Here is a 72,089-nt window from a genome sequence, read left to right on the forward strand (position 1 = left end):
TCTTTGTTCTATTTCTTCCCAAGAGTTATTTTAGAATTTTAAAAATATAGAGGTGTTCTTAGTGTGATTTTCAACTCTAATAGTGAGAATATTCATTTTTTTAATAGAATATTCTATTATCTCAAAGATTGAGGTGGGGTGGGTAGTAAAGAGGTTAAAGTAGGGCGGGAGTGCGGGACAGGGTTGGATAGGGATAAAAACTCACCCCTAAAACTCACCCCTACCCGCCCCACTACCAAGCTTATTACCCTTATTCCAATTCCAAACTTCTTAAACACCTTTGGAGGGCTCACTAACACCAACCACACCTATTTTACAATCAAAATTAAATTTTAAGACCATAAAAGCCTCTTGACTAAATCTTGAAGAAAGGAGAAAAGAGAGATTTTCTCACCTTTATAATTTAGTTTAATTATTCTGTATGTCTCTATAATTTTATCGAATTTTTAATTAGGTCCCTATATTTTTTTAATTGGATCTTTATACTATAATTTTTTTTTAATTTAGTCCATACCTTAATATTATATAGTGCTGTTTTGTATTAAATAACTTTATTTTGGTATAAATATTGTATAATATTTATTAAATTCAATTTTTAAAGATAAATTTTATTCATTTATTATTTAAAATTTTATAAAATTATATACATTAATTATATATCCAGTTAACCTGATTTATTTTGAGTTAATTTAAATAAGTTGCGAGAACTAAACTAGTCAAAAAATCATTGGGCTAACAAGTTCAATAGTTCAATAATTTAATCAAAATTCAATTAATTTAATTAAATATTAAATAAAATAAATAAAAATTTAATATATAATTTTAAATATTTAGAGTGTCTATACAAAGAGACGTTGTCAAAATTCATATGCTTGCAAATATCTGAATATTAGTCCTAGAATAAGCAATTCAGATGCAAGCTAAACAACTCATGCAGAAATTACAATTATATTGAAGGTTGTTATCCCTTACATAGAGAGCACATTTACAATGCCAATGGTTTTATCTATAACATTGTAGCTACAGTAAGTAGTAAATAGAAAAATAATAAACTAATATCGATCAATGTACCACTCTTCCTAATATTGTTTAGTCTTCTCTAGCTCTGTTTGGTAAACATAATTGCAGCATTAATATAAAGAACAAGCTAATCAAGTAAAAAATCGGTAACCAAAATATTCAAACTCAGGTTGTTTAGATTATAATTGAAGAAACTTATATCTTGGATTGTTCTACCCAAGTACCCAATATTATAGAAGACTGAGAGTACCAATCCTTTCTTTGAAGCATCAATTTCAGCTGAAAGAATGGGAGAGCTCAAAGAGAGATGTTGAACTCGGACAGAGAGGGAGAGAGAAAGAGAGTGCTCAAAGTGGGAGAGAGCTCAGACACAGAGGGAAGAGCAGCCGACGATGACGAGAACAAGTCTAGGCTTGACGATGAGAGAGGATTGAGACGACGACACTAACAGCAACTCCAAACCGATCTTTTGGCGACGCGAGGAGAAGAGCAGACCCTCGAGAGGCGAGGATGGCAATCGCTGGTTGTCATTGTCGGTGCTGATAGTGGTGGGATTGATGGTGGCTGATTTGCTCTGAAAAAATTAGGGTTTCTCATTGAAATTTGGAAATTCAATTCAACTAAGTATTCTTTAAAAGTTGTACAATATTCAGTCTTTTATTACAATAATTAAAAAAAGAAAAAAAGACAGATAAGTCTCTGACTTTTTAAATTTTTGACAAATACATCTCTGACAAAATTTAAATATAAAAAAGTCCCTGACTTTAACAAACGAAGGACAATTTAGTCCTTCCGTCTATTTGCCTCTCATACACCAAACGGAACTGACTGATGTGGCTAAAACGGTGTCCAGGTGCCCATTACGGTGCCACGCTAGAAGGAGAATAAAGTTCGAAGGACAAATAGGTCCTTGAGAATTTAGTTCATTATGCTTCTATATGTATCATATATTACTATCTAATTGAAATATACCTATATTATGTATCATATATTACTATCTAATTTAATAATCAAATGTGTCACATGACACTCTTATTAAAATTGAGAGAAAATATTTTTTTTCAAAATTAATAAACTCCTTTCCTAAATTCTCTCATCTACCTCTCTCCATTTTTCTATTTCTCTCTACTATTTTTACTCTATATACAATTATATTTTATATTAGTAATTTGATAAATCAAAATATGTCATCCGATATTTTTTTACAATTAAAATATTTTAAATGTAAAAGTATACACATTAAATTATTTTAAATTTTAGATAACGAATGTTAAAATTAATTATTAATAAAAAATTAGACTTTTTTATATAAAAATAATAACTAAAAATATTATTATTTAATTTTTTATCTGCAGATATCTTGGTCTTCTTAGCTAGAGACTTTTGTCAACTTACAACTTTTTTATAAAAGTAGTTTGATTTTATAAATTTTTTGTGCCATGCATAATTTATACTATTAGAACAAAGTGAACTATAATTTAAAAAAAAAATTATTCTCGTAATGTTATTATGGATAAAAATACTAGTTCTAATATAATACACAAATGCACTAATGCTAACTTAATATATAAATGATGTACAAATGAATTAATGCTAACTTGATGCATAAATGAACTCATGCTAACTAATGCCACTGGTATGATGAAAACTGAACTAATGCAATTTAACAAATTCTAATATAATACACAAATGCACTAAAACTGAACTAATGCAATTTAAGAAAAAAAGTAGAAATAGAACAAGCCCAATTTCTGCAATTTTAATACAAATAATTTAAATTGCATAATACAACAAGTTAACTAGATTTCAAAATACAAGCATAATTTTATAAACTAAATTCTCATAATAGAAGCATAATAGAAGTATAATGAACTAAATTCTCAAGGACCTATTTGTCCTTCGAACTTTATTCCCCTTCCAACGTGGCACCGTAACGAACACCTGGACACCGTTTCAGCCACGTCAGCCAGTTTCGTTTGGTGTATGAGAGGCAAATAGATGGAAGGACTAAATTGTCCTCCGTTTGTTAAAGTCAGGGACTTTTTTGTATTTAAAATTTGTCAGGGATGTATTTGTCAAAAATTTAAAAAGTCAGGGACCTATCTGTCTTTTTCCAAAAAAAACGTAAAACAAACACATCTAAAAATTATAAATAGATTTAGTATCATTTTAAAATTAAATACACATTCAAAATACAAACTAAATAAAACTAAAATTTAAAATTTCAATTTCAATTTTAAATTTCTGTTTCAGATTTAATATATTTAATTATTAATATAATATAATTTAAATACACATCCAAAAATCAAATTAATTAGAATTCAAAATTTCGAATTTAAAATTCTAAAATAAATCTTAAACCATCTTAAATCACTAGTAAAATCTTCGCTCCGTAAAGATCCAAAGCTGCAGCGCCTCTCCCTCCTCATCTGAGGCCGCTTTCGTCTTCTCCCGCGTTGCGCACTCCTCTGCGACGATCTCCTCCTTTGGCGCGTCCCCTGCGCACACCCCCGCGCCTCCTCCATCCATGGGCTCCTCTCCGTCCCTGGTCTCCTCCCTCATGCCATGTACAACCTCCCCCTTCTCCCACGCCTCCCCCTGTCTCCTCCCCCACGTCGCACTTCTTCTGTCTCTGGTATTTCTGCTTGCAAAATTCTAAAAAAATTTGGTTGAGTTCATTCATGAAAATATGTTATCCCTTTTTTTCCGCTTAATAAAAAGTTCTATTTTTTTAAATTTATGTATAATATTGGAAGTGTCTGTATTTTTTTCTTTTTTTTTAAATGTATTTGTGATTATAATTTTTTTTTTTGCACTCATATGTTTGATTTGGGAGTTGTAATGTTAACCTAAATTGGATGTGTCAATACTTAATTTTGGATGTGTTTATGTTGTTCATTATGTTCTTATGTACATATATAAGTTTTTTTTACATGACTTTTGGATGTGTTGATAAAATATTTAGAGTGCATTCTTATAATTTTGGATGTGTATTTGAGTTTAATTTTTTCTGTGTTTAATATGTAATTTAGAACTATAATGACACTAATTTAGATGTGTTAATACATAATTTTGAAGGTTTAATTACTCTGTTGGTGTAACATCCTAACCACCAAAGCTCACGCTTCCGGCTGCGCAACTCTGATAGCTCGGACATTACGACGACACTTATTCTATTTTAGTAATAGTATAAGTGTCGTCGTAATGTCCGAGCTATCAGAGTTGCGCAGCCGGAAGCGTGAGCTTTGGTGGTTAGGATGTTACATTATGGTATCAGAGCAGTCCTTCCTGTAGAGCCTGAGGAATGGACCGACTATGCTTCAATTGCATACTCTGAGCGTTTGTCATGTATTAGGTCTTGTCGAATGACGAGAATTAGAGCTTTATGCATATGACGGTCTATTATTAACGCTGTTAGTCTTGCATTGCATAATTCCTGATATTAAGTTTGGCCGGCTTAATACTAGTGAATTATGTAAATGAAAGTACTAATGGGTTATCATAGATGATACGCGAGTTTTGAGTAAAGTGAATCGCGGGTTTTGGAAGAATTGGGAACTATTTCTAGAGGCTATTCAGTTGTGTGTCTTGAATTTTGTTCGAGTCGACCTGTTCTTTTATATCCTAACTTGAAGCTCTTGTTTGCTACTCCTCTTGAAAAGTAATTTGATGTCCCCACTCTATTTCTCTATTCATATGCATTATTGTTTGATCTCAATTGCATATGCCTGTTTGAAATCCTTGTTACATCTGTCTTTCTCTGTTTGAGTTCTTTTTGATTCATGTATCCTTTGATATGACTTTGAACTTGTCCTAATGCGCTGTGCATTTTAACTCCGGATTCCGAATCCATTTTTAGAGAAATTGTTGATTTAGTTTTCCTCTTATTTGACAGTGAATTACAGCCAATTTTGAGATTTTTATAAAAATTGCTGTTGACTAGATATACACTTATCTATATGTGGAACTTTGAAGATTTCTTATACAGTTTAACAACTATTTATTTCTAATACCTCTCCTGTACTTTTACTGGTTTGCGGAACTGCATTTATTTTAAATACAATTTGACTTTCTAGTATTTTTACTATAGTTCCAATGCACATCTTCATTTGATTATGCATTTGGGTATTTTTCAAATTTTGAAAAGAAAGGATTTTTTCACTTTTATCCCGGTTGAGTTTCGTTTGATAAGTTTTACTTAACTTATTTTGAATTGAGTTTGATTTAGCATGCCATGTTGTTTATGCCATTGCTGTTTCTTTTGAAAATGTTGGATTCATAGCTTTCTTCTTATGAACGGACTAAGTTTTTTCTTAAGCTTTTCACCTCTATGAATGTCATACGTGATTCTATTTTTAACTAATCTTTTACATCTTGTGAAATTACCATTGATCTTGGTTTGTCCTCTCTTGTGAATCTCATCCATATGTGAGTCAGTTTGATTCGTTTCAAATTAGTGCATTGTTTATTCTCTCATTTTCTCTACAAGAGTTTTTAGTTAAAGATTTACCTTTGAGAAATTACTAATGATTGAGTTATCTTTTCCTATGACTTTTGTATTCTTTTGAATCAATTGAAAGCTTGTTTGATGACTCATGCCTAGTGAATCTTGTTTGGACTACTTTGGTTTAAGATCCTTTCTTGCAAGGCTTGACTCCTTTTTAGTACATCTTAAACTTCTTGAATGTTCTTCTGAGATAGTGATTTTAAGAACACTTTTGGGAGTCTTGTTCTGAACTTTTTAAAGAAGTTTTGAATTCACTTTGAAGAAATATTAAATGGAATTTACTTTCTGTTGCTTGATTGAGATTGAAAACCATTGTTCAATTTTGATGAAGTTAATTTAAAAATTGGCATGCGCTATTTTAAATGAGGCCTTGGAGAGCTTCCTTGTTTAGTAGAAATCGGTTCGTTTGTAACGCATCACTTATTTCCTTTACCAAAATTGTAAGCAAATTTTTACTTCGGAGTTTCTTTTCTAAAAAGAGTTTAACTTCCTCTTTCGTCCATGCTATAAATGTTATACACGCTTGTTTGAATATGAATTTTTAGAATTTTTGAACAAGCATTTGATTCTCTTTCAAGTTTTATGATTGCTTTTGGTTAGGTTGTGCAACTAATTATCTTTCTAAAATAATTGAGAAAATATTTTAGCTCTTAGCCAAACTTGTGTGTATTTTTGTTTTTAAAACTCTGCATAATCTACTTCAACATGAAGTTGAATTAGAGCAAAGCCACGTTATTGCTTTTGCTGCCCTCTTGAGGAATGTTTGCTATTGAGTTTTTTTCTAAATTGCGAAGTGATTTTCCGCAAGTTTTCGATTCTTTTATGAACAATGTATTTGGAAGTAATTTTAATCATGCTCTTAAGTTCTGTGAGTTTTGTCTTGGGTTTGAGATATTCTTTTCTGTAAATCTCATACTTCTTTGGCTCAGCTTGAATTGGTATCAAGCTAATGTGTTGACTTTCTTCTTATTTGTCCTGTTGAATTTTCTTGATCCAAGGGTTATTTTTGAAGTTGTCAATGGAATTATGTCTCGCAAACTTCATTACTTGAGTATCCTTGTTTATCTAGAATTGGATACATTCTCTCAAATCTATGAGTACTACCCTTGACATTTGACTCTCCTTTCTAAATCTTGTATCTTTTTTAGTAGACTCGAGAATTGTTTTGATATCACGTGCAACTTGTAGATGTAGTAGCGTGATGCGTTAGTTTTTTAAGACGTGATATGTGTGTATGGAAGGTGAAGTGGTAGGTGTAAAACGTTATGAGTTGTGGGTGTTATGTTCCTTGCGAACGGGTTTGCGGTTGTTAGGCTTACGATTGGCTATGAGGTTGTAAAATGATTGGTGGAGTTGGGGAAATTGAAGTTCTGAAGTGGGAACGAGAATTGTCAGCGAACGTTATGCCGCTGTTTAAATACCAACATGCTTTGCAGCCTTTTTCCACACTAATTACCACTTTGCTTTGTGAACGCCTATCCTGATTTGCACCCTATTTTGGCACCTCAAGTTTTTGTAAAGCTTTGAGATCATATGACCTTGTGCATTGAGCCTATCTTGTAACATTTGCTTTGCAATCACACTCCTACATTTGTATCGTTATGCATACGACCATCCAAGTATTTGAAAAACCATATATATGTTTATATTTTGAGATATTTTTGCTTCTTCCTTAAATGTGTTCAAGGGTGAACTGTTATGGATTTTCTTTCATTTTGTATCAATTTTCGAGGGCGAAAATTTTTATAAGGTGGGTAGAATGTAAGACCCAGAACCTTTGAAAAGTCTTTTTATGATCAAGTCTCAAATCATATAGTTATTTATAGCCTTAATTTCAGAAATTATTTTTATTAAAGATAATTAAGGCAAGTTTTGATTTATTGAATTTGAGATGAGTTATGATTATTATCCAATTTCATAATTATTGGATTATTTTCTATATTTGAATTATAAAGTTGGTAGCTGTGAAATAATGAAGATTTTATATGATTTGGATTAGATAAGTAATATTTTGAATATTAATACTGCTATTTTGGAAATTAAATAAATTAAGTATATTATTTCTAATTATTTGGTTGAGACATTTTATTGAAAATAAAGTGTGAAATTGATGATCAAATAGTATTTTTATACATTATTATTGTTGGATTAGAATTTATTTTTAATTACTATATTATCCCTATTTTAAGTGAAATTACTAAAATGCCCATGCCCTTAACCCTAATTTTTGAAAATGAAGCCCTAACCCTAAAACCCTAACCCATGACCCGGTAACCCATTGTTTCCCCATGCCCCAGCTGCAGCCAAAACCCCCTTCTTCCTAACTCAGCAGCAGCGTTTCTTTTCCATGATGGAAAAGGAAAACAAAAACAGAAAAGGGAGAGGGAGTCTGAGTCGTGGCAGGGGAAGAAGAGGGAGGGGTGAGCCAGCACCGGTGGGCCTTGCTGTCGCCGCCAAGCTGCTCGCCGTTCGCCACCAACGTCGAAGAAGTGGTATGACTTGTGAGTGAGAAGGATGTGGGTTGAAGCCATCGTCATTGCTGGCACCGAGAAAGAGAGACTGCGCGACAATAAAGGAAGGGGACATGGGCCAAAGACGCGAGGAGCGTGACCCACTGCGCCGTCGTCGATCCCTTGCCGTCGAGCTCGAAGGAGCAGGGGGAAACGACGTTGGGTTTGAGAGAGACATAAGTGGCGCGACGCCAGGGAGGAGGCGAGCTGTTCGCGCCACCGTTGCCGAGCCATAGCGCCGCCGCCGCTGGGTCTCTCACTGCTATGCGAGGCCGCCACCATTACTAGGGAACGATGCTGCCAAGGGACCCGCGGAGAGAGTGTGAGGGCGCGACAGTGGTGGGTAATTGCTGCAATGTCGCCGTTGTGCTGTCAAGAGGGAAGCCGCCGGGTCGTACAGAGGAGAGGAGGCAGAACCGCGCCCAGCCACCGCTGCTTCCGCCGCCATGAAACCCCGCAGCGCCTCTGGTTGCCGAAAAACGGTGGTGGATGTTGGGGCTGGGTTAGCGCCGCCACTGCTGCTGGACGTTTCGAGCTGCTCCGCTGTCTCTGCCGCCGGAGAATACAGCTTAGTCACCAGAAAACCCCTGCCGGTAAGGGTCCTTGCATTTGGTCTTCATTCCTTTCTATTCATGGGTCTTTATCGTCATGACGTTGTTGTGCAGTCGCGGTTGTCGGAGTCTTTCATTTGCCGCTGCCGCTTGAGGTGGCTGACGGAGCCGCTGCCAGGTTGATATGGAGTTGCGGCTGTTTTGTTAGTTCAGTAAGTATTTGTATTTCGGAAAGCCTCGCGTTAGTATTCTATTATGTTCGGTTAATGAATATGAGTTTTGATAACGTGGGGTCGAGTCCTGATTATTGTATGTTGCGATTAGTGTTGCTATAGTTATTGCGAACGTGACTGGGAGCTGAGGTTTTGGTTGCTGTCAGTTCGAGTTGAGGCGGAAAGGACTCTGTGAGGCGTTTGGGTTATGGAATTGCGTTTTGAGGTAGGGGCGCTTTCCGAAAACTATAGTTTATTATTGGAATTATTACATATGGATACTGATGTGAGATATGGTGTATTTAGTGATTGTATCTGCCTTATGTATTATTTGATTGACTTGAATGATTATGGATATTTATTTGGCTGAATTGTTGTGCGGCTTTGTGAAATGTAATGTTTTGAAGTGATTCTTTAAAGATTTGAAATCTGAGTTTAATCCGTTGAGGATTGATTTGATTTGAGTCAATTATTTGATGATGTGAAAAGTCGAATGCACTTTTGAATTCAGCCTGGTTTACTTTAATTGACTTGATCTTGGACAAATGATTTGTTACTGAACCGTTTCTTTAAAGCTTTAGAAATGAGTTAAATCGGTTGATATTGAGTTGACTTTGAAATGGTTTTCTTGAGATATGCCACTGGGGCGACTGTTGGATTTAGCTTGCTTTGAATTGATTTCTGGTTTTGAGCTGTTGAAAAGGAATGAGAAACGGTTTAGTTGGGACCCAAACCGGGTGGCAAAAATCCAAGTTTTAGGGGAGGTGCTGCCGAAATTACTACAAAATCCTAGCCTTGTTTGAAAAGTTATTTAAAAAGGATTGGATTTGAGAAGTTGTATTATTTGATTTATTAAGAGAATATTTATATTTTCAAGCTTAATTTATTTAGTGAAATTTATGCCTTGAGTTTGACTTATTTAGAAATGAACTATTTTTACTGTTTGAATCACTGAAGGAAAGAATGATGCTCTAATATTGATTTCAATATAAAAAGGAGCTTTTAGTGATTTCAAAGGAATCTAGACTTTTGATTGAGTAATTAAGTTTGAGGCATTTTGGAAGAGTTAGAAAAATGGGTTCCAAAAAGAAACCTAAAAGTGGTTTGATTCAAATGAACCGGTTCCTTTTCAAATGAGTTGATTTTTGGACCGGGTTGGAACTTGTGATTTTGTATGGTCAGTTTCATAATAAATTCAGTTTTATTTACTTGAACTGAGAATCCATGGTTTTAAGAGTTTCAATGAATTTTAAGGAATTGATATAGGTTGACCTTCCCTAAAGACTTGGGACTCTGCCAAGAAACTTTTGTTATAAAATCCCATTGTTGTATGGGTGATTTTGAATACTTTGAAATAAATCCTTAACTTGCCATGGTTTTGGAAGTTTTGGAAAGAGAATGCCGATAGTGGCTTTGTTTTAAAAAGGGAACTCACTTTGAATAAATTTGGCTTATGAGCTTGAGATGATTTGAGAAACGAGATTTCTAAAGCCAAGGCTGAAAATAGTTGAAACTTGATTTCAAAATGAAGCGGTTTGAGAAAAAGTTATTTATGGCTTAAATGTCGGTTTTATGAATTTGATGATGTTGGATGGTGGAAGTGCTGTTTTGTTATGGGCCGGAATGGCTGTGTATGATTATGAATATTGGCTGGTTCTGGATTGAACCGTGAGCCGGAATGGCTGTGTATGATATTGATTTATGGCTGATTGCCGAATGATTTATGGGCCGTATGGCTGACTATGAATTATGAATTTAAGCCGGATGGCTGAGATGGATGTTGATCCATGGGTGGGACTGAATGAATATATATGCTTGAGATACCTGGGTAGTAGCAAGGGTTGTGGTTCGTCCCACTTGCTCCAGGTCAGAGACTGTGACGCCTGAGTAGTAGCAGTAGTAGTGGTGATTCCATTCGCTCCAGGTTGAGCTTTTAAACACCCGTCTGGGTAGTAGCCGCAGTAGTGGTTATTCCACTGGCTCTGGGTTGAGCGGGTAGTAGCAATGGGGTTGTAGCTCAAACCTACTTGCTCCGCGATGGGTGTTTCTGTCCATGGTTAGCTACCAGGACGTGTCGGGTTGGCTATATAACCAACAGATGATATCATCAGCCACTAGGGGCAGGCATGCATCATATGCATTTATGTGACATTTTTTGGGTGTGCATATTATACTTGGTTTGCCTATGTGATTAATTGCTAACTGTTCTACTTGCAATAACTGTTTGTTTGTGCTTGCATCTTCCTACTTGTGTTTGCTACTGGGACTCTGTTGGACTGTGGTAATTGGTTGTTGTTGGATTGTTTGGGCCTAGGGCCGTGGTTGGAATGAGATGAACTGATGGTTGATTTCGGTTTTGTGTTTCTGGTTTGGAATAAAATATGAAAGACTATTTTAGTTCAGCACAGATAAACCGTTTTGAAAGGCTCTTGAGTTTTTGAGAATTGAACTGTTCCTCTTTCAGAAAAGGATTTCAGATTTCTTTTTATTTATAAACCGTTGTTTTTGAAAAGAGGCATAAGACGGTTATTAAGGCTGAATTTTATTGTACAAGTAGCATTTTTCTTAAAAATTTTGTGACTTGTGAGAGAATGAAGGGGAGGGGGTTATGTCGTTCTGCTGACTGTTGGGTTTTGTTTTGGGCCTCAAAATGGTGCCATTTTGAAAAGGGAGTAGTGAATTGGAGAGTTTAAAAACCGGTCTGTTGATTCAGCCGATTTTTTAAATGATTTTTTTATAAGAAAATGGGTTAATCACTAAAAATGTTTTCGAATTATTCAAATAAAAATGCATCTGAATTTTATTATTGACAAAAATGTCTTCAAATAATTTAAAAATACAACAAAAATATTCAACAGTAAATATATATTTTCAAAAAATATCTTAGAAATTGAATTTTGATATTATTCTTTACAAGAATGATTAGAAAAATGAAATATTATTATTCTTAAAATTTGGTGACTTTTTTGCTGAGTATATCTTTTTTTGTAAGTTTTTAAAAGTATTATTAGTTGTTAACAAAAAAAATTATAAAAAATATATACTTAACAAAAAATCACCAAATTCTAAGGATAATAATATTTTATTTTTTTAATTTTACTTACAAAAAACTTGCATCAAAATTCAATCTCTAATGTATTTTTTGAGAAATACATATTTAATGTTAGATAATCTTGCAAAAAATCTAATATTAAATATATATTTGTCAAAAAATACATTAGGGATTGAATTTTAATGCAATTTTTTGTAAGAATGATTAAAAAAATAAAATATTATTATTCTTAAAATTTGATAATTTTTTTGCTAAGGATATATTTTATTGTGATTTTTTAAAAGTATTATTGGTTGTTAACAAAAAATTACAAAAAAATATATACTTAAAAAAATCACCAAATTTTATGGATAATAATATCTTATTTTTATTATCATGTTTGTAAAAAATTGCATCAAAATTCAATCTCTAAGACATTTTTTGAAAATATATATTTATTGTTGGGCATTTTTATCGCATTTTTAAATTATTTGAAAGCATTTTTGTCGATAGTAAAATTTAGATGTCAGTATTTAAAGAATTCGAAAACATTTTTGGTGGTTAACCTAAAAAAATTTTGAAGCTCAGTTGAATCGGTCAGAGAACTCATTTTCTCCTAACTCGATCCTGGCTTGTCTAATTCGATTTTAGAATATTGAATTTAAGGTTGGATTTTAGGTGTTTAGGATGAATCCGATGAAATATTCGGATCAAGTTAAAGTCTCATCAAACCCAATCCCAATCTGGTCCATGCACACTTGTAGCTCATATTGTGTGTAAATGATGGACCCAACCCAAAAGCCAAAAAGCTCTGGAAATCTTTTTTATTTTGTGTTTGGGCTGAAATCTTGTAAGCCCGTTCTTAAGCTTACAGATAATGAAATGGGGCTTGGCCCAATGAAAAGGGCCCAAATAAGTAAGAGCGTATGATCCACGCCCGAGAGGGAAAGCGTGGGGGAGGGAGTTCAGATGGAAGCAGAAGCAAGAAGTGAGAAAATCCCTATAAATTGCATCGGCACCGTGCCGGTCGAAATTCGTCACAGCCAATCATCGTGCCACTCTCTGACTCTCATCACGCAAAAGAAAACACACAAGACTCTCACTGTTGTTTAGCTCAACGCACTTTAATCATCTTCGTCCCTCCAAAACCCTCTCAATCCCCCTTTCTTCTCTCTCAATTCCCCTATTCATTCTCCGTTCACTTTTTCTTTCGCTCTCTTTTCGATCTCTCAAATTCTAGGGTTAGGGATTTCTCCTTTTTCTTCAATTTTTTTTCTTCGACTGAGAGTCACCCGCAGGGTGCAGACGTGGGGGCACCCTCGCGATTTCTTCTTCAATGGAGGCCACGGCTGCCGTTGCCGCTGCCGCCAACGCCGCCGCTGCTGCTCGCGGCGCCTCTCTCCAGTTACCGCCACCTCCATCACGCAAGGAATGGCGTGCTGTTTCCGAGCACCATCATTCGTCGAGAAACCCTGAGGACGAGGTACTGATGTGGTGTGCCAACACCTCGCATTATGTTTGTGGTTTAGGGGAATGATGCTGGAATATGAGCGTTGTTCTAAATCCAAAAAAAAGATGATTCCATCCTTTTGTTTGTTTTGTTGCTAGGGTTTGGCAACGTGTTTTGATGCTGTAGTCCTTTTTTTTTAGTCTGAAAACAGATGTTGTTTGGTGTGTTTCATGGTCATTAGTTTTGGCAAGTGCACTTGAAGCATCTAAGTTCTAAATATTTGAATGTTCGACTTCTAGTTCTTATTTATATTCAGTTGTTTATTATGTTATTTGTTATCGAGGGAACAAGGCCTATACGTTTCTAATGTCTGATAGAATGTTGTCTCATATCAATGTTGTTAAAGGTTGACATAGCGACAGTGCTGAATGCTGGGTTTGGGTTTTGGTCTTGGTTTTTGTCAACACCATTGCTGGGCTTGATTGCCTTCTTTGCGTATGGTTGTGTGTGGTGTGAGAACTTTTATCACTTTGACTGTTTGTTATTTGTTTGATTGATAATGGGCATATGTTTGGCATGCAGGAGCTAGACAACTCAAAAGTAGGGCAATCGGATGAGAGAACCATTTATGAGGTAAGGTGATGACTTTAGAAGCTGCTTTTATTTTAGGAGTTAAGAACTTGGAGATAATTTCCACCTGTTTTTCAAGGTGCAGCAAGGAAGAGAGCCTCTTGATGTCGATTTCTGTTCGATAACAGTGGATGGAACAATAGACAATGATATTTTGCAGCAGCAGATTCATGGTGTTGTAAGGCAAAGACAGGAATTACAGCAAATGGAGATCGAACTGAAAGCTCAAATGATTGCTAGAACTGAGATAATGGAAATACGAAACACCTATGATGCTCAACTCAAAGAACATGTTAACAATGCCAGTAAGCTTCAGGTGCGAGTTTAAACATCCATGTATCTTATGTGTTAATACTAGTGTATATGCATTGCAAATTTGAGCTTAGGTTATCCTTACACAATTTTTTTTTTATTTAAATAATGCTCTTTCAATGTTAAAAAAAACGTTGTTGTAATCATGTTTTCAATTTTTATGTATTATTCAAGGGCTATTTTACAATGCAAATTGTAATCAAGTTTTACATTGCCAATAGTTTAACATAGATTCCATTTTCCCTCAGAATTTAAAAGTATCATTCTTTTGATTTTGATCAACATTTATTTTTTTATTAGCTTACATGTTTTTCTTCTCATGATGCACTAGTTGATATTCTGCTCTAAAACATGTTTAACTGGCTGCAGGAGCAACTTTGTGAAAGGGAACGTACAATTCATGAATTGGAAAGGAAAATGGAAGAGAAGGAAAGAGAACTGCACACCATTAAATTAGACAATGAAGCGGTTTGTTGTGATTCTTCTTTCCTCACTTTTTTATATTTTACTTTTTCCGGTTTATAAATTATAATATCGATACATATTTTTCACATATGCTGCTTGCTTGTATTTTTATTTTAGGCATGGGCAAAGCAAGACCTTCTTCGTGAGCAAAACAAAGAGCTAGCAACTTTCAGGTTTTCTTTGCCTTCTCTGTATATACTTTGCTGTCATGAAAAGATACATACCTGTACTCTTCCATGTGTATGGGAGCTCTCGTGTTTTTAGTTGGAAAAATGACACATTGGTTATTATACAATCATGTTATTCTCAACTTTCAATATGCTTCAATGGATAAAATCTTTGCAGAAGGGAGCGTGATCATTCAGAAGCTGAAAGAGCTCAGCATATGAAACAAATACATGATCTTCAAGAACATATTCAAGAAAAAGACAGGCAGCTTATTGATTTGCAGGAACAGGTAGGTTGCTTACATTGTGTTCTTTGTTTCTATGATAAAAGTTTATTAGAAAAGCTGCTGCTTTACATTTCTCTGTGATTTCCAGCACAGAGTAGCTCAAGAGACCCTAATGTATAAAGACGAACAATTGAGAGAAGCCCAAGCTTGGATAAACCGTGTTCGTGAGATGGATGTTTTCCAATCAACAACAAACCAGACATTGCAGGCTGAATTGCGGGAACGTACAGAGCAGTATAACCAACTCTGGATGGGTTTCCAGAGACAGGTTTATCAGCAATCCCTTTGCTTAAAATATTTTTGGTTTTGTGTTCCTTACTTCCTTTTTTACCGACAAAATGTATTATTTTGTATTTTTGTTTATTCAGATTGACATTGATGAGATGCATCTTTACTATTTAATTTATACTTTTTTGGTTTGGTTTTGGTGTATATGCATTATGGCATTTGCAGGCATTGCTGAAACAGAAGATTGTCATTCTTTCAATATTCTCTATTTATAGTAGTTTCTTCGTTTTTAGGTCCATGTTTATTCACTTTAAATAATTTGGTATGTTACTTTTGTTTTTGGGTTGGTGGCACTAGTTTGCGGAGATGGAAAGACTTCATTTGCATGCTATCCAGCAGCTACAGCTCGAGCTAGCTGATGCAAGGGAGAGGAGTGGCACTTACCACGAGGACTCACAAATGTCCCAAATGAATTCAAAAAAGAATGTAACTCAGTTTGGACAGGAAAATGGAAACCAATTCGACTTGAATGGAAGCAATGCTTCAGGTGGAAATAATGGTCTTATTCCAAATGAAAGCTCAGATAATATTCCTCCATTTGCATCTAGTGGCAATGCTTCGGTCCAGGTTGGATGCCAAAATTTCTAGCTTTAAACTGCTAGTTATTTACTTCCTTTTCATCTGTAGAATAAGTTGATCTTTGTTATGTGATTGTGTCAATTGAAATATTCTATATATCAGAGATTTCTTTTAATGCTATGTCCCATTATTTATCAGGAGGCTTAAACTTTTGTTGACTGATGAACATGTATGCTCTCTTGTCTATTGAATGTTCAGAGTATGATAGATGATAGATAACACGTTTTCACAATAGCGGTTGGGATGAAAATGGAACTGTAATAATATTTCGCTTTTGACATTTGATTTTCTGATGGATTTATATTGTAGACTGATCATGTTGCTGGTGTCGCTATGGCTCCATCCTCCCTACTTGTGCCACCTTCATACCTTCCACCTGGCCAAGTGACTGCATTACATCCGTTTGTCATGCATCAACAAGGAGTGCCAAATTCAGTTGCATCACAAGTTCCTCAATCACATGTTGGCCACTTTCACCCACTGGCAGCATTGTCACCTATGCAGCAATGGAAAAATCAACAGGTATTGACCAATCCAAATATTTGGTCATTTGTACTTTTAGCTCTTGGCTTTACAGGTGTATTTGTTCCTGCAGGCTGTCTCGGAGGGTTCACAGGTATCGATGCAGGATGATCCTTCTGCATCCCAAACTGATCAGAGTATGATGAGATCCGATGCTAAGTTTAATTATGAAATGCCCGTTAATGGACAAGCTCTTCATGGAGACTATTTGGATGCTCACATCCACCAAAATGAGGAGACTCAATCTGTAATTTCATCTTCTACAGCGGAAACACAGGTTTGCTAGAAGTGAAATTTGTTATTTACTTTGCATCATGAGTTCTGTAAAATACTGACAATTAGTGTGTACTTTTTGAAGGTTCTTCAGTCAGTTGATAAAGGCCAACATGTTGCTACCCAACAAGACCATAGCTTACGTCAAATTTCATCACAGTTCTCCGATGCCTTAAGATTGAACTCTGTTGACTCTAATGGTGAAATTAAGGTTAGACGATACATTTCTTGTTTGAGCTGCGTTCAAATTCTGTTTGTCAAACCTAAGGATATATTTAAAGCAAGTCATTGTTATTTGATTGCGATCGCAATTGCGATTATGTGAAGATGTCTTTGTGCAAGATACTGTTGTAGATGAGGAAATTAAAGCCAACTTTTTCTGCTGTGTAGGATAAGAATTCTGTGACGTTACCTAGTGAGGGACATGACCAAGTATTGTTGGTAGAGGCAGCAAGTTCTGCTGGAAATGCATCACCTGTCACAGCCCATGTAGTTCACAATGATATGGTACATAGCAACATCACTGATTCAGTCTTGCCTGAAGCATTCTCCTCCACTGGCCAGACAGCATCAACTACAATTGCAAAGCCTATGGAAAGTCCTCTTCTTGATGAAAGATCATTGCTGGCTAGTATTGTTCGCACTATTCCAGCTGGTGGCCGGATTCGAATCAGTTCAACAGTTAGTGAACAATAATCACGACTTTTAAATGTTGTATGTTTGGTTTTCTATCCTGATGAAAATTGCATTTATGTTTAAAACACAGCTCCCTAACAGACTGGGTAAAATGCTCGCTCCTCTGCATTGGCATGATTACAAGAAAAAGTATGGAAAGCTGGATGATTTTGTTGCTAGCCATCCTGAAGTAAGCACATAAGTATTAAATGCCTTGCAGCTAGAAATAATCAGCCAGAATTTGACAGAATTCAGTTAGATTCAAGTGTGGTTGGATGAATAAATTACACTAACCAGGGAGCAAAACACGTGCAAATAAATTCTGTCAAAAGTTCTGGCATTCCATAACTTTACTCGACTTGTCCAGCATAGTGGCATATAATCTACTTTACATACAAGCTGACAGATTTTTGTTATGATAATTTCAGTTATTTATGATTGAGGGTGACTATATTCAGCTTCGCGAAGGAGCACAAAAAATGGTAGCTGCCAATGCCGCTGTTGCCAAAGTTGCTGCAGCAGCTGCAGCATCATCCCCTCATTCTTCATATATGCCTACTGTGGCTGTTACACCAATGGCTAACACTTATCGCCTGAAGAAAGTTCCTTCAGTTGATTCCAAAAATATCAAAACTGACAAGTCTTTTCAGGATTATGCTGTTATCTCTTCGAATATGGGTGATGATCCTCTAAAATTGTCAGTAATGCAGCATCAGCAATCAAATGGTGCATGCTTTGGTGTTGCGGGAGGCCTTTCAAATGTTAAAATTTTGACCAAGTCTAAGGATTCTCGGGAAAAGGATGGCCCATCTGTTCAGTCTGGTGTACAATTAGCTGTTGCCAATGGTGTAACCCTGGACCGAACCAGTGTGAACAATGCCCAAAATTCAGGCCCGGCAAATGGGAGGCCAGTTTCCAATTTTGCTTCAAAACAGCAGGCCAGGTTTGCTGTCCTATCTCAATCTGTGATGATTACCTTGAGCACTGAAATCTTGCTAATTATGTTTTTATGACAGGGCAACTGGTGCTGTCTACCATTCTCGAAGATAGTGAGTGTTCTTACTGGTGCTTAATATGATGAGAATGGTATTGTGGTGTGTACCATTCTCACTATCTTCGGGTTTTTAATTGTGTATTCAATATATGCTGTGTTTGTAATTTTTATTACTATTGTGATGACAGGAAACGTCAGAGAGGGAGACTATGGTGTCTCGTGGGTGCGGATGAAAAGAGTATGGTGATACTTATTGGGTTTTGTGGGAGAATTTTTTTTGAAGCATGGACGGAGCATTCTACTGTTCCGATAAAATCGATATTTAAAATGTGGTCCTGTCTCCATTTTCTGTAGTTAATTTATTTCTCCTGCTATATCATTTTGGTGTGCTTTCATTAATGTGGGGCCTCATCCTGGGATATTACTGCGCACACAATTGCATCGCATAACTGCGATTATTTTTGTGAATGCTTGAAAGATTAATGGACAGTTTATTTAATTTTCAGTTTGCAACCCCTCATTTATCCGTACAAATGTTATTTGTAGTTTAAGAAACTTATTATGAATTTTGGCGAAATATATTATTTTTGAATTTGAATTGTGCAGCGAGTTTAATAAACTTATAATGATTCGGTGGATTTTGCAAACGTTTATTTTGGCGGATTGAAATTTCAGTTTTTAACCCAATGAATCTATAGACTATAGTCTAGTAGGGGTTCAACTGTTTAAGGTATTTGGCCAAGGAGATAGTTCAAATGAAATAGTTTTCCATCTTTACTTAAGAGGTTTCGAGTTTTACTTTTAAGTTTTAACTTCAAAATGAAAAAACTGTTAAAGGTATTTGAATCATTTGGTGGAGTCCCGCCAATGTTGTTAGGTTCATTTAGTTTTTAACTTGGGAATATTTTCGGAAATGGAATTGATATATATACCTATTGTGACCTCTTTGAAATAACTTATTAAATATATGTCGTACTAGTTATGTATTTTCATGCATGATTTATGTTTTGATTGATTTTGTCGGTTATTAGTCCTAATACATGCAAAATTAGCAAAACTCCTCAAATTACTATGTTTTGGATAGACATATGTTACGAAGTTAACTTATTTGTGAATTTTGGCTGAACCTTTTTGGTAGAATGCGATGAAATGCATGATTACCACGTGTGTAGAAATATAATTCAGTTTAAAAGGAAAGAAAAAAGGAATCTACAATTTTCCACGTTGCTTCCGTCTTGTTTACCCATTTTTATGCCAGTTGAATTGGTATCGAGGTAACACTTCACTGAGTATATTGAAATTTAAAATAAAATTATGGATATTAGTGTCTCTTCTGTTTTTGGACTGGGGATATTCGTGTTTAATATGCAATACTCACTAAAGAAAAACACTTACAAAAAAGCATATTGTATTCCACACTGCTTCCATGTTTTTCACATCTACTCAGTTAGATGTACCCCACCAAAAAAAGGAAAGAACAAAAAACTATTCTAGGTTGGTGTTCAAGAGTAAAATATGATACATTTTTATGATCTAGTATTTCCAGATGGTGACTTGGCTAGTGACCAAACAGGACTAAGATCTGATGAGGCAATATGGTTGGTTTCCGGCATATCTGAGAGGTTATTCAGTCTGGTTTGGGCCTGATAATACCCACTGTTGCTGCTTCCTCCAAACATGAGTTGTTGCTGTTGCTGTTGCTGGAAGAATGCTGGGATCTTGTGTTGCTGCTGCTCGCTCATCTGAAAAGCCAACTTTGATGTTGAAAGGTCGTTCTGCTGTTGTTGTTGAGACATTGCCATATGATGTTGCTGCTGCTGAAGATGATTGTCATTCATATCAAAACGCAAGTTTAATGTAGAAAGATCTTGCTGCTGAGACGTTGCTACATGAGGATGCTGCATGCCTTGCCCTTGCCCTTGCTCCTGTTCCACAGTAAACCGTGATGGATGAGAGCTATACATAATCAGCAAAATAGCGAGCTAAGTTTAGCAATTCAAAGCTTGACAACCTGAGGGTGCATCTGGGGTTGCGGCTGTAATTGTGACTGCGACTGTGGCAGAGGTTGAGGCTGAGGTGCAGCATCTGCAAGTTTGGCTAGATATGTCAAGTTGTGCTGAAGCTTCGCTAGACATCTGTATCAATGTAAGCCAGTTGAGAAGGGAAAATTGATTCAAGATACTTTTGCAAGTTGCAATACATTCCAATGACTACAATTTTTATCATATGCAAAGAAGCAGCATGTAAGGTGTGACAACAAAATAAATAAATAGATATGAGTTGCAAGACAATGTTGAGAGCTCATTGTTTAAAGCTACATCTGATAACAGACACGCCATCTCTTAAATAGAATTGTAGCCTCTTCTTTTACTCAAAACTCCCCAGGTATTACTCAAAATTCTTCCCATATTAATCCTTGTCTAAATCTTCTGAGTTCCACTTCATCGGATTATATGTTCTGTAATCTAAGATATACTTTGGTAGTCGTTTCTCTCAGGTAAGTAAAGATTGAAATCTATCAACTGAAACACAGCTTGCAATAATGCATATGCTAATGGCCTTACAAAGTGATTCACAAGTCACAACCCCAGAGAGGAATTGAAGGTTTCAAAGTTGCCAGAGAGTAGGTATTCAAGAGAATGCAGAAGTATATAGAAAGTGCTATGTACCAAAAAACAATAGATAATGTTTTAGATTTCCACGAGAGAAATTTAAAAGAAAAATGCAACTGAAACCACTGGGCACCACCAAGAAAAAAAAATCAGTACAGAAGAGAGGAAGAAACAAGGGCTACTAACTGGGAAGCTTCAGCAAACTTCCCCTGATTTTGACCATCCATTGTTGCCATTATCAGCTCCTTATTCTCCTCCAAGTACTGTCCCAAGTACAAGAACAAAAAAAAAAGGGAAAAAGAAAGAGAGAGAAATGGTAGTTATATATAAGAATATAAGATAAGCTGACATAGACTCTAATGAGGACTGTTTCAATTAAATATGAAAACTTTTCAAATGCATTATACACTGGCATGGCATTTGACCGAAAATTCTTTCACCCCATAATCCTAAGAAGATGCTGATGCAGTGATGCCTCATGGGTTAGAGAAAGGAATAAGCACAAAAAAACACCACACAACACCACCCCCATAATGAATGAACTCTACAAAGTAATCTCACAGAAAGCAACTTACATAAATAGTGTTATGATGTTATCAAGTACATTTGATTCAATAAAGAAGGAAAATTTGACGATAGCAGGAAGCAAAATAAATAACTTAGGGTACAAGGAAAGAGAATGACGTCAGCACCATAAACATCTGAATTCTGAGGCTATTCAATGAGCATAAATCAAACAAGAAAAGTTCAAAACAATAAAAAGATGACATTTTTATAAAACCCCAATCCGAGATAAGAAAAATGTGCGGAAACAAATCCAGAACGTTAAACATCTTGATGTGAAACGGGTAATGAAGCAGAGAAATGATTGATGGGAAAAAAGTTGCCACCTTTTGGATCATCTCTGTTGAGAGTGGAGGTGAAGGATCACCGTTGAACATTTTCGATGTTAGTCTTCAGAAAAACACCGAAACCCTAACCCTAGTTGCTCCCCCACAGAAATCAAATCAGTATACGGAAGAAGCTCAAATCTTGCAGTGTTTTCTGCGAATGTGAAGGGGAATAGCGCGTTTCTACGAACACAGCCTACGTTATGCTGCAATGTGCAACGTCTTCAAAACGCATTCGGCCAACCTGATTCCCAATTCTAAAACAGTACAGCCCAAAGTCCATTACCATTATCATACTGCCCATTAATGGGCTTGTTATTATTGGGCTTTTAGGCCCATAATTTGAATCAAGCCCATTTAAAATGAAAATAGAAATAAGAGTGATACAGTGATGCTATCTATTTTTTATTAACAAATTAATTAATATTTATTGCGTTCTGCGTGCGACTGTGCAATTGAGTGACTGAAAACTAAGAGAGAAAGAGCGAAAGGGAAAGGGGGAAAATGGGGTATGTGCTTCGAGTGAGAATGGCTTCGTTCTTCAGCGGCGCTGCAATTGCCTCGTTTGCAGGTTTCTATATCCTCCACAGGGATTACAAAATTGCACACGAATCCTTTGCGAACCAGGTACCTACATCCAATTTAAGCTTTTTCGATATATTTGGGTTTCAAAGGAATACTGTGATTGGAGAATTCATTTTTGTAGAGACTCTGGTTGCAATTGTTTGGTTCTTATTGTGTTCATAGTTTGGTTCTCTGAATAGTGAATACATACATGTAAATCTATTATGCAATCTGTTATAGTGAACCGGAGAGTTAGAAATTTCCAGGTGCGTGGGGTGGCCTTTCATTTGTTCGAATTTTCGATGATAAAATGCATAGCCTTTATTATAATAATGGTGTGATATGCTTTGATATTCGGACATAACTTCTGGGGAAATTGAATGGACCTAGTTTTCTTATGGACCTTAGATGATGAAGAATGAAATCTAAAATAATTAATCTATTTATCCTCCGTTATGTGATTTGGGTGTGAGTGGCAAATACCAAGGTAACAAACTCGAGAGTTCACCTATACTCCATAGCTCGGATCTTAAACTCGTAGAGTTTAGGGTTCACTTGTAAAATCATAAATTTGATTTTGAGGCCTAAACTAGCTTGGATCATGAGTTAACTTGATGTTTCATACATAAGCTTTTGGAGGCATGTAAGTTTTCTTAATGACGGATCCAGTGGGAGATGCAAAGTATCATCGTTACTTATTGTTGTCTCTTAATGAATGTGTTATGTGACGGGTTAACTTGTTTGCTACAAGGTATTTTAGATTTCTTTATCTGAATTATTCCTCCAAGTTAATTAGAGTAGAACACATCAAATTGATCCATTGTTGTCGTCAATCCTAGTTTTACTGTATTTATCCTTTATTCTCTTATGAATGTGGCATTCCTGGTTCGCTACCAGTTGCTGATTTAGATTACCAAATTCTGTTTTATTTTATTTGTTCTTTCTATCTTGTGTGGCAAAGAATGGTCATAACTCCTTAAAGTTTCACATGATTCTCATCCTGCCTTTCGTGCTCCTTAGGTGGGTATCGATTGATAAGCCCGTGTCCAGTGTCCAATGAACCCAATTGTTGAAATTCAGGATACCCTCATTTATCTTCTAAAATTTATTAAACATGGGGGCGTTGTTCAATTGCATGACACAGTTTCATAGTTAGCTCTGGAATTTGTGATAGCAAATCTTTAAACATGCTCTTTTGATATGCAAGAGTTAGTGTTTTCTGTTTCTCCTATAAATTCGGCTTGCTTCATCTTCTCTCTCCCTTTATGTTCTTGCATTGAAGTTTATAACATAAGTGAGCTTTCTAAGAAAATTGGATTTGGAATTTCAATGCACATTCTAATTGATGGCTGAGATTTCTGTGCTGTTGCAGATGAAAAACCTCCATGAATCACTAGACAGCCGAATTTCTGCCTTGGAGAAACTCAGACAAACTGAAAACTCAAAACAGGTGGAAGCATCAGAATAGGCTTCCAAACTGAGCCATACATTGTAGTTAATTGTTTCGATAAAAAAAAAAAGGAAAGAAAAAAACATTGCTTCATGTACTACTCACTATGAAATGTGGCTTTTGTATGTTTAATGTTGTCAGCAATAAGTTATACTAACTCATTTTTATGGCACCTCATCTAGCTGAAACATTTTAGTGTGAAGATTGCGCATCAGTTCTGTATTCAAATTATTAGGGGTGTCCATGGATCGGATCGTATCCGCAAATCCGCGGTAAATATCCGCATCCGATCCAAAAATTGCGGATACGATTCTATCCGCAAATTGATCGGATCGGATCCAATCCGATCCGCACTCTTTGCGGATCGGATCGCGGATATCTGCTCTACATCCGCGTATCCGATCCGCGGATCCGCATTATAATAATTAAAAAATAAATAAATATATATATGTTTGGTATTAGATTTACTTGTTTGTATGTTTTAGTTAGTAATTCTTATTCATATATTGTATTATTTTATTTTTGTTATTTAGAGAGAGTTTGATTAAAAATATTTTAAGAATAAATAAGTTTAAAAGTATGAAAGAAATATTTTTATCGAATTTTTTTATATAGAAATATGATTAAAAAGAGAATGTTTAATTATGCGGATATATCCGATATCCGATCCGATCCGATCCGCAAATGTGTGGATCGGATCGGATCCGACACTAAAAAGTGCGGATATCACATCCGATCCGATCCGATGAAAATTGTGCGGATCGGATCGAATTTTCGGCCATATCCGATCCGATCCGCGGACACCCCTACAAATTATATTTCGGAATTTGGATTATTTCTGATCTTAGAGCATTTAGTCTAATCGTAATTATTTGTCGTGATTAATTAATATGTAACATTGGTGGCATTAAAGTTTAAAGTTAATATTCAAATTTCATGTTTTGTGGCTGGAGATGAAAAAATGAATATATATTAGTATATGATACATTTCATTTTCTACTAGAGTTTGTGTTAAAAGTCTTATTCAATTATTGTGACTCTAACATGTAGTTTAATAGATTTTTTTTATTAATGTGTCATTTTTTCTTAAATTTATTATCAAAATGTTATATTTTTAACTAATTATCAGATGTTTTTTTTTTTTTTTTTTTTTTGTTATAGTAACAATTAATTTGTTATTTTATTTTTAATTTGTTTATAGTTAGGGCTGGCAATATGTACCCTACCTGCGGGTACCTAATCCGACCCCACCCGATTGGTTTGGGTTGCCAACCCGATCCGCAGCGGGTAGGGTGTGGGTTGAGCCTCAACCCTACCCGACCAACCCGCACTCTATATATGTTTATGTTATACACTTATATAAAAATATGTTTTAAGTAGATGTTGAATCAAAGACCTCTCACTAAATGCAAAAGATCTTTAACCACTAAAAAAAAATCAATTATATTTTAAATTATTATCAAGTTATATAATAATCTATATTTTTTGTAACCCGCAGGTAGGGTCGGGTACCCGCGGGTTAAGAGCGGGTAGGGTTAGGGTTGAGATATTCTCAGCTCGCGGATAGGGTTGAGTTTATATAAAAATCTCAACCCGCGAGTAGGGTTGGGGTTGGATCCAAACCCTACACTATCCTACCCATTGCCACCCCTATTTATCGTAATATAAGAGTGGATAATTTATTTTTAAAGTATATTTGGGATTTTTTTTTAAAATAAAATAAAAAAATGTTTTACTTGATACAAGTTCGTTGTTCCCTCGGCGAACTTTAGCATTTTTCACAAGTTCGTTGTATTCCTAGGCGAACTTTGAGTCGCCTCTTTAATAAAATCTTACTGAAACTCGTCGGTCACAAAAATCACTACTAGTATTTCATTCTTCCTTTATTTTTCATCTTCTCTTTATTCTGTGCAATGTTTGAAATTTTATTATTGTCTATTCACTATAATAGTGAAATAGTATATGATTAAGATGGATCTATTGTATTTAGTTCTGCTCAACCGACTTAAAGTGGAAAGTCTAACAATATTGAAGAATTTGATAGTGCACGTCATTGGTCAACAACACACGAAGAGAGTGAAAAAAATCTATTATAGATATTCGACGGAAGTAGATAACACTTTGTTTTACGAAAGGTATATTCGTACTATTCATAGATTACAATTGTTATTATTACTTTTTTTTTTATAATTTGACAAGGTTTTATGCTTTTTGTAATAAAGTATCGATTACGCGATGACGAGGACAAACGTCTTATAAGGCTCTAGTACAACCGTTGGACAAATGTTTCATCTGCTAGAATTATTTATTTTTCTAGTTGACTTGTGTGGAGGGACTTCTATGGATACTAGTGATGATACCCCTTTACTTTAAGTGGGGAAGTTAGAAGAAATATTAGAAGGACGATGGTTGACCTAAATATCCCACCTGAGGGTAGTCAAGAGGGGTCAACATATATTCACAACGATCAAAGTAGATCTAACCATCAACATAATAGTTCTCTAAGGAGGTGTGGAGAATCAATTTGGTTACAAGGCGTCATACATAAAAGGTTTAGCTTGCAAAACAGAGAGTCATTGTTAGGATATATGAAGATTGGAAGGAATCATACAACGATCTTTCTCGTTGGTTATTTGCAATGCAGATGTACTTACCTGGTAAAATTCATTACCTTGTCTTTACTTATAGCTTAATTAATTAATAACTAATATGTTCTAACAACAAGGGTCATTTAGATGCCTGAGTGCAACTTGTAACACAACCTTGGCCTGCTGTAGTCATAGTGTCATGTTTCATCGGGTGTTTTGGACATTCTCTCCTTGTGTTAAGGCTTTCAAGCACTGTAAATCACTTATTTCCATTGATCGCACCCACTTATATGGTAAATACAGAGGTACTTTGCTTATAGCTATTGCCCAAGATGGTAATTCAAACATATTGCCTATTACATTTGCACTGTTCGAAGGTGGCACAAAGGAGGCTTGGTCATTTTTCCTTTCTTATTTGTGGCAACATGTGACACCTCAGCTAGGTCTGTTAGTGATTTCAAACCAGCACAAATCGATTGATGCTGCGTTGAACGCTGATGGAAGTGGATGGAAACCAGTGCATGCCTTCCAAGCCTTTTGTGCAAGACATATTGCTGCCAACTTCATGACGCACTACAAGAATAAGGACTTGAAGAAGGTGCTTTTTAACACGGCGTATTCGAAGTCACATAGGGAATTTGCTCATTTGTTTTTTGTCGTTTGAAGGGCGAGAATGTCACAATCACAAACTGGTTAGAAGAAATGCCAAAATCACAATGGACACAGTATGCAGATGAGGGTCGTAGGTTTAGGCACATGACAACAAATATCTTTGAGTGCATCAATGCTACGGTGAAGGCAATTTGCAATTTGCCCATTGCTGCTCTTGTCAAGTTGACCTATTTCCGATTGGGTAAACTTTTTAAAAGAAAAGGTTCAGAGGCTCAAGCACAACTTCAAGTGGGCGTTGAATTTTCACAGATGTTGATGAAGGCTATCAAGTTTAACTCGAAGCACATGAACACCATAAATGTTTACCAGTTTGATCATTTTAGGTCCAATTTCATTATTGAGGAATTAGCAACTGTGCCAGGGTACAGGCAACATAATTACCAAGTATTGTTCAATAAGGGTAAGTGCGACATGGGTACTTCCAAGCTCTTCAGATTCCGTGCTGTCATGTGATAGCAGCATGTTCACATGCACAACTTGATTGGAAGGCTTTTGTCCACCCTGTGTATCGCATGGAAACTATCTTCAGTGTTATAAATCAAAGTTTAGGGGTCATGAAGATGACTGGCCATCATATGTGGAACGATATCCTAGATGAGTGGGTCAGAATATGGTGTCCAGTCAACTTGTTGACAGATACCAATAAACATGATATACACAAAGAAACATGATTTAATATTCAAATGTAAGTGTCAAAATATTACTTACATTAGAAATATCGATGCCATTGAAGACATGCCTCTATTGTCAAAGCCTCGTTTCTACTTTATCATTAAGTGGCTCTAACCCCACCCACCTATAATATCACGAGTATTTAGAAATCACACAATTATAAAGATGAACTTAAGAAATAATAAACTAGAACACATAGGGTAAGGATACCTCTTAATCAGTAGAAATCAATGCTGGTCAAATCCCTTGGGTCGAGGGTATATGATAATATCCCCAAGAGAGAAGTAATCCACAACATCAACTCATGTTCTGCTGCCTATAGTCTGTGGCATGGCACATTTGGTGGTGCAGCTACATTAGCACAGCTGAATCCCATGATAACTTCTCACATCGATTAAGGTCCTCCAATAGAAGCAGCCACCTCATGTGAACGCGAACGTCAGTCGCGTCTGGAAACAGAATCCCACCAATAATATGCATGATATGTCCTTTGGTGTATCGGAGTAGGTGCTCCTCCGTCAGCTGAGCCTCTAATTGTCCACAAATAGTATCACGAAACCAAGTGAGATTGACAGTCCACTTGCTCTGTAACTATCTATCATTGGATCCTAGTACAACACCTAATAGCTACTGATAGAGGTTCTCAATAGAACGTCTATCATAGAACTGCTCTCACCCACCGATGAAGTCGTTGACTGGGTCTTTATCAATGTTGAGTCCCAACTAATACGCCTCGTCTTGTAGGATGATAGTCATCTTCCCACAGGGCAGGTGAAAAGTATGAGACTCAGGACACCATCTCTCTATCAAAAGAGAGACCAGTGCCCAATCATGGTCTCACTCTAACATATATGTCACATGCTCAAATTCTACGCATCTAAGGTGTGTCCTGGGGCAAACGTGGTAGTAAATTCCTTCTTGTACGTAAAATTCGAAGACCCTACCAAAAGAATCATTGAGTCAGACAAAATGGAGGCCACAAGTAATAAGACAAATTTTAAACATATAAAAGACATAAGTTATAAGGTATACCACTCAACCAAGTCTGCCAGCAATATGGTAAATATGATCGTCTATAAAGAGTATCCTCATAACTTAACATATTTTGCACCACCAAACTACACTATGATAAAATAAATTAGAATAAAATAATTTTTTTATCAAATATATTGAAAATAAATCTAAATACCTAAACCATAATTTAATTCTAAATCATAATTAATTCAGATGAAATATTAATCTAAATACAATTTTGCATTAACTAACATCTATTAATCTCCTATTATAACTATATGATCATTTGACATTATCTAATACAATATGCTTAATTTAAATATAAGATTATTTATTTTAACTAACAATAAAATACCATCTAAACTAACTATATGATCTAATTATCAAATTAAATAATTATGTTAAAATTATAAACTAATAAAAGAATAAATTAACTTAAAAAAAACGAGAGTTGGCGAATTACAAAGATAAGAAAGCCGAAAAGAATCAAAATAAAAAGTAAGAGAAGAGAGGATGGAAGTGAAAAGTGAAAAATGGTGGACCACGAATTTATATATTTGGGCGAATTTACTTGAAGTTCGTTGAGGAGAACCGCGAATCTTATGAAAATGACAAAATTTGTCGAAGAAAACGGCGAACTTACGCTAAGTGCAAAAACAAAAAAATCTAAAAAAATAAAGTCAAAATAATTTTTTAAATAAAATAATTTTTATTTTATTTAAAAAAATCATGTATTAAAAAAAAATCCGGTTTCATATAAAAAAAAGACATAAAGAAGAGGAAGCATGTATAAATATTGATTTCAAAAATTTAAATAACAAAAAATAAAAATAAATTTTATAGTGTCTATAATTTATGTTTAACTTATTTTTTATAATAAATTTTAAATATTTAATAATTATTTATTTTTATATTTTTAAAATTGAATATTAATTTTTAGTTCTTTTTAATAAATTAGAGTTAGACACTATTGTTGTAAAATAAATAAAGACGATATATTAACTAAAGAAGTATAAATAGAAGCTTCTAGCATTAATATAATTAGATCAATAAAGATAATTCATATATTGATATGTAGTAACGAAAAGAGAGAGAGAGAAACTATTAATATTGTATAAAGAGAGAGAATGGTGTTTTATTGCTTCTGTGTGTGTAACCCCTTTACCTCAATACATGTATTTATATGCACACAAAGTTTACGTTTTAAATTTCATTAAGTTTACTTTATCCTAAGAATTTATTTCTTTTAACATAGGGAAAATGTGCCACTCATAAATGGGCATCCATCATCCTTATCCATCCTCGTCACAACACTTTCCCTTGGATGACCATTTAGGATTATGTCTCGTTAAAACCTTACTAAAGGAAAACCCAATGGGAAAAAACTTTAGTGAAGGAAAAAGAATACAAAATCCTTTGTGATGGGGACTGCCTCATTAAAAACCTTGTCAAGAAAAACCCAATAGGAAAAAACCTGACCAAGGAAAAAAGAGTACAGTCTCCCCCTCTTGTCGACATCATTTAACATCTCGAAATCAGGACATCTCAATATAATGTACCAATCTTTCAAAGGAGGATTTTTGGGAGTGACTTTGTAAATAAATCTGCCAAATTGTCACTTGAGCGGATCTGTTGGACATCAATTGTCCCTTGATTTTGAAGATAATGAGTGAAAAAGAATTTGGGAGAAATATGTTTTGTTCTATCACTTTTAATATATCCACCTTTATGTTGAGTAATGCATGCTGTATTATCTTCAAACAGGACTGTTGGAGCTATCTTATGGTCAAGTAGTCCACATGATAATAGAATATATTGAATCAAACTCCTGAGCCAAAAACACTCGCGATTTGCTTCATGAATCGCTAGTATTTCAGCATGATTGGAGGAGGTTGCTGCTATCATCTGTTTCGTGGACCTCCATGATATAGATGTACCACCATATGTGAACATATATCCTGTTTGAGATCTCCCTTTATGTGGATCAGACAAGTATCCTGCATCTGCATAGCCAACTAGTTGTGACTTGAATCCATAAGGATAAAACAATCCCATATCAACCGTTCCACGAAGATATTGAAAGATTTGTTTGATTCTATTCCAATGTATTTTGGTTGGAGAGAAACTATATCTTGATAGTAAATTCACAGCAAATGATATATCGGGTCTTGTATTATTAGCAAGATACATTAGTGCTCCAATGGCACTAAGATATGGTACTTCAAGACCAATGATATCTTTATTTTCTTGCTTAGGACGGAATTGATCCTTTTCCACATCCAAAGAGCTTATGATTATTGGGGTACTTAATGGATGTGACTTATCCATATAAAATCTCTTCAAGATCTTTTCTATGTATGTTGTTTAATGAATGAAGATCCCATTTTTTGTGTACTCGATCTGTAGGCTGAGACAAAATTTAGTCTTTCCAAGATCTTTCATCTCAAACTCTTCTTTTAGAGTTTTTTTAATTGTTAGAATCTTTTCAGGAGTTCCAATGATATTTAATCATCAACATACATAGCAATTATAATGAATCCAGATACAGATTTCTTTATGAAAACACATGGGTAATATCATCATTCTTAAATCTGTTTTTGGCCAGATACTCAGTAAGACGAGTATACCACATTCGTTCAGATTGCTTCAGACCATATAAAGATCTTTGCAATTTCACTGAGTATAACCCTTGCGAATATTCATTGAATGGTTTAGATATATTTAGTCCTTCAGGGACTTTCATATAGATATCACGATCTAATGAGCCGTATAAGTAGGTTGTACCACATCCATTAAATATAGTTTATGATATGCAGATAAACCGACCAAATAACGCAATGTTATCGCATCCACTACAGGAATACGTTTCTTCATAATCTATACCGGCCCTTTGTGAAAAACCTTGTGCGACAAGTCGGGATTTGTAGCACACAACTTCATTTTTCTCATTTCGTTTTCTCACAAATACCCATCGGTATCCAACAGGTTTTACATCTTCTAGTGTACGGACTACATGTCCAAAGACTTCACGTTTTGCAAGTGAGTCCAACTCAGCCTTCATGACTTCTTCCCATTTTGGCCAATCATTTCTTTGTCGATATTCTTCGACTGATCTTGGCTCAAGATCCTTACTATCATGCATGATATTTAATGCCACATTTTATGCAAATATTTCATTGATAATTGTCTTATTCCGGTCCCATTTCTCTCCTGTAAAGACATAATTTATCGAGATCTCGTTATTTTCAAAATTTTCAGGTACCTGAACGTCTTCTGCCGTTAAAACTATATCAGAATTCTGGACAACTGCAGGTGTCTTTACTATGTCTTTTTCAATAGGAATAGTATTTACCTCTTTTCTTTTTTGAGGATTTTTGTCTTTGGAACCAACAGGCCTGCCATGCTTTTGGCGTGAATTTGCTTCGGTGGCAATTTGTCCAACTGGGACATCAACTCGAATCGAAGCATTTTCAGCCAGCATATAGGATTTAGTAATCCTTTTCGTATCAGGAAATGCATCAGGCAATTCATTTTCTATTCTTTGCAAATGTATAATCTTTTGAACTTCTAGTTCACATTGCCCTGATCGAGGATCTAAATGCATTAAAAATGATGCATTCCAATTAAGTTCCTTTTCAGGAAGCTTATTCTCTCCCCCTAATGTTGGAAATTTTGATTCATCAAAATAACAATCCACAAACCGAGCTTTAAATACATTTTTAGTTTGTATCTCAAGATGCCTCACTATAGAGGGAGAATCATATCCAACATATATCTCCAATTTTCTTTGGGGTCCCATTTTGGTGCGAAAAGGTGGTACAATGGGAACATATATCGCACACCCAAATATTCTTAAATGGGAAACATTTGACTGCTGGCCAAAAGCTAATTGCATAGGAGAGAACTGATGGTAACTCGTTAGCTCCAAACGAATAAGTGCTGCGGCATGTAAAATAGCATGCCCCTAAGCTGAGGTTGGAAGATTTGTTCTCATAAGTAAGGGTCTAGCAATCAATTGGAGGCGTTTAATAAGTGATTCTGTTAATCTATTTTGTATGTGAACATAAGCTACTGGATGTTCAACACTTATTCTATTAGCCATACAATAGGCATCAAAAGCTTGGGAAGTAAATTCACCAGCATTATCAAGGCAAATTGCTTTAATTGAATTTTCTGAAAATTGTGCTTTTAATAGAATAATTTGAGCTAGAAATCTCGCAAACGTTAGGTTGCGAGAAGACAATAAGCACACATGTGACCATCTCGAAGATGCGTTTATTAGGACCATAAAATATATAAAAAATCCACATGGTGGATGAATAGGTCCACATATATTGCCTTGAATCCTTTTCAGGAATTTAGGGAACTCAAATCCAATCTTTACTGGTGATGGCCTTAAAATTAACTTCCATTGAGAACATGCAGCACAACAAAATTCACTAGATTTAAGAATCTTCTGGTTCTTTAGTGAATGTCCATGGGAGTTTTCAATAATTCTCCGCATCATGGTTGTTCCCGGATGACCCAATCGGTCGTGCTAAATTATGAATTAATTTGGGCTAGTAACCTTCTGGTTTACAATGGCATGTGATTCAATTGCACTAATTCTAGTATAATACAATCCAGATGAAAGTGTGGGTAACTTTTCTAATATAACCTTTTTATTTAAATCATGAGTTGTGATACACAAGTACTCATGATTTTCCTCATTCATTGTTTCAATATGATATCCATTTCAGCGAATATCTTTAAAACTCAACAAGTTCCTCAGAGACTTGATAGATAATAGTGCATTATTTATTATAAATTTTGTTCCTCTAGGAAACAAAATTATAGCTCTTCTGGAGCCTTCTATCACATTGTCCGAACCAATAATAGTATTAACATATTCTTCTTTTGGCACAAAATGGATAATATATATTACTTTTGAGAATGGTGTGCGAACTTGCACTATCCGCAAGGAAAACATCTTCACTATATGTCCTTTTCATTCTCTTCAAAGACAAATAATAATAAAATGAGTAGAAATATCTACGCAGTAAAATCATTTCCTTGATTGAAAATATTTTTCTAAGAAGTATAGTATAAAAATTTTATTATTATTAGCACATTCAGTAATGTTGAAATTCAAATGCATAAAACTTAACAAGAAGTTTCTTACATTATTTATTCACACAAACACTTAACGAACACACATATTAAACTATTCCATAATTGATTAAATGACCAATATTTTTTTCAGGATTCTCAAAGAAATCAGATACATCATAATGAGTGGTGAAAATTTTAACATCATTTGAAACAAAATTTGTTTCCTTTTCTTTGTCGTCTTTTTCCAAATATGCTTGATAAAGATCGACTAGGTGCCTTGGGGTACGACAAGTACGCGACCAATGCCCCTTTCCACTACAACGGAAATATTTATCCTCAATTAATTTATTTTGCCCAATATTTCTTTATTTATCCCATTTCTGGTGAGATCCTTTCTTGTGAATATAATTCTTTTTCCTTCCATAATTTTTCTTGTTACCAAAATCTTGCCATTTACCTCTTCTGGGGTTATGATTTGCTGCATTTGCTTCAGGAAATGGGGCGGCGCTAGCTGGGCGTGCTTCATGATTCCTTAAAAGTAACTAATTTTTGCGTTCAACAACAAGAAGGTAAGAAATTAACTCAAAATATTTTTTTAAAATTCTTTTTCTCGATACTGCTGCTGCAAGAGCACATTCGAGACATGGAAGGTCGATAAAGTTTTCTTTAACATATCGGGCTTGAGGAAGTATCACCGTCTTTTGATGATTGTACCTTTCTTCAAGGTCTTTCCACAGATCTGTAGGATCTTTTAATGTGAGATATTCATTTTTCAATCATACGTCAAGATGACGACGAAGGAAAATCATAGCTTTAGCTTTATCCTTCTGGGATATATTATTTTCAGTTTTAATGGTATCTCCGGATCTATTGAATCAAGATGGATTTTAGCATCTAGTATCCATGATAAATAATTGTTTCCAGATATATCAAGAGCATTAAATTCAAGATGAGAGAGTTTTGAGATAATAAAAATTTGTTACCTGGAGTCTTCTAAAATTTGGTTAGAGTCTCGTACTGATAACGTGTTGTAGAATAAATGACGATATATAAACTAAAGAAGTATAAATAGGAGACTCTAGCATTATTATAATTAGCTCAATAAAAATAATTCATATATTTATATGTAGTAACAAAAAGAAAGAGAAAAACTATTAATATTGTATAAAGAGAGAAAATGCTGTTTTATTGCTTTTGTGTGTGTAACTCCTTTACCTCAGTACATGTATTTATAGGTACACAAAATTTCCATTTCAAATTTCATTAAATTTACTTTATCCTAAAAATTTATTTCTTTCAACATAAGAAAAATATGCCACTCATAAATGGACATCCATCATCCTTATTCATCCTAGTCACAACAACTATAATAATCACCAAAATAAAATACCCCACATCTCCAGCTCTGAAGAAAATTATTCCTTCCCATTTTCTTCCCGCGGATCAATATCTGAACTAGAGTCTTATCCTTTTTCATTCGGTCCTATCTGAAAGTCTGAAGCTCTGAATTCGGAATAGTTTAATACTTTGTGTTTTTTTGGATCTTGAATAGTTTAATACTTTAATGAGAAGAATCCAACCGAATAAGGTCAAGGAAATGGAGCTAGTTTTATAACACACTTTATCTTTGTAGACTTAAAATCTGTGGGACCTAATTGATGTTTTGTCACAATTAATTGACTTGCGATATTCTAACCCATTTTGAATTGGATCAGCGAGGGAATGAAAAGTTGGATTGAATGTTTAATATTATGGGGCCACAGTGTCCATAATTTAAACAGCTACCTCCTTTTGGGCCTTTCTTAAAGACCGTAACGTAATGTACATAAAGAAAAGCCCAAAGAAAGGGCATAGAAGAGAGAGAAAAACCCTTGGTGCCCCCAAGAGGACAAGACCTTAATCTAGTAATTATGATCTTTGCTTTGTAATGGTACACTTGGATTTGAGACTTAGCTGAAGCTAATAGTGGATGAGGATCCTTAAAAATAAAAAATAAAATTATGGTGCAATATACAATGCAGAACTAGATATTTTCATTAAGATATAGAAAAATGATAACGTACTTAACGTATATTCTTATAATAACAATTGTGTTAATTTTATAATGTAAAAACTAGAGAAGCATTATTAAGCTGTACACATTGGGAAGCGAAAGAGTATGATTCAATTTTCTAGGAAAACAAAAAAGAAAATAATGTGGATGGGACCATGTGGGTGGATAGTGGCCATCCATATTGACAAAATAGTAAGAGTTATGGCCGCTTCCCTGCCGGGAAGACATACATGTTCTAAATTTCTATCAAAATTATAAAGAAAATACGATTTATACAATTCGAATTCATCAAACAATCAATCATTTTTCGTTAATAAAAGTTGAAACTGCACTCGTTGTATAAAAGAGCGTTTTAATAAAAATCGTAATTCTTTGATAATTTCTAGAAAGCAAAAAAGAAAACGACGGAAAATGATTGCAAAGTCGGTGTTTCCTTGGCGGTGGTAGCTTTGGAATCTGCAATTAAAGGACAAGAGGGGGCAGAAAAAATTAGATGAGATTACACATGTTCCTTCCTTACCACTTAGCAGCCCCTCCATGCTCCTTCTTATTGTTTTGGAACATCTCTGTTCCTCACTATCAGACACATATTATAACTACATTAATCATTTTTAATTCTAAATCCTAATATTCAATTCTGACATTAAGATTTGCACCAATCATTCTTTTTTGATACTACTCTTCTCAAATACTAATAATAAATCTTTCCTCAAGATTAAACTTCCCAAATCCCTAGAGAGCATGTTGCATCTTATTAAAATAGTTGTCATTTTTTTTCAACAATTAATAAATTTACTATAGTTGTTACTTTATATCTTAAGTTAATGTTTTCATTCATATATTAATCATTTTAATCCAACTAGCCTATAAGTTGTTGGAAAAGCGATATTTTCTGAAAAAGATGAGAAACGAAATTCAATTTTCAGAACAATATATATTTTATTCAAAGCGGAGAGAAAAAGACAGAACAGTAAATATTTATTTCCCTTGCAATTTCATCCCACATTATTTTTAGGATAATGGTATCAACAAAGAAATGAAAATGATTTGCTTCCATGAGAGGGGGGTAGGAGATAAGAGTGGTTGTTGTGAATACTTAGCAAATTGCAGGTACTGATGTCTGATGGGGACATCATGTTTGTATTCTACAGCTGTCACCCCTTTTCAATTTTCTCTCACATATTTCTATACATCATTTTAAAGTATATTTATAATATAAAATAAATTCGTTAACTTTATTTTATATAAATATATATAACGGTTATTTTTATATAAAATTGATAAATAAAATTATTAAATAATTTAAAATATTTAATTAAATTATCACTTAACGGTTTGATTCTAATCTCGTTCTATACTTATGTCTATATTTTTTTATAATAAATATTATTTTAATATTATTATTTTCATAATAACTAAATTTGTGTTTTTTATTTTATTAATTAAAAAATTATTTAACTATATAATTAATTTATAACAACTATATTTTAGATAAATATTAAAAATTTTAATATATAAATAATGTTTTTTATTTTTAATTATCAATTTTATATAAAAATACTAACATACGAATTTTCACCAAATTTCCTACATAGAGCTAATATGTTAAATTTGCATACATTTGTATTTATATATAACCATAAAAGAATTTAACCCTTCTCTCTCTCTCACAACCCTCCACAGTTGTTTTTGATTGGGACACTGGCCTCTTCTTTCCCTTATCCTTCCAGTCATAATGTTACTTGTTAATATTAATCATTATCCATTCTAGTGTCTCTTCTTTTAGTTAAAGGGTTAAACTTTTTTTTCCTTTTCCAATTATGGTCACATGAAATATTGACAATTATGTAAATATAAGAAGACAAATGATACTTTAGTTCAGACCCAAAATAAAAATATATAAAATTGTATATTATTTTTTAATTATACATAAACATTGTTTACTCAATTATATTAAACATCGAATATAAATTTAAACGAGTAAAAGGATACCGTCAATTTTAAATTAAATAATCATTTTTAACTATAAAAAAATTAAAATTAAAATATCAATAATATTGACCATAACTAATTTAAATAAATTTTGTAATTATAAAAAATTATATCCGTTTGATATTTTTAACTAAATTTTAATTTATGAAAAACACTGTTAATTTTTAATCGGTGTTAATAATATCATCTAATTTTTTTTTTCTTTGAATACTCTCTTTCTTCTTCTCATATTCTTTACCCAATCAGAATCTTAAACTCCAATTTATAAATGTGGAACACAACAAGACAAAGATAAAAAAATAAAATACATAATTAACATGAAAATTAGTCCAAGATAAAAATTTTAATAAAATCTTAAATGACTCAAAATCAAAGAATCTGAAAAATTATTTTTTCATTGTCTAGCTCTTCATCTTGGGCACAATTTTTTGCAGACTTCACCATTTTATAAAATTCTGGTTCTTCTATCCCGTTGTCCTATTAAATCATAACTCAAAAATTAAGTACAACAAATATTAACAACTCAAGTTACAAAGCCAAGTATATATTATTCAATAATCTTTTTAAAAACTGATAATAGAGACTCAAAATCAGGAGACAAGAGGCAAAGACATAATAACTCACTAAGAGAAAGAGTAAGAGTTGAAGCTATTTTTTATGGTTATGTTTTATTACGATAGGGTTCAATTGGCTTCACTTCGTTGAGGATTTCATTTCAAGACACCAATAGCAATAGAAATGGAGGATGTATTGAGAGTGGTGACAGTAGTGACCATGGAAATGAGAATGGAGCCAAGGAAGACGGTGGCTTAGGATTTTGATTTTATAAAAAAAAATAAATAAAAAAAAGAAAAAGAGTATTCAATAAAAAAAAAGAAATTCAAATGACATTATTAACAGTGTCTTTTATAGACTAATATTTTAGTTAAAAATATTAAACAAATATAATCTTTTATAAATATAAAATTTATTTAAATTAATTATGGTTAATGTTATCAGCTTTTCAATCTTTTATGGTGAAAAATTGCTATTTACTCTTCAATTTTATTATGGCAGTTATATATTATGGTAGTAAAGATAAACTTATTTTTTCCCCTTAAAATGTATCCCATCACATGTGAAGTTTTAGTTTCTTCTCCTCTCCACAAGCATCTATATCTGTCTTCTACAGTTCATACTCCAGATTTATTTTGTCTTTTTTGACTCCACATAGAGAGACATTTTATACTGTTATGAGGATCCATGATTATTTTTTTTATGACTAGAGGATCCATGATTATGGTTGTAAATAATTAATTACCATTCTCAGATTGCGATCCAATTATTATTATCACCTCAAATTTGTTTGTATTACTTTAAAAGAATCTCTTTTCATACTCTTAATTATTTAATTCACGCACTAGCTATAAGTACTCCTGTACAGGGATTAATGCGCCTCCACTCATAAATAAAAATTAGGGATGAGAATTCGAATAAGACAATAAAAGTTAAATTTTAAATTTTAAATTTAAATTTAAATAATATAAAAATAAAAATATTAACTAATATTGATAGAAATTATTAATTCTCTAATATACTTCAAATTCAAACCAGATACACAGAAAACTAAACAAAAACTTTGGGGTCCAGCGCAACTTTAAGGAACAAGTGTTTTTCAACGCTTTGGCAAGTTTGTGGGAAATTTACGTAATTACTGTAATAATAATTGAGAAAGAGAAGATGAGAATAATAAAGGTTTTGGCCGGGGAAACGCAGGACACTCCCCTAGTACCCCGTAGATTATTGTCCTTCACACTTTTGACCAACTATATCCAAACAATTTGTTGTTTCATCATCATCAAACCAACCTGTTTTAATACAATTTGGTGCCCGATATTTGGACAATAATTTTTTTTCCTATCTTCAAGATTTAGAAAGATTTTTAATCTGCTTTTCGTTTTCATGTCGGTCGCTAAACTTTAATAAAATCAATCTTAAAAATAACGTTATTTTAGCATTACATTTACTTTTTAATCTCGTGATTACAAGCTAATGTTTGTCTTTTAACTTTTGTGGGATAATTAATTAATAAATTTAGTTAACATATACTATAAAGACATATATTCAAATTATTAATTAATTTTTTTTAATAAAAAATGATGTAAAATTTAATTTCTAATGTATTTATTGTATGTTTATTAAAATAAAATATTTTAAAATTTTATTAATAATACTCTTAATATACTAAAACCCATGTTAACTAAATTCGTAACTAATGGACCTTTGATATTTACCATGAAGCTAGCGGCGTCTGAATTTTAACATTCAGGTTAGTTGTGGATTAGCGTCACAAGGTCACAAGTTTGGTGGTGCATGTATATGTCACTATCTTCCTATGACAATTAATTAGGGGTGTGCATGGGCCGGGTGAAACTGGGTTTGGTGTGACCCAGATCCGACCCGAAATGTATACCGGGCCTATTTTTAAGACCCGAACCCGACCCTAGACCCGATGAAACCTATACACTTTCGGGCCACGATTATACCGGGTAAAAACCGGGTGAAAACCGGGCCGTTAACATTATATTACCTTGATACCTTCTTGTAAGTTAGCATGTAAAAATATCCAAATTTTCAAGACTCCAATCACTATTTGACATGGTAAAATTCACTTAGAAATATATACTAAGAACCAACTCATCTCTAAAATTAAAGCATAACCATAATCAATACTAATATTGCCTAATAATACCAAATATTTAAATCAATACAAATAACACAAGATTATGCATTAGTCTAAAGTCTTATGCATTTTAAACATAAAATATTAACTTATAGTCTTATATATAATGACTAATAACACAAAATATTAAGGTTTACAACACTTAAATTTCACATAATAATAGCCATCATCCATCACTAATAACACAAAATATTAATTATATATGATGACCGGGCCATCGGGCCGATTTCGGGTGACCCGAGCTATGGCCCGGACCCGACCCAAAATTATGATCGGGTCTATTTTTGAGACCCATACCCGGCCCTAGACCCGATAAAATCACACCAAATTAGCCCCTAAAGTGTTCGGAATCGGGCCGGGTCTTCGGACCGAGCCGGGCCATGCACACCCCTACAATTAATAATTGAAAACATCATGAAAGAGGAAACAGAGTACTAACAACGTTTTGCAATGGATTAGCTTAATTTGTGAAATGTGATACATTAACTGTCGGTGGAATTAATCCCAATGCAAGTGAAGGGCAGTGTGTCAATATTCAAAACACTAACTACTCATCTATGACTATACGATGCAACGTAGTTAAGTAGTGAGTCCATTTTAATTTATCCATCGTTAATTATGAAAAATTAAAGCGTTTCAAACCACAAAAGATTAATTCTGTTTGTTGATAAAATTAACCAAACATTAAAATTGACCCCGTTGGAAAACTCCATAAAATAATACTATTACTATAAAAAAATATTGAGTACGGTTAGATTCATCAACAGATCTAGCATTACAAGTTAACGATATATTTTTTGGCAGATTTATTATCGAATTTGACAACAAATTCGTCAGGCAAAACATTTTCCAGCAGGTTAGGATTGCCGACAGAAAATCACTCGTAATAATTAGAGGTAAAAAAAAAATTTGGCGCATTAATTACTGTCGAATTTAGGGTCGAATTTTTCTGATGGTAAACCTAATAAGTGCAACGCTGCATTTTGTTCACTTGCTGATTCGTTATCGATGGATTTATCTGCCGATAAATCCGATGGTAATTGTGTCCTAAATTTGTATTGGGAACCCTCTCTCCCATTATTTCGAATTACAGTCTCTCTCTCTCTCTCTCTCTCTCTCTCTCTCTCTCTCTCTCTCTCTCTCTCTCTCTCTCTCTCTCTCTCTCTCTCTCTCTCTCTCTCTCTCTCTCTCTCTCTCCCCCTCCCGTTAAGGACATCTCCAGTAGCCCCTTCGACAGCGGCATATCGTTGTCCGTCTCTCAGGACAGGTGAACTTTGACGCAACTCCGCCTTCTCGTCTCTCACTCTCTCTCTAACCTTCCCGCTTCTCCCTTAGCAACATCTTCAGCAGCCTCCTCTCGACATCCGTCTCTCTTTCAGGCGAGCTTCAACGCAACTCTGACAGCCACTGCATCTCATTCCTTTCCAATAGCCACTGAAACTCCTTTCCCAAACTTTATTTCCTTTCTGTTGTTGCAATCCAAGTTCTTAATCAAAGTTCGCTATTAATTCTATTTTTGGTTAGCTTTAGTTTCATTAATTTGATTTTTAGTTTGTTAGCTTAATTAGAGTTCTTTTCTGTTTTAGTGGATTTAAGTAGTTAAGATAGGATTAGAATAAGTTATTAGGTTCTGAAATTGCTAGAAGTGTTTGAAATTTCTTAAGTTCTGATAAATATAATGCTGGAATTATTTGGTTAAATGTTTGATTGTGTTAAATGTTCATATTGAACTTTTTCTTATTATTTGGTGATGTTTGTTCATATTGATTATTATTTGTTACTTGGTGATGCTTGTTCATATTGATTATTGCTCTGGTTATCAAGTTTGTGCACTTAATTGTTGTGAACATACTAGAATCTAAATTTTTTAAATGTTGATACTTCACATAGTTTAGGTAATTGATTTGGCATACGTTAAAATTGTGAAGTTGGATTTGATGATTTAGTCTATTAACATCTTTTTGAAAAATTTTCAAGTTATCTTAAACCATACTTTCTATATACTTCATTTTAATTAATGTGTTTCTCTTACTAAGTTACATAGCACCATGTGTTTCTCTGAGCTGTAGGTTGTGATATATTTTTGCTATTATATTATTTTTGAGATATGTGTTTGCTGGTTTGCTCTTTGCAGACATGATGACAGGCAGAGGTAACACGAATCGGCCTCATGATTGTGGTTTGGGAGGGTATCTACTGGTACTCTTGGGACTTCTTAGTCATCATCCTCTACCCCTGGGACGTCACAAGCAATGGACGCACAAGATCATCCATTCATCATGGTCTTTAACCCCAACTACGTAGCTCCTTCTGCTGCACCACCCCCGCCACCAGAAATTCAGGATGTCGTCGGGCTGCTTCACGAGTGTGGACTCCTCCACCACATCCATCCGCTCAGCAGCCCACTATTTCGATGACAACGCCTCCAACAACAAACACCGCGGTGCTAGAATCCTCTCACGGATCCCATTCAAATGCCCCTTCACTATCTCCTATCGTACAGATGATGATTTGGCCTGATGGTTTGACAACGTAAGTACTATTTTAAGTCTTTTATATGCAAACTATTTGATATTTTTATTCAACATACTTGGTTGTTAATCTTAAGTTTTCTATTTTAGCTAGTTAGTTTAATTTAGTTACACTCAATTTTTTTATTTTAGTGGATTTAGGTTGTTAAGATAGGTTCAATTTAGGTTAGTAGGTTTGAACTACTGAAAGTGTTTGAGAATTCTTGATTATTGATGAATGTTGCTGCTCAAGTCATATAATTCCATATTGATTTGTTTGTGAATTGTTTAAGTAAATTGCTGATGGATAGAGTTTTTGGCGCCTTCTAGTTATAGATGAAACTCTGTCGAAATTTCTAAAAAATCTAAGTATAATTGAAGTTTATAGGTTACTTCAAATATTTTTAGTAAACTACTAATCTTAAGTTTTTCATTGATAGATTTGGGCCAAATCACAATGCATGTACACAAGAGTGAGCTAATATCATCAAGCTTATGTACGACTACCCATGGCCGAGCTACAAGAAGATTCCTGCTGAGGCCAGAGAGGATGGTTATAAAAGTGGGCGGTAAAAACTCAACATATTCAAACTTTGGTTTATATCTTCTATTTTATTTAATTATGTATTTAATTTCGATTAAATAGTGCTAAATGTTCCTTGTGCAGGAGAAACTTATATGGGACAAGACTCATGATACCATGATCAGGAAGATCTTTGACCATCAGATGGCTAGGCGGCTTCAGCAGATGATGGAGGACGTACGTGAGAGGCGCGACCACCTCACTATTTAATTTGGCTCCGCCCAGACATCAAGAAGGCATCGTATGTCCATTGAGAAACGGATGAGGGGTTCAGAGTTCGCCGTCTCACGAACAGAGTTAACAGGACGTCGGCCAAGTCCTCGAAACATACCAGTGGATACGGTCAGGGACTTTGATAAAGACAAAAGTAGGCTGGTATGTAACTTGTTTCATTCTGTTATTAAGTTCATTATGTCTTTGAACTTTAACTCTGAGATACTCATTTTTTTTCTCGTTTTAACCTAGCTCCCCTTCCTAAACCCATCTTAATCTCTCAATTATAATGACCAATTCCACCTTCATTGTTCTCTTTACTTTGTTCCTTATTGTTGTTGCTAATCCTCAATGTTGTTCCTTATTCGGTGTTTCTACTCTCTCATCATTAATGGTTTTTCCTTGCAATCCTCACAACATTTCTTCCTTGATGATTTTATGCTCAATGACATGATCTGTTTTTGTTGCTGTACTAGCACCACTAAGATCAACTTTCTACTTTCGTACTTGACTATCTTCTTTATCCTTATTTTGCTTTTGATTGTGTTGATTTATTTTTTTCTTTTGGTTTATATACTTGTATTAGTATTGTGGCTGCAATTATTTTTTCTTTCGATTAAATATTAATATTGAACTTTGACATAAGATTTTAATTTTTTTTTAATTTTTTTTATCTAAGGGTGATATTTTTCTTTTAGAAGAAAGATTAATCAATAATCTGATCCAATTCAATCCACAAATTTTGGATTAGATTATATTGGATTATGTGATAGAAAATGTTAAAAACCAATATTAAGCTTAAAGGTTGACCACGTAAATACTGATATTATCACAACATTTCTTTCTGATTGCCTACTTTCTCCTTCATTCTCTTTTCCCTCAACTTAGTATTTTTAACAAAATCACTTTCCACCACCCGATCTTTATCAATACACAATTTTTTCTTTTTCAACATAATTAATTACCACATACTTTCGATAACACAATCGTCCAACCCAACAAACAATCTTAGCTTCTTCATCATAACCATCAGAGATCTCCCCATATCATTGTTAATTTTGCTTTATGCTTATTTTTCATGGGCACCTAATGAGTGCTAAAAACCGGTTTGAAAATTTTTGAGATTAAAAAGTTAAAATTCGTTGTAGTAGATAGTTCTAAACCAGAATTTAACACTATCAAAATTTAATTTATATGATATCACAAATTTAAAATAATACCGAGAATTTTAATTCGGAGTCTTTTTCTCTTAGAATCACATTGTAGTACATTAAAATTATAATTAAATATGAATTTATCAACTCTCCCATACTTAGACAAGAATATGTCCTCATGCTATACATTAAAAAAGAAGAGTTAAGGGGTATCAGTACTCACTAAATGCAAACTACATAATACTCATCAAATACTTTACCTACTTGGTTAAAATAAACATATTTCCAATAACATATATGAAAATAGATCCCAAAAGTAATGTATCAATAAATTCAATCCTATCAATCAAATGGAGTTCTAAAAAAATATTACAAACTTATAAGATAAGATTTTTATGAAAAAAGAAAACATAAAGTTGAGCGATCGAACCCTCACCGGATGCATTTACTGTCTTATCACTCTAGTATATAGGGTTAACTAAATCACTTTATTCTCTTCTAAACTTATTTTCTAAGACTTGTTTTTCTTCTAATAATTAATAAATATTTAATGCATGTATACAAATATCATGAGGACTTTAGAAGGTTGTAATGGAGTTAGGATAAATGTGAGGATGTGTTTAGTTAAGTTGACTTAAAATTTGAATATTTGATTAACTTAAACTTCCACCTAACCTATAACAACCTTCTTAATTCTAATGCAAAAATACAACTATCATTATGTTTTATCCATTATTTATCTTTCACACACATTCATGCATTCTTGTTCAATTTATATCTTATATGTACCTACTCCAAAAAACATCATTGAGAACAACATTTAGTCTCTCTCTCTCTCTCTCTCTATATATATATATATATATATCCCGACAAGTCTGAATTGTCCTTAGACTGTCCCCCGTCGCGCATCCCCATGAGTCTATGCATAGATTTTACATTCATACATCATTCAAATCACTCACTGGGGGCTATCTATACCCGGAAATTTATACGTGCCCGGTCACCCTTACGACGTAGTGTCAACAGAGTATTGAGATCCAACCTGGAACACGTGGTGGCAAGCCATGGTTCTTTACCCAGGGAACTCGTATCTCAGATAAACGTGCGAAAGCCACATATGTTTATTCATAATCATTCATCCATCATCATTTCCGCATTTCATTAACAATTCATATCAAACCAATCATTATTCAAGCCATAAGTCACTTTTTATTTCCAAAATCTCTTCAAACTCATGATTCAACTTTCCTCAAAATCAATTCCTTTTCAAATCTTAGTCGCTTAATATAACATTTTACAAAACTTCCAAGAGACTTTCAATCATCACCTTAAAACGGAACTTTCTTTGCGAAGACACAAGATTTTAAGGAAGAATAACTGATAAACCACTATTTTATGGTTTATAATGTGTTTAATTGTGTGGTTTTATCATGATCTTTACCCACTTATTCATATGATTAGCATGCATTTATATTTCCTTCCTAAAATTATTACATGATTGAAAACTTGCTTCCTAGAGACTTTTAATTATGTATTTTAATTCTCCTTTATTCCATTCAATGCCGTGATCTGTGTGTTAAGTGTTTCAGGCTTTATAGGGCATGAATGAGTTGGAGATTTGAAAGGAAGCTTGCAAAAATGGAAGGAACACAAGAAATTGAGGAGATGACCAGCAAGAAGTAACGCGGCCGCATGGCTCACGCGACCGCGCGGAAGAGAGGAAATCGCAGTGACGCGGCCGCATGGCTCGCGCGACCGCGCAGATTGGAATAGCACAAGTGACGCGGAGGCGTAGACGACGCGCCCGAGTGGCAAAGCAAAACGCCGAATGACGCGTTCGCATGAATGACGCGATCGCATGACATGCGCGATCTGCATAATTTGCAGAATTCGCTGGGGGCGATTTTGGGCCCTGTTTTGACCCAGTTTTCGGCCCAGAAAAGCAGACTAGAGCCAGAGAACATGCAGAAACCAAAAACAACATTCATTCTACACAGTTTTTAGTTTTAGATCTAGTTTTACTCCCCCTCTAGGTTTTCTCTCTACACATTCATAGTTCTTAGGATTTTTATTTCTATTGCTCTTTGCATTGGGATATTGAGAAGAGTTATTACCTCATCAAGACTTCGTCATTCTAGTTCGTTTTCTTTACTTGGATTTACTCTTCCATGTCCTTTGATTTACTCAATTTTACTATTAGATTATTTTAGAATTTATTAATACAAGAGTTACTTTTATTTTTAATTGATTCCTTTGAAGTTTTATTTATCATGTCTTTCTTTAATTCCCTTTCCTATGTTATGAGTTCTACATTCACAATGAGCGAGTAGTTCCCTAACTTGATGGGGAGTTGATTGAAAGTAACCCTTGAGTTGGAATGCTTAAAAGAGAAATTGTAATGGAGTTTATTGTTGGATTGTTCTCTAGTCACTAACGACAGTCCTTCCAAGTAAGCGGATTGGGACTTGTGAATAGAAACAGCATTCCAACTTGTTTGACTTTCCCTTACCTAGTAAGGGATAACTAAACAGAACAACCTTCAATTATCAATTAATCTTGAGAGTACTGCAACAAGAATAGGGCTTCCAACTAATCTACTTCCAGTCAAGGCTTTTATTTAATTTACTTAATTTCCCCAATTTAATTTCCTGTTTATTCAACTCAAACTCTTTTTGAAAACATCTGATTAATAAAATAGCACACCTTTCTGCAACTCGTTGGGAGACGACCTGGGATTCATACTCCCAATATTTTAATTTTAATTTTTGTGACAACCCTTCTAAATTGATAAGCGGATTTCTGGTTGGTTAAGAACTATACTTGCAACGCATATCTTATAACAATTCTTAACTCGCCAATTTCCGCCACGTCAATTTTTGGCGCCGTTGCCGGGGAGTTGCAATAGAGTGCTAAAGTTATTGATTGGATTTTATTTATTTGCATTTTATTTTATTTTGCTACTATGACCTGCTGGTTTCTTTCGTTAGATGACGCGTTCACTTCCTGATCCAAGCTTGCCAGTATTCGATCCTGAGATTGAAAGAACTATTTCACGAATAAGGCAAGCTCGGCGTCGGTTAGTCCTCTCTGAGGGCGGATCTGAAACGTCATTTGAGGAAGAAACCAGCCCCCGTCCTACTGATTCGGTTGATTTACGTATAGGTGACATGGCAGCACCTAGGAGAGTTATTATCCAGGAGGCTGGAGCCCCTGATTTTACAATGCAACCGTTTCAAGCGCATCACCCAGTCATGGCTACAGACTTTGAAATAAAGACTGCACTGCTCAATTTGATGCCCAAGTTTCATGGCTTACCTGCTCAAGAGCCTATCAAGCACTTGAGAGATTTTCAAGCAGCCTATTCTACTGTCAGGCATGATGGTGCGAATGAAACTTCTATTTTTCTAAAAGCCTTCCCGTTCTCTCTTGAGGGAAAGGCGAGAGAGTGGTACTACACTCAACCCGCAGCAACTGTATCCAACTGGGATACACTTAGAAGAGAATTTTTAGAAAAGTTCTTTCCAGCTGAAGTTACTGATAAACTGAGGAAAGACATTTCCATGATTGTTCAGGATGAATCCGAGACTCTCTATGAATACTGGGAGCATTTCAATAATCTTCTGGAAGCTTGCCCCCACCATATGATTGACAAGATAGTGTTACTCGGTTACGTCACACAGGGCATGAGGACCCAAGATAAGACCACATTGGAAAGTGCTAGCAATAGGTCTATGAAGAAGTACAAGACCACTGATGAGGCATGGCAATTGATCAGCGACTTAGCTGAATCTACTCGGAATCACAGGCAAAAATAAGGCCGTTCAAAAGCCATTGCAGAAGTATCCTCTAGCAGAGAGACTGCTGCTCTAACTCAGAGTATCTGTGAAATGACCAACTTGCTGAAGCAGATGCAATGAATCAACAACAAGTTCAGCAAGCTCAACCTTCTTCACCACAGCAAAGCTAACAGTTAGTCCCACAGAGAGTTTGCAGAATCTGTGCTGATTATAGTCACTATACTGATGAATGTCCGCAGCTCCAGTAGGAAGACAACACCGTGGCAGTCACTCTTAACTTCTATGATCGCCCCAACCAAGGGTACAATCAAGGTGGCAATTACAACCATGGATGGCAGGACAATTCTAACCAGAATTGGAGGGACAACAACAACAGAGGAAGCAGAGACAATCAGGAAAATCAGAGGTGGAATAATAATAACAACAGGCAACAGAACCAGTACCAGCCTTACAGAGCACCTCACCTGAGGCAATCCCAAGGACCACAGAATACCCAACAGCAGACCTCTCAAATTACCTATCCTTCTTCATCTACTAATGATGACTTATTACAATCTATTGATCGGAGACAACAGACCATGGAAAATAACATTAATACCACTCTAAATGGTCTGAACGCTACTTTGCAAGCTCTTGTCTCACAGATTGGATCAATGAATAACTCCAATAACCAGCCTTTGAGCTCCAGTGGAATTCCCTCTCAACCATTATCCAATCCCAAGGGTGGCATTAATGCCATCACCCTAAGGTCCGAAACTACACTGCAGGAGAGGAACCAGGAGGAGCCAAGCCCACCAGAACACACCTCAGCTGAAGAGGTAGTAGAAACAGAAGATGTTGAAGAAGAAGAAGATATACAGGACATAGCTGAAAAAGAAGAAGTTCAACCACAGGAGGAAGCACCACAGGGCGCAGATACTGCAGAAGACACCACTCCCATTCCATTTTCACAACTTGCAAGGAAGCCCAGGAAGCAGCTGGAACCTGATCCCAAAATGGTAGAGATATTCAAAAAGGTTGAGGTAACTGTTCTTCTTTTTGATGTTATTCAACAGGTACCTAAGTATGCAAAGTTTCTAAAAGATTTATGTATACATAAAGACAAGATTAATGAATTAGAAACTATTCCTTTAGGTAGTTCCATATTTGCTTTAATGGGAGGTTTACCTGAAAAGTGTAGTGACCCAGGTCCTTGTATGGTTAATTGTACTATTGGTGGTGTGATAATTTCTAACTGCATGCACTACAAGAAAAAGTAATATTTGTAACAAAAAAAATTGTTACAAAAAATCTAAATTTTGAAACAAAAGAATTTTGTAACAAAAAAAGGGGCCGTTGCAGTATGTCCCGTTACAAAAAAATTTTGTAACAAAAAACGGAACTGTTACAATTCAAAATTATATTTTGTAACAAATTTTTGTGATACAAAAAATCAGAAGTCATTACAAAAGCGGTAACAAATTTTGATCTTCAAGGTATTTTTGGTGACAATCTATTTTTTCCTATCATAAAATTTTGTTACAAAATGTAACTTAATTTTGTAACATTTTTTTCTTTAGTTACAAAATACTATTTATTTTGTAATAATTTTTTTTACTACAAATTACACACATAATTTATCAGATTATATTATTTTTTAATTAAAAAATATATTAACTAATTTACTCAACAAGTCAACATTTATATAATATATAATAACATAGATAGTTCAAATATCTTTCATTAACTAAGATTATTTTATAAATCTTCAACATATAAACTTTAAAGTACAAACTAACAAGACATATTGAAGAACCCTAATGAACTAGATAGATACATAAGACAAGAAAAACAAGGAATTATAAATCTCCAAAATGTTAACTACAAATTACAAACTCCATCATGTTCATACAGCTCCTTTCTCATTTCTCATGGAGAAGTTCTAATAAGTGCCACACACCTGAAAATCTTAAATAAAAAAATAATAATATAAATTGTCTAAGAAAATCCTAACTAAATTGAAGTGCCATACAAGAACAGGAAAATCTTAAATAATGCAAACTCACTCTAAGAAGTAATTAAGAACTTAGTATTCAGAAAGAGAACGAATACATTGTATTGCAAATATGAGTTTAGATATAGAGTGTCAAAGTATTGAAACCGAACTGCATGCATGAAGAAACAGAAATCCAGCACAAAGTATGAAGGTACATGAAACTAAAATCCATCCAATAACTACTAGGCTGCAACCACCACAAAATTCAACACAGTCATGATTTGAAATGCAATAAAAAAAGTAGCTCAATATAATATAATGACTAACAGTCAATGAACTCACAAGTATACAAGGCACTGCATCCCAAGTAAGGAACATTCTGCATATTCAAAAGGAATTTCTGAATCAAGCTTGGAAGAAGCACCCAATTTCATAAAAATAGAATTGGTTCATATCAATTATAATTAAAACACTTTGATTCCTGTTCACACCACATGATCATTATTCATTGCATCAACAAATCCTTTTTCCTTTTTTTTTTTAATTTTTCTCTCATAAAACTTCAATATATAACAGAACTAATACTTTTCTCCCAATATTACCAATTCATGAGAGATACAAAGAATCTTCAACAAAAGTAATCAAAACACGCTAGTGTCAGTGGATGGTGCTACTATATGCTCCTTTATTAGTTCAGAGTTTTAACACTTTATAATAGGTTTAACTAAACCTCAATCTTCTTTTACTTATAAGTTGATAGTTTCTATATACAAAGTAGTCAATAATTAATGTGCCAGAAATATGATATTAATTAAAAATAATAGTAATAAAAAGAAGTGATGTACTCATCACAAGAACACTTGCAGATTTTTATTTTATTATTATTTTTTCTAAATGGCATGCAACACATTTCCTTTCTAAAAAAAATAGTTTAAGCTTTTAAAAGAATTGGCTCATACCAATTATATTCTAAGTTCTAACGTGAAATTTCCGAACTACTTAATCTTTTGTTTTAGACCTATTAACAAGTTGAGATGCTGAAGATTAATATGTAAATCAAAAATAAAGAACTTCTGGCATCTTGATGTTCAAATTTTTAGAGCTTTGATCAATAGATGTATTCACATCAACGTCAACATAAGTATTAGGTAAGACAAGAAGCTAAAGAATGACCCCAATAACATCAGCATAATTATCTACATACTACTGAAAAAGTAAATGCTTATAACCAGTTTACTGGGCTTCATTATAGCATTACAAGACATAGCTCTCAGTTGAAATATGTTTGCGTTTATTGAATGATGTTATTATTTAATGGATTTTCAAAAGGAGATTTTAGTAAAGCACATTATCAAATAAAAGAAAGGTATTATAAGAGCTCTTAATAGAGAAATTGAGAAACTGAGAGGAATTGAAACACCTTACCTGTAAAATTTGACAGTTTTTCAGTGTGCTTTTCCCACCTTGTAGTTCACAAAAAATTCCAAATAAAGAATAAGCAAACAGAACAGTAGTAATTGAGTTAGTAAAACATTAATCTTTAAAATTTTCCTTTCTTTGATTGTGGGGGGTGTTTTAAGTGATGATTTTCCTTTCTTTGGAATGGATAATTATAAATATATAATCCTCCAAGACTTATGGTACTTTAAAATGTTCATACAAATAGATAGTTAGATAGGGGTTTGGAGGATCACATTAAAAAAGCCCTCACTATCTAATCCCCAGACTTCCAAATAAGATAATGGTTTATTATATGTAGATGCAGATTTCGATTAAATGTACTCCCACCAAAAGATAAATCTAGAAAAGTTAAGCTATTGTAATTCATTAAAAGAAGCAAACACCAGTTTCCATTGAAGTTTCATATCCATTAATGCTAAATTACTAAATTACAAGTAATAATTTGAAGTTCCAATAATACTAAATTACTAATCAGAACAAGTAAAAAAAAGTAACAAATCAGAAAAAAACTACACAGAACAATAATCAACAGCCTTAATATTCAAAAGTTCTGATAATCAAAAACAATATCCCTAATCAGAAGTTCTAATAAATTAAATCCTAAACTTCTATGGCATTCATAAATTAAAACAGTTAATTTCAAAATAAAATCTCCTACCTCAATCAGCCAAAACTTGGTAATTAAACGCAACAAACCATTCGTTTGTTTTTAATTCCTAGTAGCAACAACTTTCCTCTTGGAGCAGCAGCAACAATGATCTCAGCACCAATCATAATTGTTTAGGAGATAAATTAGCAACACTAGAATAAAATATGCTAACATAATTAGGACGAAAATATGACAGAGGAACAAAATGGTAACAAAGCAAGGAAGAAAATGTTACAGGTCTCATAAACGAAGGAATTGGAACCAGAACGGGAACAGTGCTACCGGCAACAACGGCAATGACATCCCCTTTCAAGTTTCACGATGACAGAACGCTCCTTAGCAGCTAGCTCCAGTGGCGACGAAAATGGCTCCGGCGGCTAGCCCTAGCAACAGCAGTGGCAACTCCTCCCTCACCCCTCCATCACGTCTTTCACTCTCTCTGCTTCGTGCGATGGCGGCAGCTTCAGGCTCGACGGCGGCGCGCGATGATGGCGATGCAACAGCCGCAGAGAGCTGGACGCGAACGGCCTCCCTCCAGCGGCGGCGACAGGACGCAGGCGGCCTCCCTCTTCTCGCGGACTCTCTCTCTTCGCGTCTTGACAGCCTTTTCTCCACGGTTCCATTTCTGATGGCGATTCAGCAGCAACGACCGACGGTAAAGCGCGACAGAGGTTGCTCGACGATCGCCAGTAGCGGCGGGGCCTCACCCCTTTCCTTTCCTTCTTCTTCCCCGCGACTCCCTCACTTCCTCGAGTCTCTCTATATGCTTGTGTCTGTGTATACACTTGTATTGGTTGTGTGTGTGGTGTGCTGTGAGTGTTAGAAAAAGATAGGGTTAGAGATTGGGTAACTTAAATATTTTTAATAAAAATAAGGATTAGTGGTGTGCTGTGAATGTTAGAAAAAGATAGGGTTAGAGATTGAGTAACTTAAATATTTTTAATAAAAATAAGGATAAGGATAACTTAAATATTTTTAAATATTTTTAATTTAATAATTATATAAAGATATTATTTAATTATAAATTTTTAAATAAATATTTTAATTTTAAGAATTAGAGTAATTAAATTAATTATTTTTAAAATATTATTTTAGTCTTATTTTATAATTATTTTTAAACAAATATTAATTAAGATAAAATTGGAGATATTCAAATTAATTTTTTTATTCATAAAATTTAAAATATTAAATTCAAAAATTTTAAATATTTAAATTAAATGATATAAAATTTTTATATTTTTTTCAATTACTAAAATTTTTAATTATAAATAAGAAAATACTCTGTTTAATATATAAATCTCTAAAAATTTATTTTGAATAAGTATAATAAATTATAAATAATTTATTATTTAATTTTTAAAATAATTTTAAACTCAAACTATCATTAATTAGACTTAAATATTTTTAGTAAAATAAATTTTTAAATATAAAATCTTAAATAAATATAATAAATCATAAATAACTTATTATGTTAATTTTTAAAAATTTAAAGTCTTACATTTAGTATCTTGAAACAAAATTTTTTATTAGCTACAAAAAATCTTTGAATTTTGGGACAAATAAATAACCTGTTACAAAAATATTGTATTTTGTGATAAATTAATTTTTTGTTACAAAATATTTAGAACTTTTGAAACAAATAGATATTTTGTTACAAAATATTTTGAATTTTTGCAACAATATAATCTTTTGTTACAAAACATTATAATATTTTGTAACAAAACAACAATTCGATACTAAAGATAACATAATTTGTAACAAAAGAAATTAAGTTGTTACAAAATATTGAAATGTTTTGTAACAAATTTTCTTATTGTTACAAAATATTCTTATTTTGTAACAATAACTAATTATTGTTACAAAAAAACTATAATTTGTAACAATTTTAAATTTGATACAAATTTTTTGTTACAAATGTTTCATTTTCTTGTAGTGATGTGTGATTTAGGAGCATGTGTGAGTATAATGTCTTTGTCTATATATGATATTTTGAGGCTCCCTCCCTTAAAAAGGTCGGCAGCTCGTTTTGTGTTAGCAGATAAAAGTATTATTACAGTGGTTGGAGTTGCTGAAGATGTATTAGTGGGCATTAAGGGGCTCACATTCCCCACTAATTTTTATATTCTGGAGATGCCCCAAAATGACTCAGAGAAGCCGTCATCAATCCTACTTGGAAGACCATTCCTGAAGACATCAAAGTTCAAATTGGATGCTTTTTCAGGAATATACTCTTTTGAAATAGATGGTCGAGTAGTAAGCTTCAATCTGAATGGAGTTCTGAAGCACCTTCCAGAAGATCATTCTATCTTCCAGTGTGACATCATAGATGAAACCGTAGCTGAAGTTCACCAGGAGGAGTTAGAAGAGAAGCACACAGGACAAGGTCCGAGTGTGGGGACACTCTTGAACAACAATGATGGCACTTCGCCATTTTCACCAGCTTCAGACAATCCAGAGCCTGACCATGAGCAAAAGTTAGAGTTGAAACCCCTTCCTCCACACCTCAAATATGCTTACCTTGAGGACAAGCAAAAGTGTCCAGTTATCATTGCAAGGGAACTCACTTCTCAACAAGAAGAGCAGTTACTTAGTGTACTGAGGAGGCACAAGAAGGCAAGTGGGTGGAGTTTGGCGGATATAGTAGGCATCAACCCTCAAGTATGTGAGCACAAAATATTTTTAAAAGAGGGAGCAAGGCCCGTTCGTCAACCCCAGAGAAGACTGAACCCCACTATCTTAGAGGTTGTTAAGAAGGAAGTGACCAGACTACTGGAGGCAGATATCATCTATCCCATCTCAGACAGTGAATGGGTGAGCCCAGTACAAGTGGTGCCCAAGAAGTCTGGAGTCACTACAGTGAAGAATGAGCATAGAGATCTCATTGCAACCAGAGTTCAGAACGCCTGGAGGGTCTGTATTGACTACAGACGCCTCAACCAGGCCACTCGTAAGGATCACTATCCTCTTCCATTCATTGATCAAATGCTGGATCGCCTGTCAGGTAAATCACATTATTGTTTTTTAGATGGTTACACAGGTTATTTCCAGATTCATATAGCTCCTGAGGATCAGGAAAAGACTACTTTACATATCCTTTTGGGACTTATGCTTACAAGAGGATGCCCTTTGGCTTGTGCAATGCACCAGCTACTTTCCAAAGGTGCATGATGAGTCTTTTCTCTGATTTTATTGAGGACTGTATGGAAGTTTTTATGGATGATTTTAGTGTTTATGGCGATTCCTTTAGCCTTTGCTTAGATGGATTATCTAGAGTATTAGATAGATGTGTCAATACAAACCTTGTATTAAATTTTGAAAAATGTCACTTTATGGTAAAACAAGGTATTGTACTAGGACATGTTGTGTCTAATACTGAAATTTCTGTAGATCCAGCAAAGGTGGATGTTATTTCTAGTTTACCTTACCCCTCTTCTGTGAGGGAAGTCCGTTCATTCCTTGGCCATGCAGGTTTTTACAGGAGATTCATTAAGGACTTCAGTAAGGTAGCACTTCCCTTATCCAGACTACTGCAGAAGGATATTGAGTTCGAGTTCAGTGAGGATTGCAAACTAGCGTTTGATAAGCTGAAGACCGCCCTGACTCAAGCTCCAATTGTGAGAGGACCAGACTGGAACCAGCCATTCGAAATAATGTGCGACGCTTCCAACCATGCAGTAGGAGCAGCACTGGCTCAGCGTGAAGGTAAGGATCCTTTTGTTATTGCTTATGCGTCTAAAACTCTAGATGCCGCACAGTCCAATTACACTACTACTGAGAAAGAGCTTCTTGCTATTGTTTTTGCTCTGGATAAATTCCGAGCCTATTTACTTGGTACGAAGGTAGTAGTGTACTCAGACCACGCAGCTCTAAAGTATCTATTAGCTAAAAAGGAATCCAAACCAAGGCTTATACGTTGGATATTGCTATTACAAGAATTTGATTTAGAAATTAAGGATAGGAGTGGTAGCCAGAATTTAGTGGCAGACCACTTGAGTCGCCTTGAGCACATTACAGATGACCCCACTCCTATAGCTGATGATTTCCCATTTGATAACCTGCAAGCAGTATCTGAGGTAGTCCCTTGGTATGCACCTGTAGCTAATTATCTAGTTAGCCGCACCTTTCCTCCAAACTTTTCTAAGCATCAAAGAGACAAGCAGAAAAGCGAGTCTAAATATTATATATGGGATGACCTATATTTATGGAGATGTGGCGCTGACCAGGTAATTAGACGGTGTGTGCCTCAATCAGAATTCCAGTCCATCTTAGAGGCCTGTCACTCATCTGAGAGTGGAGGACATTTTGGCCCTCAAAGAACAGCTAGAAAAATCTTAGACTGTGGATTCTGGTGGCCTACTCTTTTTAGAGACGCTGCTGAATTTTTTAGATCTTGTTTCCCATGCCAAAAATTTGGTAATATATCTAAGAGGGATGAGATGCCTCAACAAATTATGCTTTTCTGTGAAATTTTTTATGTTTGGGGCATTGACTTCATGGGTCCATTTCCAAATTCTAATGGTTACTTTTATATATTGTTAGCTGTGGATTACATTTTTAAATGGGTGGAAGCAATTCCTACTCGCACTGATGATGCTAACACTGTTGTTTCCTTTGTGAGAAACCACATTATTTGTCGCTTTGGATCACCACGAGCAATCGTGAGCGATCAAGGCACCCAATTTTGTAACAGGAGACTAACAGGATTAATGAAGAAGCATGGGATCATTCATAAGGTTGCAACAGCGTACCATCCTCAGACTAATGGGCAAGCCGAGGTGTCAAACAGAGAGATAAAGCGTATCTTGCAGAAGTTAGTCAAACCTCATAGAAGAGACTGGAGCACCAGGCTACAAGATGCACTTTGGGCGTACAGAACCGCATACAAGACACCCATTGGGATGAGTCCTTTCCGCTTAGTCTATGGAAAAGCTTGTCATTTCCCTGTTGAAGTAGAGCATAAAGCCTTTTGGGCAGTAAAGGAGTGCAACATGGGAATTGAGAAAGCCGGAGCTGAAAGGAAATTGCAACTGCAAGAATTGGAAAGCCTTCGCCTAGAAGCTTATGAGAACTCCAGACTATACAAGGAGAAGATGAAGGCTGTACATGATCAGCACATCAAGAGAAAAGAGTTCCAACCTGGGGACGTAGTCCTCCTTTACAAATCTCGACTGAGGCTCATGCCAGGCAAGTTGAGATCAAGATGGGAAGGTCCATACAGAGTAGAGAAGGCCGAACCGTACGGAGTTTATCACCTAAGCCATCCTTCAAGCTCTGAACTCATCAAAGTCAATGGACATCGTTTAAAGCTGTACCATGGCGAGCAGCTGAAGAAAAACAAGGAGCTCAAGATCTTCCTCTTGGAAGATCACCACATAGCCGAAAACTGAGCTAGTGGAGCGTCCAACTTACAGACGTTAAAGCAAAGTGCTAGGTGGGAGACAACCCACCATGGTATGATCGTTCTTTTCTTTATTTCTAATTTTCCTATTCAATAACTCTTCTCTTTATTAGTACATTTCGTGCATCTGCATTTACATACTTTTACTTAAAAAAATTTTTTTTCACGCGACGCGACCGCATCATTGACGCGTCCGTGTCGCAAGGAGATGGGAGAAAATAAAAAGAGCGAACAGAGAGTCACACAGGAGTGTGGCTGGAGGCGTGCCAATGGCACAAATTGCCCCACGCGACCGCGTTGCCGACGCGTCCGCGTCGAGTGGAAACATTGGCCTTCCACGCAACCGCGTCACCCACGCGGCCGCGTGCCCTGGAATTTGACGTCAAAAGGGTGCACGACCAAAAGTTGTGCTAGAGTGGTGCTGGATTGATGCTGAACGCACAATCCTTCCCACGCGGCCGCGTGACCGACGCGACCGCGTCATATCCTTTTCATGACCACTCACGCGATCGCATGCCCACGCGATCGCGTCACCCAAGATTTGGCAACAATATAATTTCGAACAGAGAGTTGTGCGAGCGCGAGGCTGCCTTCGCGCCAGTGGCATAAAACGGGTCACGCGACCGCGTAACCGACGTGACCGCGTCAATCAGTATCAGTGCAAGTCGCGCGACCGCGTGCCCCACGCGACCGCGTCGCTTGCACCGCACAGCTTCCCTGATTTGCCACTTATCTTATCTTCTTCTCCCCAAATCCTATTTTCTCTTTTCCCTCCTTATTTCTTCCTCCTCCCTTCTTCCTTCTTCCTCACTTTTTACACTCTCGCTCTCTCTCTCTCACCCCCATTAACAAGGTTTTTCTTTTCTTCTTTCCTCCCCTTATTTTTCTATTATTCTTCTTATTTTTATATGTTATCTTCTTTTCTTTTCTTTTTACTTTCATTATCCATATTTTCTTTTTTCTTTCTTTTTCCTTTTTACTTGGTGTTAGAAATTCATTTGAATCATTATTTCTAATTATATGCTTGTGGATTGTTCTAAATTTGTTTGTCAATTATATATTACTTTTTAAAGGGTTGCTTGCATGTTCAATTTAATACTTTCTATACCCTAATTCTTATGCATACTATGTGTTTGTGAAAAAGCTCATATGGCATTATGCATTTTTCTACATTATTCTACTATTCAATGCTTGCTTTTCACAAATTCCCTTTACTATTGTATTAATTGAAATTAATTTTCAATACAAACATGATGGTTTATTACGAGTGATGCTTGATCTATGCTACTCATGCCTTTGCCAGCATGCCAATAAACACCTTGCATTCACTTGTCATCATATGCACTAGATATTTTCCATTGATGACTTTTCACATGTAGTCATGACCATGTGTTAACATCATCTACCTTTTACTGTGCATTCATCACTACCGTTTTCCGTTCTCTCTCTTGCTCTATCTCTTTAAATTTAATTTACTTTCTCTTCCCTTTTTCAGAATGGCCACCAAGAAGGGCAAAGAGAAAGCTACTCCCAAATCAACAGCAAGGAGGGGAACAAAGAGAGCACTAGTGGAAGAACCCTCTTCAACTGCGGTAAAGCCCTCAACAAAGAGACTTAAGAGGATTATAAAGGTTGATGATAAAGAAAAAGCCTCCCAGCAAAGGACATTGCGCGATTTCCCAATCACTACTGTGAGCAGATGTTCTCCATCCTGGCAGAAAGGAGTTACAACAATGAATACCTTCTTCTCCTCCCAAACCATATTGCTACATTTGTTGAGCCGTAAATTGCACAAAGACAATGGGGTTTCCTACAGAGACAGCCGAGGCAGGTCAATCTTTCTTGGGTAGTCGAGTTCTACTCCAACTTCCACCTGCCAATCCTGCAGTCTGTCTTTGTTCGTCAGAAGAAAGTCCCCATTACAGAAGAGGCCATTCAAAAAGCTTTAGGTCTTCCCCCTGTTCCAGAAGGATTGGACGCCTTTCAAGAAGCCGCACTCAAGCGCTAGATGTACCAATTTGACTGGGACGCCGTTCTCAGAGTTATCGCACTACCTGGCAGCCGTTGGATCTAGGGATACCATCGTACCCGCCCTAAGGGAATATCGGCTTCAGCACTTACGTTGGAGGCTCGCGTATGGGCACAGATCATGTCCCGTTATGTCTTTTCGAGCACTCACGAGTCCTCCTTCACTGCGAACATGGCCGTTCTACTATGGTGCATCCTTACAGACTAGCCTTTGAACCTACCAAGACACATCCGGAATGCCATGGGATACGTACAAATCGTGGACAACTTACCTTTCCCCGCTTTGGTCTCAGATCTTGTCTCCGCAGCCAGAGTCTCCTTCAGAGCTGGGGACACCAAAGCCATACTTCCACGGGATGATCAATATGTCCCTAATGGGAAATATATCAAACCCTCAGCAGCCACTACAAGCCAGCCCACTGAACCGGCTTAGGACATTCCTCCTTCCGTACCACAAGCACCTACAACTGACCAACTGCTCCATCAGATACTCGAAAGGTTTGATCAGCAGGAACACAAAGCTAAGATGAGAGAGCACCGTAACAAGCGCCGATTCACATACCTCAAGGAGCTGATTATGGGAAAATTCAAGGACTCAGACACCCCAGACTCCACTTCCTTTACCAGCATAGGGAGCCATGATGGTCCCAACTGTGGAGATACTGCTACCAGCCCACCCCTGTTCTTGACAGATGGCACCGAGGATGGTGCAAAGCCTTAAGTGTGGGGAGGTCGGTCAGTACCTGACTTCCGAAGGTAATTTCTCTTCCCTAAACACCAATAAATTAGGATATTTAGTTAGTTTTTCTTTTGTAGAATAGGATAAATTGTATAGTAATAGATTAGTTGCATGTATGTTCTACTTGATTGAAAAGAAAATAAGTTTCTTCTAAGACTCTATCTTTGGAACAAATTTTCACTAATTTTAATTAAAATTTTTATGTTAAATTTGCTTGAAGTTATATTTGGAACATGATTTTTAAGCTAAAGAACACACAACCTGTGAGATTTGAGCCTTTAGCATGGTTACATTATTTAACCATAATTATTTTATTCTTGTGTGTTTACTTCTCTATGATTGCAATCTATATTTTGTTTCATCCTATATGAAAAATGTTTATTATATTTATATGTTTGCATATGATTGAGGCCATTATTTGTTTAGCTTACTTATCCATATTAAGCCTACCCTTTCAATTACCTTTGTTAGCCACTTTGAGCCTTTAAATCCCATTTGTTCTATATTTTACCACATTACTAGCCTTAAGCGGAAAAACAATTATATATCCCAAATTGAATCTTTGGTTAGCTTAAGATAGAATTGTGTGTGCTAATTAAGTATGGGAAATTGTGGGAACAAAAGATAATAAGAGAATGTGTCAGGATTATATAATGGAAATTTGGATACCTACTCATGTGAAACTATAAGAATTAAAAATCTATGTGCATTGATAAGTTATATTTATTTTTATGCTTATATTGAAAAAAAAAAATATTTTTCACGCGACGTGACCGCATCATTGACGCATCCGCGTCGTAAGGAGATGGGAGAAAATAAAAAAAGCGAACAGAGAGTCACGCAGGAGCGTGGCTGGAGGCGCACCAATGGCACAAATTACCCCACGTGACCGCGTCGCCGATGCGTCTGCGTCGAGTGGGAACATTGGCCTCCCACGCGACCGCGTCACCCACGCGGCCACGTGCCCTGGAGTTCGACGTTAAAAGGGTGCACGACCGAAAGTTGTGCTAGAGTGGTGCTGGATTGGTGCTGAACGCACAATCCTTCCCACGCGGCTGCGTGACCGACGCGACCGCGTCATATAAAAAAATTCAATAAATAAATAAGGGGACAAAATTACCCCAATGTTAAGTTAAGAATTCAAAGATCAATGCACGTATGATAAAATTAAAATAAAAAGTTGATACATGAGTATGGAATGTGAAAGGGAAATTCTGGGTAGCTAGGTATGAATTCTAAAGTTATATAGAATATATATATAGGTTATGTTAAAGCTTGGGTTAATTAAAGATTCAGTTTATAAGCTTACTTAGCCATATATGTATCCTTACCATTACCTTGGCCCCATTACAACCTTGAAAAGACCTCATGATGTTTGCATTGGTATATTAAATATTGTTGATTGGTTAGGAGAAGAAAAAAAATTAGAAAGCATGATTAGAGAAGGATAGAGTGATTACCCTATACACTAGAGAGACTAGAGTATACATACATCATCAGTGAGGGTTCAATGCTTGAAATTTTATGTTTCCTGCTTTCATGAGTTATCTTCTTGCACTTTTATCTGTTATTACTGTATAAAAAATTGAATTAGTGGAATTTGATCTATATTTTGAAGAGCTTATTTGCTATTGATCAAGTAGACAAGAATCATATAGTTGCATTCATATATATAGGTTGCATTGCATTGCATGAGTTTCACATGTTCCTACTCATTTATTTTATCTCCTTCAACTAAGCATGATGACATGCTAATGTTTAAGTGTGGGGAGGTTGATAAACCACTATTTTATGATTTATAATGTGTTTAATTGTATGGTTTTATCATGATCTTTACCCACTTATTCATATGATTAGCATGCATTTATATTTCCTTCCTAAAATTATTACATGATTGAAAACTTGCTTCCTAGAGACTTTTAATTATGTATTTTAATTCTCCTTTATTCCATTCAATGCCGTGATCTGTGTGTTAAGTGTTTCAGACTTTATAGGGCATGAATGAGTTGGAGATTGGAAAGGAAGCTTACAAAAATGGAAGGAACACAAGAAATTGAGGAGATGACCAGCGAGAAGTGACGCGACCGCATGGCTCACGCGACCGCGCGGAAGAGAGGAAATTGCAGTGACGCGGCCGCATGGCTCGCGCAACCGCGCAGATTGGAATAGCACAAGTGACGCGGAGGTGTGGACGACGCGCCCGCGTGGAAAAGAAAAACGCCGAATGACGCGTCCACATGAATGACGCGATCGCGTGACATGCGCGATCTGCATAATCTGCAGAATTCGCTGGGGGCGATTTTGGGCCCTGTTTTGACCCAGTTTTCGGCCCAGAAAAGCAGACTAGAGCCAAAGAATATGCAGAAACCAAAAACAACATTCATTCTACACATTTTTTAGTTTTAGATCTAGTTTTACTCCTCCTCTAGGTTTTCTCTCTACACATTCATAGTTCTTAGGATTTTTATTTCTATTGCTCTTTGCATTGGGATATTGAGAAGAGTTATTACCTCATCAAGACTTCGTCATTCTAGTTCGTTTTCTTTACTTGGCTTTACTCTTCCATGTCCTTTGATTTACTCAATTTTACTATTGGATTATTTTAGAATTTATTAATACAAGAGTTACTTTTATTTTTAATTGATTCCTTTGAAGTTTTATTTATCATGTCTTTCTTTAATTCCCTTTCCTATGTTATGAGTTCTACATTCACAATGAGCGAGTAGTTCCCTAACTTGATGGGGAGTTGATTGAAAGGAACCCTTGAGTTGGAATGCTCAAAAGAGAAATTGTAATTGGGTTTATTGTTGGATTGTTCTCTAGTCACTAACGCCAGTCCTTCCAAGTAAGCGGATTGGGACTTGTGAATAGAAACAACATTCCAACTTGTTTGACTTTCCCTTACCTAGTAAGGGATAACTAAACAGAACAACCTTCAATTATCAATTAATCTTGAGAGTACTGCAACAAGAATAGGGCTTCCAACTAATCTACTCCCAGTCAAGGCTTTTATTTAATTTACTTAATTTCCCCAATTTAATTTCCTGTTTATTCAACTCAAACTCTTTTTGAAAATATCTTATTGATAAAATAGCACACCTTTCTGCAACTCGTTGGGAGACGACCTGGGATTCATACTCCCAGTATTTTAATTTTAATTTTTGTGACAACCCTTCTAAATTGATAAGCGGATTTCTAGTTGGTTAAGAACTATACTTGCAACGCATATCTTATAACAATTATTAACTCGCGAATTTCCGCCATGTCAATAACCTGCCTCACTTCTTAAACTCTTTAGAAATCCTCGGAATTATAATTACCCAAACTGAAATCATTTACAATGGAGACTAAAAACCAAAACCAAGGTATGTAGGCCAAAAGTTCCGAACCAATTTCAAAACCAACATTATTTAAGTCCAAAAACCCAATTTCTTTTCATTCTTAAATCGGAAACTTTTCCAAAGGCTCGGATTTGTTTAGTTAAAATTTAAAGAATACTTCAAAAGCAATGTGAAATTAAGTAATCAAAGGTCAATTTCCTTTAAAATTCGTTAAAACTCCTCCAAAGGTACTTCTTTGACCAAACCGCAAAACATAGGTCCCCTCGTGTTTAAATCAAACTTAAAACATAAGCTTTCCTTAAAAGGTTAAACTTGAATCACCTGTTTCTTAATAAATCAAGAACCAAACAATAGAACCTCTCGAATCCAATCCTTTTCTAAATCATATTTTAGAACAAAATCTTGAATTTCATAAAATTTCGGCAGCATCTCCCCTAAAACTTGGACTTTGCCACCCGTTTCGGGTCCCAACCAAAACAGTATACAACCCCTTCCACGATTCAAAACCAAATCAGTTTAAAATCTGACTAATTTCAAAAATCATATCCTTCTCATAATTCAAGAAATCAAATCCAAACTCAATCCATTTTCAATGAACCAAACTCATTTTCCAAAATTGTAATGAAATATTTCAGCAACCAACCATATAACCAAATCAAACAACAATCCAATCCCACCACAAATACGTTCATCACAAAACAGCTCAACAATACATAAGGCTTGTACAATCACCAAAAGTACATTTATCACATTAATATCCATTTATAACAACTCCAATTCATAAAATTAAGTTCTTTGAAAAGACCCCTACCTCGACACGTTCAAACCACAATCCAAAAGCCTCAAGAAATTCCTTTCCTCTCAACCCGAAATCAATGCAACTGAAACCTCAGCTCTGCTTGCTTCCTCAAAAGCAGAACAGCCTCAAACGTGACGTGCGATCTCGGTTTCTAATCCCTAAAACATCAATATCGTGGAAAACTCAAAACACATAACAGAAAACTAAAGGCGAGGATCCCGGAGTAGAGACACTTACTAGAATAAAAGAACGACGCGCCAGCCACCCCAACCTTAACCGGCAGCAGCTCCAACAGCGGCTAGGGGCTTTCGTGGCTCAGCCACAACCTTAATTTTTGACATGCAAACCCCTAAAGTTAACCCTACAACATCTATACATCAGAATCCTTAACCACAGATAGCTAGAATGATTATAGAAAGAGCTTCAAGGTGCGGGCAACTCACTGTAAAAAGAAGAATGACAGAAGTGGAGCGGCGGCTCCGATGGCGACCTCTATTTTCTCTTTCTTTCTTTCTTTTTTATTTTTATTTTATTTTTTGTAAAAGTAAATGCATATAGTTCAAGTATTTTATGTATGTGTGTACCCAATTTTCAAAATTTTCAATAAACCTTAAACGTGTTTCTTTTTCTACAAAAATTTTTTAATTCTTCTCTCTCAAATGATGCAATATTTACTAGTTTAAGTTAATCAAATATCAAATTAAGGGCATTTATGATTTTTCACTTATGGATAGTGTTGTGCTAAAAATTAAGAACAACGGAGATCAATTAGGCTCAAAGTTGACTATCAATAATAGATTAATAAGGTAAGACTAGTTTGGTAAGCGAGTTGATATAAAACAATGGCCTCAATTACATAAATGTTTGTATACATAAAATATTAGACATCAAGAATCAAACAAGTCAAAGATTGCAATTATAAAGACAATAATACACAAAAATAAAATAATATTTAATTAGCATACAACCACACATTAGAGGCTCAAATCTCACTAGGTTGTGTTTTCTAGCCCTATTCTATGTTTCACACTTCTTATTCAAACAAGTTCAATGAAAAGTTCTAACTCAAGTTAATGGGATGTCCTAAAAATTTTTTTTAGAAACTTATTATTCTAACCATGTAACCTAAAAAGTTTAAAATAAAAATAAATAGGAATAAATCTAAAAGACATAATAATAACAAAAATAAAATAAACAAGTGTATATTTGAAAAAAATTTTGTTTTCAACCCATGATGATGATCCATACCCCCATACTTGAATTTCACACGGTTTACTGTGTACTCACTATGATTAGGGGTGTCAACGGGAGTTTACAAATCTCCACTTTCAGCTCGCGGATCCTCAAGCAGCTAGGATTGGTGCGCTTGTATGTCCATCGCCTGACTCTCATCCTCCATTTTGTGTTTTTCTTCGTTTTTTATCACTTATCTTAAAAAAAAAAAAACAAAATATGTAAGACTTAGATATTTAATAAAATAAAAATCTTTCTAAGTGACATAATGATATGAGCATAATTAATCATGCAAGAAAAATAACTCAATTAATTTTAATAATTAAAAAGCATAAATCACTTATTATATTCACCATAATAATATGCCTAATCATAAATAACTACTCCAACTTACATGGTAGCTACAACATATAATTGAAAATCTAACAATATTTTTAGAAGCAAAGCTTATACTTAGGCATATTATTAAGCACTTAGTATGCATAACAATAAATAAGAACAAATATACACAAAAAAGTGACTCAAACCCAACCATGCATAATAACAATATTAATATGGAAACAAGAATTAATTCTAAAGATTGAAACCAAAATTTTTTATTAAAAGGATTCTTTGAGGAATTTTTATAAATACTTGACATTTTTTTAACAAAACAAGGTTGCGCCTCTGGTGGCCGCATCTGTGATGGCTACTAGTGGTTATGGATTGACCATCGAATTATATGCTAACATGTGGTGTTTGAGTTAGTGTGGTTAATCTGTCCTTGAGAAATTAATGATGGTAAACGTTTCTTTGTTTTACTACGGGGATACCTTTTGTAAATGAGTGATGTTCTAAGGATTTGAGTTTTAATTCGTGAAATGGTTTTGTCAACAACAGGGGTTGGCAATTAGTGCTGAAAAACGGCGAGTTGTGAAGACGATGTGGATAGAGAAAATGTGCTCGAAGTGTGTTGCCTATGTATCTATTGTTGTCTATGTAACTATTATAGCCACTTAACTTTAACATTCACCACATACTACATAAAAAGAGACATTCTAACATATATTTACACCTTAAAATAAATTTCAACCAATTAAATAAATCCAATCTAAAACCAAACAAATCACACATAAAAGAAACTAAAACATGAAAAAAGCTATGAACTAAAAGAAAATTGAAAGATATTACTATGGTTAGGTATTTTTCACCTAATATTTTTGTTTATTGTCTTTAAATTAGACATTCATGAGCTTAAGTAAAAAAAAATTTGTATTTTAATTATTTCTTGAACTCCTACTAATGTTTTTAATTGTAATAGTCTCTTGAATCCCAAATCATGTGGATCAAACCATTAAGAGTTCTTAAACAAATAATGAGCTCCCAAAATTGTTGAAGTGTATTTTCCCAAACTCTATTCATCCACCTGTTATCATGTTGAAAATGATGATTTTTTTATTGTCCAATACTCCAATTGCTTGTGAAAGCTCCAAATCTTAGCCTTGATTCCTTTACAAGAGACTCTATACCATCTTTGAACTTCAAAGTTTGAGTTGTCATCTTTCATGAATTTTGGACCTTTCTGCCAACTTTTTTTTTTGAAAGAAAAGCTCAACACTAAAAGTGGAGTGTAGAGGACAACAACACAGATAAAACAAACAAATCCAATAAAGGAGAGATAGATAAAATAAGCGAAGAAAATGAATAACCCCTTGTTATCTCCGGCATAGCCATCAACAATAAAAGGGGTCTGCACCTAGCCACTCCTTGTAGTTCAGAAAGCACATGTTAATTCCTCCTTCCTGTTTGATAACTCAGTCCAACTTAGGAAATGCTCCTTCAACGTACCCGGATAAGACCATTGTCTACCAATATATGATATCCACGCACACCATACCTGCCAAGAAAAACTACAATAACAAAAATAAGCGGTGACCATTTTCAACACCTTCGTTATATAAAATACAAAATTTATCTTGTTGGTTAATAATCCCAAACCGATTTAGCCTCTCCTTAGTATTGATCCTGCCCGTCAAAACAAACCAGACAAACAACTCCACTCTTAGAGGAACTAGTCCTTTCCATATAGTCCTAGTGAAATTGTAGCTTGTTACATCCTTCGGGACCAATTTCGCCTGCAACACTTGCACAAACGAGTTAGTTGATTAAATACCTTTTTTTTATCATATTTTCACACCACTCTATCCTCTTTACCATATACAAGTTTGACCAGTCTTAATGTATCGTGTAGCTGGTTCACTTGATCCAACTCCCATTGGAACAGATCTCGCCTCCATTGGAAGTTCCAAATCCACTCAAACCTATCCCAAAATCCACAATCTCCTATCACTGATCCTCTTTGGTTTGAAACCGAGAAAAGTCTTAGAAAATGATCTTTCAAAGAGCCTCCAATAAGCCAGACATCCTCCTAAAATCTAGTTCCTCTCCCATGGCTGACCTCCATAGACAATCCAGTAATCAACTTCTGTCTAACTTGTTGATTCGTGAACTGCAATTCACAAATATTCTTTCACAGACTCCCGTAGTAGGTAGTTCCTGGGCGGACAGAAGCTCATTTGCATTCATGTTATTACATGAGCACACCACCTTCTTCCACAGCGAACATTCTTCCTTAGAAAAGCGCCACCACCACTTAAACAGAAGAGCTGTGTTGTGAATTATAGCATCCCCAACTCCTAACCCGCCTAACCTTTTAGGAGCTTGAACAACTTCCCACTTAACCAAAGTCATACCATTCCTCCCATCCTCCTTACTCAATAGAAATCTTCTCTGCAAAGAAATTAATTTCTCTGCAACACCCTTTGGCATCTTATATAAGCTCAAATAATAAACCAGAAGGCTATTTAATACAGATTTGATGAGCACCAACTTACCGGCTTTATTAAGAGCCTTGGCTTTCAGAGGCTAAGCTTTTCCTCCACTTTATCTATTATTGGCTTTCAAGTCTTAAACAACCTTGGGTTTGCTCCTAGCGATATCTCCAGATATTTGATTGGAAGAGTGACTTTCTTACAGCCCAGCACACTACACATACGTTGTATCCACTACTCGTCACAATTAATAGAAATCAAGCTAGATTTATCAAAAATAATGCTTAACCCCGATATTTTCTCAAAGCAACGAAGTAACCTCCTGTAATTCTTAATGATCTCTTCCTCGGGTGGGCAGAGCAAGATAGTATCATCTGCAAGCTGAAGATGCGACAACTCAATATGATCTCTCCCAACCAACAACAGAGATATGCGACCATTCTAACAGCCTCTCCAATCATCCTACGTAGGAGATCAACAACAAGAACAAACAAAAATAGAGATAGTGGATCATCTTGTCACAAGCACATTTCCATTTTGAATGGCTTAAAAGGTGAGCCATTTATCAACATTGACGTAGAGCATGTGCTGACACACTCCATAACCCATCCACTCCATCTTCGTCCAAACCCCATCTTTTGCAGGACAATGTCGAAAAAACTTCACTTGGCTCTATCATATACTTTCTGGAAGTCTAACTTTATTATTACCACTTGCTTCTTCCTCAACTTGATCCATAGAACCGTTTCACATGCAATAAGGGCCCCATCATGTATCTTCTGACCCTTGACAAAGGCACTCTGTATCTCGCCTACTAACCTTGGCATAATTGCTCACATTCTCCTATCAATCATCTTCGAGATTACCTTGTACACACACCCCACTATGCTAATCGGGCGAAGGTCTTTGATTTCCTTATATATAGAGCATGTGCTGACACACTCCGTAACTTATCTACTCCATCTTCATCCAAACCCTATCTTTTGCAGGACAATATCGACAAAATTCCACTTGGCTCTATCGTATACTTTCTGGAAGTCTAACTTTATTATTGCCGCTTGCTTCTTCCTTAGCTTGATCCATAGGACCGTTTTGCATGCAATAAGGGCCCCATCATGTATCTTCTGACCCTTGACAAAGGCACTCTGTATCTCGCCTATTAACCCTGGCATAATTGCTTACATTCTCCTATCAATCATCTTCGAGATTACCTTATACACACACCCCACTATGCTAATCGGGCGAAGGTCTTTAATTTTCTTAGCCCCAATAAACTTGGGGGCCAACGTCACCCAAGTGACATTAGCATCTGCCGGTAACCTAGAGGATTGGAAGAAGCCAGTACCACTGCGGTGAATTCAACACCAATTTCATCCCAATATTTTTTAATAAAGTTCATGTTGAAGCCATCACTACCTAGAGTCTTGAATGATTCACAGTCCCAAACTGCCTCTCTAACCTCCTTAGGTGTCGGTAGCATCTCTAAAGGCAAAGCATCCTTCTCATTGATCATTTTCACCAGACCGTCTCTGAAACCCACCATAGGAGACTTCTCTTGATGATATAATTCCTTATAAAACTCCCTAATGGCAATCTTAATCCTAACTTGATTCCTTATCAATCTTCCATTAATAACCAGAGCATCGATCCTATTATTCCACTTTCTCGCAGAAGCTAAGTTGTGGAAGTATCTCATGTTTTTATCCATATTCCTTGCATGCCTAGACCTCAAGATCTACTTCCGATGTAGTTCTTTCCTCACATACCATTTCTCACAACATACGTTCGCCTTCTTGCTTTCACTATTCCATCATAATCTCCATCACCCACCATATCATCTATCTTTTTAATCTCTTCCTCAAACTTCATGATTTTCTTGTCCATGTCACTAAACTTGTCTCTATGCCATCTTCTCAGAGGAACAAACAAAGCCTTCAATTTATCGGTGAATTGTACCTCTCTTAACCCTTTCCATTCCTCCTTTAACAACCTTAAAAAAATTTCATGTGTAAACCACGAATCTAAACTTTGGAACGGTCTCGGTCCGTCCTTAAGTCTCTTATCTTTCACTATGATAGGGCAGTAATCTGACAAATTTCGTGGACCACCTCTTAAACAAGTCTCCGAAAACTCCTCAAGTCATTCCAAGCTAACCAGAGCTTTATTAATACGGATACAGGAATGTCCTCTAAACCATGTAAGATTTCGGTCAGTAATCAGCAAGTCTACCAAACCCATGTCGTTTATCCAATTCTTGAAATCTTCCGCTGACAAAGGTAAGCTATCAGTACCTCACCTTTCTTCCACCTGCACAATCTCATTAAACTTCCCCCAAAAAACAACAGGGACCCTGACACAAGCCAGCTATGTAACTCAGCTCTTCCCACACAACAAGTTTCTCATATCGAGTATGTGTACCATAAACCAAGAAAAAAGCACAGTTAACATTGTTCTCCAACAATACCCCTTCAACACACAGCCATCTCTCACATTTATAGCAACTTCTCATGTTAAACCATACAACATCCAATATTAACAGCAGCCCTCCAAATGCACCAATAGACCCCACATACTCCCACCCTGCATCATTTTCCCAAATTTTCATC

The 72,089-nt window shown here is 35.2% G+C and overlaps 3 protein-coding genes across 8 annotated transcripts; 2 read left to right on the forward strand and 1 right to left on the reverse strand.

Moving 5' to 3' along the window:
* Nucleotides 1-12,770: 12,770 nt before the first annotated feature.
* LOC112783210 (uncharacterized) lies at nucleotides 12,771-18,978 on the forward strand. Of its 6 annotated transcripts, none has more exons than XM_072229989.1 (16): nucleotides 12,771-13,314; nucleotides 13,864-13,914; nucleotides 13,997-14,227; nucleotides 14,593-14,691; nucleotides 14,806-14,861; nucleotides 15,034-15,145; nucleotides 15,231-15,410; nucleotides 15,728-15,997; nucleotides 16,319-16,531; nucleotides 16,605-16,808; nucleotides 16,890-17,015; nucleotides 17,195-17,485; nucleotides 17,571-17,669; nucleotides 17,908-18,422; nucleotides 18,496-18,573; nucleotides 18,662-18,978. In XM_072229989.1, the coding sequence occupies exons 1-15, from the start codon at nucleotides 13,168-13,170 to the stop codon at nucleotides 18,527-18,529; spliced, it is 2,628 nt and encodes an 875-aa protein (XP_072086090.1). In that variant the 5' UTR covers nucleotides 12,771-13,167; the 3' UTR covers nucleotides 18,530-18,573; nucleotides 18,662-18,978. The 6 variants fall into 6 exon arrangements, with proteins under 6 accessions (XP_072086090.1, XP_072086091.1, XP_072086089.1 ...); XM_072229990.1 differs by having other exon boundaries at nucleotides 18,496-18,565; XM_072229988.1 differs by having other exon boundaries at nucleotides 18,496-18,528.
* Nucleotides 18,979-19,742: 764 nt separating this feature from the next.
* LOC112783211 (uncharacterized) lies at nucleotides 19,743-22,237 on the reverse strand. Its single transcript, XM_025826029.3, has 4 exons — nucleotides 21,976-22,237; nucleotides 21,272-21,348; nucleotides 20,485-20,608; nucleotides 19,743-20,398 (listed from the first exon to the last, which is right to left on the reverse strand). Exons 1-4 carry the CDS (start codon nucleotides 22,024-22,026, stop codon nucleotides 20,000-20,002), a joined length of 651 nt encoding a protein of 216 aa, XP_025681814.1. The 5' UTR covers nucleotides 22,027-22,237; the 3' UTR covers nucleotides 19,743-19,999.
* A 153-nt stretch (nucleotides 22,238-22,390) lies between these two features.
* LOC112783212 (uncharacterized) lies at nucleotides 22,391-24,191 on the forward strand. The gene is made up of 2 exons (XM_025826030.3): nucleotides 22,391-22,602; nucleotides 23,912-24,191. Exons 1-2 carry the CDS (start codon nucleotides 22,480-22,482, stop codon nucleotides 24,005-24,007), a joined length of 219 nt encoding a protein of 72 aa, XP_025681815.1. The 5' UTR covers nucleotides 22,391-22,479; the 3' UTR covers nucleotides 24,008-24,191.
* The last annotated feature ends 47,898 nt before the right edge of the window (nucleotides 24,192-72,089 follow it).

Source organism: Arachis hypogaea, chromosome 20 (genome assembly GCF_003086295.3).
Source record: "Arachis hypogaea cultivar Tifrunner chromosome 20, arahy.Tifrunner.gnm2.J5K5, whole genome shotgun sequence".
Taxonomy (NCBI): Eukaryota; Viridiplantae; Streptophyta; class Magnoliopsida; order Fabales; family Fabaceae; genus Arachis; species Arachis hypogaea.

Coding starts and splice junctions, on each gene's coding strand:
- LOC112783212 (XM_025826030.3), top strand. CDS start 22,480: ATGGGGTATGTGCTTCGAGTGAGAATGGCTTCGTTCTTCAGCGGCGCT. Junction 22,603..23,911: donor ACGAATCCTTTGCGAACCAG/GTACCTACATCC, acceptor GTGCTGTTGCAG/ATGAAAAACCTCCATGAATC.
- LOC112783211 (XM_025826029.3), bottom strand. CDS start 22,026: ATGTTCAACGGTGATCCTTCACCTCCACTCTCAACAGAGATGATCCAA. Junction 20,609..21,271: donor AAGTTTGCTGAAGCTTCCCA/GTTAGTAGCCCT, acceptor ACATTGATACAG/ATGTCTAGCGAAGCTTCAGC. Junction 20,399..20,484: donor AACCCCAGATGCACCCTCAG/GTTGTCAAGCTT, acceptor ACTGTGGAACAG/GAGCAAGGGCAAGGGCAAGG.
- LOC112783210 (XM_072229986.1), top strand. CDS start 13,168: ATGGAGGCCACGGCTGCCGTTGCCGCTGCCGCCAACGCCGCCGCTGCT. Junction 13,915..13,990: donor ATGAGAGAACCATTTATGAG/GTAAGGTGATGA, acceptor CTGTTTTTCAAG/GTGCAGCAAGGAAGAGAGCC. Junction 15,998..16,318: donor GTGGCAATGCTTCGGTCCAG/GTTGGATGCCAA, acceptor TTTATATTGTAG/ACTGATCATGTTGCTGGTGT.